Here is a 62210-nt window from a genome sequence, read left to right on the forward strand (position 1 = left end):
CTCACAGTAAAAGGGAGTTGGTGAAGGCGGAGGAAGGCGGGCTTCCCCGTGACTAGTCACACTTACCTTTCTCTTTGCACAGGCCCATGGCTTCAGAATGCAGGAAGTCAAAGTGTTAACATTCACTGGGGTTCTAGTGCAGACACTTAATGTATGTCCGTCGCAATGTCGAGGGCCCTAAAGTTCTGACCGAGGGCCCTAAAGTTCTGCCCTTTGCTGACCGTGAAAGAGTAGTCGGCCACCTAGCGTCCGGCAAAGAAAAATGCAAAGGAAAAAGTCTTACATCCCTTCAGCGGGAGTGAGGCCTATCCCGTTTTCAGGGGCCCTCTGCGACAAGCAGGCAGGGACTGGGGCCTCTGGGATCTGGTGGTCGATCTGCACCGAGGCAAGATGTGTCTGCTTCTTTTACTGCAGACAACTTTTTTTGCAAAGCCACCTTGAGAAATGGGGAAATCGAGAAAGTGTACTTTCCCCAAATGAGAAGTCAGTTGCATTTTATATATATATATATATATATATATATATATATATATATATATTGAAGTAACGTCAAACTCCCCTGGAAACTACACCGGACGCAATGTGCAAGACGAGGAATGGGAGGACTGTGGGGATTTCCCCTGCGGAGAAGCTCCTATTGTTGCCCTCTAATCACCCTGAGCATTCGCTGCCGCAGACCCAGGCTTTGCAGAAGGACCAGGATGGGAAGTGACTGATGTGATTCCTTTTATTAGAAAAAGGACCGTTGGCATGGTCATGCTCTCGCAGTGAAAACATACAATCCACGAACACCGTCTCATTGTGTGTGTGCTCCAGCACGTGAGACAGCGATTGTGGCCTTCCGAGGACGAAAGATATCGACCACAACCATGAACACACAGACGGAAAGATATCTTTAAAAAGACACTCTCCGAGATAAATTTGCTCTTTTCTCCGAGAAGAGAAAACTCTCTTCTTATTAGAGAATATTCTCTTTTGGAAATTTCTCTTTTCTAGTAGCTCGTTGAAGCACCCAGGGGAAACTCTCTCTCACTTATCCGTGCATATGGGAGACAGCCACTGAAATGCGGCATAAGAATCCAACAAAGCTTCTAGGCAGAGGTGAATGGAGAGAGAAGCACAGACACGTTTTCTCGGCTCTGAAGAACAAATCTGAATAATAAACGGAACAATTCCAAGAGGGTCCTCACACCATCAGTGCTCGGGCCCTAATGATTGGATGCATGCCAATCCTTTATACCCATATGATGGGGGAGTAGCATGCAAATTCCACTCGCCAATTCTCATTGGCCTTTTTTAAAGAATTAGAGGTGTTTGGGGCTCCCAAGTGTGACCCCTAGTGTCGAAAGTCAATGTCAAAAGGGACTGATAGAAAGGGAACATACTATGTAACGCGGTTTGAGTAAACAGAAAAACGCTATACATATAACAAATTATTATTATTATTATTATTATTACTGTAATTGCATGAAAACCAATTTCATGCAAATTTCCAGGATTTTTTTCAGTGTCAGTAAAAGGGGAGACCCTAGTATCTTTATCGCTGTACACATTCATGTACTATGCATTTTAATAGTGTCACATTATATATTACGGTTTAGTGTTTTCATGGACTTTCAGTTTGTTGTCATTTGTCACAGTTGTCTTTGTCCAGATTCCCACCACTCATCTGTCTCCTTGGTTACAGTCATTATTAGTTCATCCCTGTCAGCTGTGTTCTATTAATTATCCTTATTTGTGTTTGCTTTATAAGTTCATCCCTCACATTCATTCTCTGTTTGATCTACATTTAATTATGTGTGTACCCTGCTGCCTGTTTAGACTCATATTAAACTGTGTGTTGGAACTTTTTCCATCCTTGTCTTCATCTGCCTGTCTATATATGCGTTACAACTAGTCACTTATTACTAACAACTTTGAAATCAAACTAGTTTTAGATCAATTAATAATTGCTGACCGATCCTTAAGTTTAAGTCTTCTCTAATGTGAATGTGGTATGAAAACCATCCATCTGAAAAAAAAAAAGAATGACCCAGTTTGGGATATATATAGATAAAATAGGGTTACGGTATTAATTTGATCCTGAAGCTAAGAAAGACGTTAGAAATGTTTCTCTATAATAGTCTGTTATCGAGCTCATTGTAGATTCACCTAATTAACGTAATCATCTTTTTTTTGGTTATCTCTTGTGTTCGTAAGTACAAATGCATCAGCTGTTAATAGATTTCAGTATAGATTTATCAATGCACAAATGCTCTTCTTCCTGAGCAAATTAATTTAATCTTATTTCATTCTTATATTGTTGTACTTTGTTAGTAGTTCCTGAAAATATGTTCATAATGTGTGTGCATTCATATTTATGTTATTTTTAAAACATATTTAAAATATGTAATTTGGCACCAAGTTCAGAGCCCTTTTTTGTGAATTCGATTTTTGAGAGATTCAAACATTGTAGTCCTATATGTAGCCTGACTTAATTTCACACCAAACAGAAAGTGAAATAAAAATGAAATCTGTGACTGTATTTTTACAACCATCCACATGATGGCAATATAGATCTTAGAACCCATGATTTCACTAATTTTGCGTGGTGCGAAATGAACTGATGTTTGCAGAAACATTATAGCAGCTTACTATTAATCTGAGAATCAGATCCTCCAATGTAAGATAGTTAGCCTACATTATTATATATAATCATAATTAGAGATAGGCTATATGAAAACTGACTTTTTTCAAATGCACCTTGAACCAAATTACTGTCCAATTTAAATAAATGCCTCGCTTATTATTGATCCTGCAGATTTTCGTTAGAGATGTTGTTCAGCTTCAGTGTAATGTAATTGACTTAACAATATTAAAGATTATCTTTGGAATTCTAAAGATTCATAATTAAAGGAGCTGCAACCAAGCCAGTATGTTAAACTATTATACTCTCTGCGTTCTGCGTTGTCTTGTTAAAACATTAATTTGCTTTTTTGCTTGCACGTGCAGTTGCGGACAGAGCGCGTGGGAAAGGCGGGGCACGGCGGGCTGACGTCACACATCAGGGCGGGGCCACACTATGCAGCAGCGCAAGGAAGAGCAAGAGGCAGCGCGCTGGAACTTGGCAACTGAGATTCGCTTGCATCAAAAACTCTTCTGATGGCAATATGGATTGACAAAGCGCCTACTGAGATGTAAGTACATTTGATATGTAAAACATTCCGAAGAGTCAGCTTCGAGGCTCTTTTTTGATTACACCGCCAGAGAAATGGCCATAAAGTATCTGTGTTGTTTGTATGCTCTGTAGTGCGCAAGGATGCGAACTGGATATAAGTTACATTTGTAAGCTGTTTATATGACTTGGCTACGATGCCATTTTATAATCGCTTCCATATTTGTGAGATTGGGGTTCGGTATTGTATGTAAACATAACCACCAGACTCTGCCTGCCAAAGCGAAAGCTATAGCCTACTGAAACACTGAAATGTCTTTCATAGGCAGAGGAAGGTGAAAGCATGCATTCGGTGTGACCTGAAGAGCCAGTGTTCGCTTATCTTTAGTTTGTATTGAACTATGCAAGTGAAACAGGGCCAGTCAGCTGTTCATGATTTCCCCAAATCCTAGTGAATCTATAACTGCCTTGTAAACTTGTAAACATCCCCAATACATTTCATTATTAATTAGATGTTTAATGTCTTAACCTTTCAAGCCACGAATTATTCTCCAAGAAAATATTAAATATGACCACATACTTGATCTCTTAATTCAAGCTTAAATGATCATATTAAAAAAGTTAGATTTTTTTTAAATAATTATATTTAATAGTTATTTTATAATATACACGGCTAATGCTTTAAGTAAACTTTAAATAAATACAAAACCATCATAGATTCATATTGCTTACAACAAATCAGGTGATTTTTTTTTAAAGAAAGTTACAATAAACAATATTATTAATTTGATAGATTTCAATATTTTTCTGAATATTATTGTTAGTGTAAGATGATCATTAAAAACGTTATAGTGAACAAAGAAAAAATTACTTGTCCAAGAGTGTCCCTTGCTCAAGTGTACAGTGATATTGACTATTAAATCAAACTCTGCAGGGATTCAAACCTGCTACATTTAGGTGACCAACTAAGTTCCAGTACCTAAAACTTGGCATTTTAATTCCAATGAGAAATGTCGATGCAATGCATGCAATGTTCTGGTCTTTTTAATCAAAACACTAAATATAAATCTGAGATATTAAACCAAGTTCACATAATAATAGGCGCACAATGGCTGGTCAGTTTTTGTCTGATACCCACACATTCCTTTCTATATAAACAAAGTCAGACCTAATAGGGTTTCGCTGGTTTACTCCTGATTGGAGTTGATATTTCATGAAGCTGGCAGGCTGTTGCATAAGCACGGTTCAAATGCAGTGTGCTTGGTTTCACTCAGCTGAGAGGAAAACATGGGACATGTGCTGGCACCACACAGCAGCCTGCGTTAAGTGTGGTTACATTAAGACTTCATCAGGACTGTACAGGCCATGCCTTTAAGAGCAAAATTGTAAATGATGGATTTCTTTGTTGTATGGTCTTATTTTTCCATTACTAGGGTTGTAACCAATCGTAGTTGATCTATGATCCGTACAAACCAGGGCCCGTGGTTTGTAACGCATATGATTTGCAGATTAATTGTAAAGTGTAACCATCATAGAGTGAAAGTTTATCGTTTGCACGTGTTTTGTCTTGCCAATGTACACATCCAAGCAATTTTAAACCATTCAAGCGCAAGAAGAGGCGATAGAACTCACTACGGTATTCGCGCACATTATAAATACATGCTGCTGTCTATGTCATTGATGTTAATCAAACAACAAAACAGCTTTAACAAAGATTAATATATATTTAATTAATACGTGAACACTATAGTGTTGTTTTATTTTACATTTAATTATAAATTTTTTATACCTGAGTACTACTGTACTTTACCTTACTTTATTTGTAACTTTGCTCTATTGTATTTATAGATGCTTGAATTTTGTGTATTTGTTCTTATTTTTTACTGACTGTTCACTTGTCTTTAATAATGAGTAATAAATGGAAAGCAAAGTTACATTGCACCAATGATCCGATCTGATATTATCCTTTATTTTTGATTTTTATGATGATGATCCGAACAATGGTCCGATCCGTGACTCAAAAACTGTAATTTGGTCCAAACCGTGAGTTTTGTGATCCATTGTACCACTCAACGCAAATCTTCCACATGAGACAAAGAAAGATGTGTTTGTAAAGGCTCGTTCTGTTGTGTTTTAGATGGTCGATAAAAATGATCTCTTCACCCTCATTATCATGAAGCTCTGCTGAGATCAGTATTTCGGCCTCATGTCACAGCGTGTTATGTTACAGTCAGATATAACACATTCCTCTGGCAGTGTGTCAGCTGTTTGATTATTCCCCTTCACCACCTGAAAAAGCACCTTCACAAGATTTAGAGCCTGAGGTTTTAAATCACAGAGACATGTTTTTCTCTTATAGATTAGCAGTGTTCTCAAGAGATTCTGTAGCCCTATGCCAGGTTTTCAGAGCATTTATTTTTCTTCCTGTATGGCTTCCAAAAACCATTAGGCCCAGACTGGGAAGCACTTTGTAATTGATGTTATGTAAACTGTGGAAGAAATTCATAAATCATAAAAAAAAGATAAAGTTTCTGTTCTAGTAAAGAGACTGATCACCTTCATTTCGATGAAAGAAATTCATCAAATATTTTTTAGTTTTTTACTTATGAAACTGGTAACATTTTATTCTATGTTTCTGTTGCATTTTGAACAGCAAGGAACTCCTGCTGAGCTGAGATGCATGCTGGGATACATGCTGTGGTTCACATAAAATCAAATTAGGATCTGTCTCAGTCTTTTATCTATAATGACTCAGCTTCTTCAACTCTGCCTGGAGGCTGGGAGCAGATCTGAACCGATCTGTGGAGCATTTGTTGTTGAACTTGTACCGTGGTGCTTCCCAAGACTTGCCCGCTAGTTATGCAATGCAGGCCTGCATTATTGATATTTCCTTGGATATAAGACATTGTGGAGCTAAAAGGTCTGTCTGCTTCTATTTCTGCCCTGAAAAGGCACTCATATGGTTGTAAACGTGATGGTGTGGAAAGGTAGGGTTATATGTTGAGGCAAGGATGTTATGTAATTTTGGTCCTGATGCAGACCATTTCCATGAAACATTCCTGCAGCCATGTGGATAATGGTGTCTTGAATGCATTCTGGGATGAATAATAAATGTATAACTGCTACCAGAAGCAGCTGCTCTGTTTTTAATGACCACTAGTATACAGTTCTAGGTAGATTACTTACAAATTGTAGGCCGTAACTGATTCCAAATTACATGACATAAAAATGTAGTTAGTTTCGTAATCCATTACATTGCACATTTTAGGTAATATAATCCAGCTACTTTTTGATTACTTTTAGATTACTTTGACCTAACTCATTTATCACATTGAATTGAATAAGGTAATATTGTACCATATTGATATAAAAATACAAAGAGAATGAAAATGTATTCCATATTCTTTATTAGCATGAAGTGCATTAAACTTTAGATTCCTTCAGGGTTTCCCAAACTGGGGTCCGTGAAGAAACTACAGGGGGTTTGTGAGTTTAATGAAAAGCTAATAATGAAATAAATCATAACATTTTTAAACTAAAATATTTGAAAATAATAAAACTGATAGGCCTAATAAAAAGTGTGAAAGACAAAAGCCTTTCAAACACATAGCAATGCATGGTTAAAAGACTTGTTGAGTGATAATTCAAAATAATAATTAACGTGTTCATCAGAAGTTCCGCAATGTTGAGAAAACGCTAAAAGTGAAAGGATTTCTGTAAGTCTGGTGATCAAATGCTTTGGCCTCTCAATTTAGAAGACTTTCTGAATGTATAGCCTATAAGTAATATGCTTTTTTAGAAAGGAAAATTTAAAACATGTATATCTATATACTGTATAATTATGGTGGTCAGACTCCTAGGGGGCATTTACATAAGTCCTGTTCTTGCATTTGAAATGCAGCTAGATAGAGCGCAATGAAATAGAACAGAATACAGTAAAAATGGAATGACTTTAACGAGGATATTTTAATTTATTGTGTGTGTGTGTGTAATCAATAATCACACAATTGTATATAAATTACTTAAATATAATGTATATGCATTGCTTCTATCTATGAGAATTAGCAAGAAAGCTAATTGTAATTGCTTATTACACATTTCTTTTGGACAAGGAAAATTAAGGGCTTGATTGAATTCCTAGTGTTTTCCTAGACAGTTTAGGGAGAGTTGCCCTTAATGTTTCTACTCTAGAGATTTTGTTTTTGTTTTAATACATTATAAACAGCACAGATTTTGTTCATCAATGCTGAAGAACCAAAAATATATAAAGGGGCTAATACAGTAATGTTTGCTTGCTCCATTTGATGCCAGAATTGGAAAAAAAATGGCACCCAGCAATCTCTACATTTAGATGCACTTCTGTGAAATAGGAGCTCAATACCCGACAAGCACATATGTATTGGTGCACAGCTACACCATTTCCTGCTGACCTTCAGAGTTGTCCTCTTTGTTAGTCATAGAGAAGCATGCTGAACGAGTGTTTTAGATTCAGGGATTGGTAACAAGATTTGAGTGCATCTTTTCTGCCATTTGTTCAGGTCTAATTAAATATTTGTATAGTCCCATGTGCTTTTTTGGCATTCAGTATTAAGTCATTTCATCATAGCCCAGAATAGAGAATGTGAGTATCCTAGTTCAGTACCTTGATTCATCTTAATCTACAGTACTTCCTCAAAGTCATGTTTTTGCTGCAAGTGACAACCACTTCCCTTAAGACCTGCAAAACAACCTGCTCCAGCTGCACTTGCACAATTACATTTCCACTCGCCGTTTCTTGTTTGCTCATTTCTTGGTAAACACTTCTTCACCTAATTGAGCTTTTATTATTGGCTTTAAACATCTCATGCTCTGTGACACTTCAGCAGTTTCATAGAGAGATTGAGATGGTAAACATTTATGGCTGCAACTTCTTTAACTTGACGATTTACTGAAAGTAGTTCAAATTTGTTAAATGAAAATATTAATGAGACCATCAGACAACAGCTGCAAAACGTTTTGGTTACATATAGGTAAAGAGTGGGGAATTTCCTTGAGCATTCCCTGTGATTTCCCAGTGCATTCCTAACCTAAAAGGTACACATTATTTTATTTTATTTTATTTTCTTAAAAAACCTCAGTGTTTACTCATTAACTATAAAACAGTGTTATTTAAGTATTATTTATACAGTATTCTATTATAATATTTAGTAATATTTTGAATTGGCTATTTATTTCTATATATTCAGATTTCATTTTAATTGTATAGTGTAAGTTTTAGCAATTTTGGCTTTTTTCATTTAAAAAAATTTTAATATTTCTATTTACAAACATTTAAATTTCACTTTTTTGTATATAATTTTGTTTTTACTCCATTTTGTTATTTGAAGTATAAACATTTAAACGGTGGCTGTCATAACTTGTTTTCATGACAAAAAAAAACATAAAATAAGGGTGGGGCAAAAAATCGAAAGGGCAATATATCGTTGTCCTTCTTTCGATACGAGAATCAATACACTGGCGCCAAATATCGATATATTAATTAATAAAACGAGGCGCTCTAAATAGATTTACCTGCTGCCAGCATTGCTACTTTGTGGCTCCTTGAGGCGGCGCTCAACACATGAATGAGGGAAATGTGAACAAGTTAACTAGCCTAAGAAAAAGAGGTTTTTAACGGGATGGTTGTACAGCAGTGTAAGTAAAATAATAGATGCCCCAGCCACGTTTAAGTCCAAAGTCTGGAGTCTGGACCCACTTCAACTTTTATACCATTGATGGGACAAACAATATCGTCAAAGAGTATGCGATATGTGACCCTGGATCACAAAACCAGTCACATGTCGCACGGGTATATTTGTGGCAATAGCCAACAATTGTATGGGTCAAAATTATCGATTTTTCTTTTATGCCAAAAATCATTAGGATATTAAGTAAAGATCATGTTCTATGAAGATATTTAGTAAATTTCCTACCGTAAATATATAAAACATTTATTTTTGTGAGTGAATGCAGCACAATCCCGAACATAAATGGACAACTTTAAAGGCGATTTTCTCAATGTTTCGATTTTTTTTTTGCACCCTCAGATTCCAGATTTTCAAATAGTTGTATCTCAGTCAAATATTGTCCTATCCTACCATACATCAATGGAAGGTTTATTTATTCAACTTTCAGGTGATGCATGAATCTCAAGTTCAAAAAATTGACCCATGTGGTTTTGTGGTCCAGGGTCAACTCAACTTTTATTTATAAAGCACTTTCAAAACCATTAGAATGGACCAAAGTGCTGTCCATAAGTAGTAAATAACTCTAAAATACATAGAAACATAAAATTACATTAAAACATGACACCAAGAGAATCAAACAACAAATCACTCACAGTTCTCAGACCTAATCAAACGCCAAAAGCTTGATAAAATAAATAAGTCTTCAATTCCTTTTTAAAAATATCCATGCCTGACGAGGATTTTAAAGATAATGGCAACACATTCCAAAGTGTAGGAGCCGCAACAGAAAAAGCGCGATCTCCACTATGCCTCAAGAGAGACCGTGGGACGGTTAGAAGCATGTTCTGAGAGGAGCGAATGCCAAGAACTACCTGGTAAAAGTAAAGTGCACTGGTAATACCATGAACATGCAAAACCACTTTGCAATGCCATCACCCTGATCACATTTAAAATGTTTAATTTATTTTAAATGTTCAATTTAATTTACAGACTAAAAAACTTTTCGTGCTGTTTTCTAATAGTTTGGACTAGATTAAAGAGAAAACCTGCACTTGGGTTAGAAAGGGTTAGTTCACCCAAAAATGAAAATTCTTTCTGTCAGTTATTACTCACCCTCATGTTGTTCCAACCCCGTAAGACATTCGTTCATCTTCGGAACACAAATGAAGATGTTTTTGAAGAAATCTGAGAGCTGGCTCACTCCTTCATATTAGGCTTCTAGATAATTTAATTCTGCCGGCCCAGAAAAGTTAGTAAAGACATCGTTAAAATAGTCCAAGTGACTACAGTGATGTATTATAATGATACATCGTGATGTATCATTATAAGATTGTCTAGCAATATATTGATTATCACAGAATAGCTGTATCGTGATATTATCGTTATCGTGTATCGTATTGTGAGGTACCCTGTGATTCCCCACCCCTATCATAAATTAAGTAAAAACTATAATGAATTATATAGTGCATATATTTAGCAAAATGTTCCTCTCTAGAGTTATTTTTTAAGTACCATGCTATAGCTCCTGAGGTAAATGCAATGTTACAAAATGTTTGATGTCTTTCCATGATTGTAACACTGATTGAGCAATAAGTTTTCATTAAGTTTTACTCCATCTTTCACCATACTTCTGATGTTTTTCATTTTTATTGAGTGCTCTATAATTAGTAGTATTGTTGAAAGGATGATTGGTTCATGTGTGCTCCTCGCTACTGCTTGAACTTTTTAGGCAGACACCGACAGAAATCTGTCATGCCACATTAAAAAGCATCAAAACAACATTTATTGTTTTATATTGTGTTTAAAATTTAATTGAATTAGAAAGCGGAAACATTTTTATACATCAGAGGTGCTGAGAGTCAACCCAGCCCTAAATGCAACATTCCTAAATTTTGTTTGGTTTTATTTTTATTCCATTTTATATTGTTCCATTTAATATATTATTTTATTTTATTTCAGCTATATTTAAAAAATAACAAAAAAAGATTTATATTAGCAAATTATTTAATTATTATTATTATTATTATTATTTACTATAAATATGCTAATTAATTACACATTATTTACACTACATTTTTGAATCTGCTGACTGTCAGGGGCTGTTTACACTTGGCCACGTTTTTTCAGATCGGATAGCTATCTGATTTATCAAAACAATTACATTTACACCTGGTCACATAAATGTGTTTTTGCGAAACGGATTTAAATCCGATCTTAAGTTCCCGCGCTATATGCAGATTTAATGGAGTGCACGTCACCGAAAGCAACAGTTATGAGCTGCATTTTATTGATCATCAGCTAAAATTTCAAATCAAAGACCGCAATAAGAGAGAGCGGCAACAGCCCTGGTAAGATCATTTCGTTTCTTTACTTTTAATGATGATGATTGTGTGATAAGCGTCTGCGACTTACTTTCACTTTGATTTGTGATAGTTTGCACGTTGGCTTAATGAATCGATGCTCAGCTTCTCATCTGCGGTGATGCGTGTGAACGTTTATTTCACACGCTCTCACACTGGTTCTAAATATACCAGTAGCGTCGTCATATCTGGCTATAACATTACATATAGCCTATAACACGCTCTCACACGTTTATTTTTACCATTTTTGAGAGGAGTACAATTTACATGTGGTTTCAACAACCAGATGCATTTACACTTGTCTAGTTTCGTCTGGAATGCGGCCCAGACCACCTCCTGAAGTGGTTTGAGTGATTGGATTCAAATCCGTCTCGAATGCGTTTCGGAGGGCATTTACACCTGGTCTTTTCACGATCGGATAGCTATCCCATCTGAGAAAACGCATGAAGTGGCCAGGTGTAAACAGCCCCTCAGTCGCCTGGGGTTATTTATTTGTTGGCTAAGGTTGTTATCGTAATAAAACCAAAACCGTTATAGAGGCATGGGTTCCATAAAACTGTAAAAAAGCCTGTTATACATGAAAAAAGAATAATGAATATGCTTTATATTTGTGTTTATGAGCTCATGCTGGGGGAAAGATGGCTGTTGCTCATTTTCATCTCAAAGAGTAACATCTGTGGTTGTCCTCTAAAGAAATTATGCAAGCTCCGAGTGGATGAACAGACCACCTAAAAGGAAGGGCAGTTTTTTTTTGTTCTTGAGCACAAAAACACATACACGCTCGACGCTCACACAAGGGGTCTCTCTCTCTCTTTCTCTTTCTCCCTATTTATCTCTCCATCACACATAATTCTTAGTGCAGTGTTTGCTGCTCCAGCTCATAGATCAGTGTCTCCCTAATGCTAGTAAGGCCATCTGGAGATTTTACATACTGGAAGTTTCTTAGGACGTCCCTCTGACAGAAAACATTAGGAGAGGACTATCATTACCCCTATAAACTTACTGTCCTCCTGTGTTTTTATTTTATCTTCCTCCAATACCACAGTTTAACACACTGGTTTACTTTGATCCTGCATTTAAAAGCTTGAGCCTGAGGCAAATGTAATGCCTTGAATAAAAGCTTTAAGCTTAAACCTTTTTTTTATGCACATGTAATAGTTATGACACTAGAACTCGATTCTAGAGGAGTCTAAGGGCGTTTACATTTGTAGTTCGGTACTCTAGGTTGTTTTGTTCCGGACCAAAAAAAGAAAATGATACATTTAGTCCTGGTTCACTTAGCATTCACACTGTAATTTTTAACACTGAACCTAAAGATACAAAAAAAAGTATTTTTTGACATATTTTGCGACGTAACTTGTCAAACATCCAAAACAATGATGCGTGCTGGGTTAAATGCGCTCGTACATGTGCAATGTGCGTACATATGATTGTGGCTGGTATCCCTCCATCACACGCACAAACGAAGATCTGCTGCGAGGAGACACGGTTCTGATGCCTGTACCGAACTGTGATAGGCAACATTGCGGCTATGACAAGAAAAAACAAGTATGTTTGAGCATCCTGTCCTTTTATAGGGTCGCATCTTGTGACATCATGTCTTGTTCGTGGTTCGTTTACAAGTCTTTGGTTCGTGTAGTGTTCAAATTTCATTCCGACTGCACCAGAGTTCATTTGGAAGTGGACCGAGACCCATCTTTTCAGGGGTCTTGGTCCACTTGTTTGGGGTTCGGATGGCAACGTTCACACTTATTCAAATAAACAGCAGTAACAGAACAATCGCACCAGTGTTTGATTTAATCTAACCAAACATGCCAAGTGGGAACACATCCTAAAAGATCGAGCAGTGATTTGATGGAAAAGAGGAAGTCTGCTGGACTTTGAGTTAGTAAACCATGCAAGATAGTGCGTGTGCTTGTTCATTAATCATTTGCACACCAAAAAACAATTAAATGACTAAGCCTTTGTGCCCTGGTTCTAAATATACTACCCACATTTATTGTACAGTGTCCAGTGATTGAGCAGCTCCCATGTCACAGCAAATGAAAGATGTTACAAGCAGCTATCCATGACTGTTTTGAGGATTTAATGTGCTGTGCCATGTGTATGACACTGCCTATTGGCTGTCCAAGGTTTATTTATTTATTTAATTTAATAACGCTTCAATGATGCTTGTATGTTATGTAAACATGAACTGCTAATATGTAGAATAATTATGCATTAGGATAAAAGCTTTGATACACTGAAGGCCACAATATACTCACAGCAATAGTCTTTTTCGTTCTTCGCTTAGGGGTAAAAAGAAGTTCAATGTACGTGACCAGCGATATTAGGGGTGGGGGAAAAATCGATTCACAAATGAATTGCAATTCTACCAGAAAGACTCAGGAGAATAAATACTGTGACAATTAAACATTTATTAACAGCCCAGCAAGCAATCAAGTTCTTTGGCGTAGGCCCCGTCCGTAACTTGCAATCCGAGGGTCCGGACTCTGCATATCCTGCCTGAAGACGAAGGCAGGGGCGCAGCCGAGCCCCTGCGAGGTATAGGAAGGGACCATCCTGGTGGTGGTGGGGTGGATGGAGGGAAGAGACCATCCTGGTGGTGTTGGGGAGGATGGAGGGAAAGACCCATCTTGGTGGTGGTGGGGAGGATGGAGGTGAATGGAAGCGTCAGCATCTGTGAACTCAGACGTGTGTAAGTACCAATCTTTTATACCACAAGTATAGGAATATGATTGGATAGATGAGAAGGTAATAAGTGACGTAACAATTGAGTCTTCCCGGCAGAACTTATGATAGAGCTTCATTTCTATCTTCTGCCGATTCATATCGATTGACAAATTTAAAAAGTCGACATTCTAAAGTGTTATATTTCTTAAACTTCGCTGTACTACTTAAAGTTATTGACCCGTTAGAGTCTTATTAATCACAATAAGCCGTGAAAAAGGACTCAATGCGATGCTCGCGCTGAAGGACACACAGCCAAAGCTCAAGCACAGATGCTGTCCTCTCAGATGCATGTGATCCCGAATTCAGTTTTCTTTCACAGCGTATTGTGCTTGAATGGTCAAATATCCACAATTTTGTCAAAATGATCATCGTTTGGAGTATTCACATGAACACAGTCTGTTATGTCCTACGTGAACGTAAACAGTTGGGAGCAGATCGGATGTATATTTATGGCGCTTTTCCACTGCATGGTACGGCTCGGTTCGGCTCGGTACGGTTCGACTCGGCGCGGAACGGTTCGGCTCGCTTCGCTTTTCCACTGCGTGGTACGACTCGACTCGGTACGGCACGGTTCGGTTCGCTTTAGCTCGGTTGCTTTTCCACTGCAGTTAGTACCACTTCAAAGTGGGTGGGACTGATCGTTATAGTTGCCGTCTCTACTGCCATGATATCATCATATTAAATGCAAATTTTTCATTCCGTGTTTCCCTATCCACTCCTCGGCAACCAACGAGAGGCACGTCTGCATCTCGTCCACTGACCACGATTCAGCCATTTCTTTTTTTGAAGTTTATACTGATATATACAGTGAGGAAAATAAGTATTTGAACACCCTGCTATTTTGCAAGTTCTCCCACTTAGAAATCATGGAGGGGTCTGAAATTGTCATCGTAGGTGCATGTCCACTGTGAGAGACATAATCTAAAATAAAAAAAATCACAATGTATGATTTTTTAACTATTTATTTGTATGATACAGCTGCAAATAAGTATTTGAACACCTGAGAAAATCAATGTTAATATTTGGTACAGTAGCCTTTGTTTGCAATTACAGAGGTCAAACGTTTCCTGTAGTTTTTCACCAGGTTTGCACACACTGCAGGAGGAATTTTGGCCCACTCCTCCACACAGATCTTCTCTAGATCAGTCAGGTTTCTGGGCTGTCGCTGAGAAACACGGAGTTTGAGCTCCCTCCAAAGATTCTCTATTGGGTTTAGGTCTGGAGACTGGCTAGGCCACGCCAGAACCTTGATATGCTTCTTACAGAGCCACTCTTTGGTTACACAGCCAGGATGCTTCGGGTCATTGTCATGTTGGAAGACCCAGCCTCGACCCATCTTCAATGCTCTAACTGAGGGAAGGAGGTTGTTCCCCAAAATCTCGCAATACATGGCCCCGGTCATCCTCTCCTTAATACAGTGCAGTCGCCCTGTCCCATGTGCAGAAAAACACCCCCAAAGCATGATGGTACCACCCCCATGCTTCACAGTAGGGATGGTGTTCTTGGGATGGTACTCATCATTCTTCTTCCTCCAAACACGTTTAGTGGAATTATGACCAAAAAGTTCTATTTTGGTCTCATCTGACCACATGACTTTCTCCCATGACTCCTCTGGATCATCCAAATGGTCATTGGCAAACTTAAGACGGGCCTTGACATGTGCTGGTTTAAGCAGGGGAATCTTCCGTGCCATGCATGATTTCAAACCATGACGTCTTAGTGTATTACCAACAGTAACCTTGGAAACGGTGGTCCCAGCTCTTTTCAGGTCATTGACCAGCTCCTCCCGTGTAGTTCTGGGCTGATTTCTCACCTTTCTTAGGATCATTGAGACCCCACGAGGTGAGATCTTGCATGGAGCCCCAGTCCGAGGGAGACTGACAGTCATGTTTAGCTTCTTCCATTTTCTAATGATTGCTCCAACAGTGGACCTTTTTTCACCAAGCTGCTTGGCAATTTCCCCGTAGCCCTTTCCAGCCTTGTGGAGGTGTACAATTTTGTCTCTAGTGTCTTTGGACAGCTCTTTGGTCTTGGCCATGTTAGTAGTTGGAGTCTTACTGATTGTATAGGGTGGACAGGTGTCTTTATGCAGCTAACGACCTCAAACAGGTGCATTTAATTTAGGATAATAAATGGAGTGGAGGTGGACATTTTAAAGGCAGACTAACAGGTCTTTGAGGGTCAGAATTCTAGCTGATAGACAGGTGTTCAAATACTTATTTGCAGCTGTATCATACAAATAAATAGTTAAAAAATCATATATTGTGATTTCTGGAATTTTTTTTTTAGATCATGTCTCTCACAGTGGACATGCACCTACGATGACAATTTCAGACCCCTCCATGATTTCCAAGTGGGAGAACTTGCAAAATAGCTGGGTGTTCAAATACTTATTTTCCTCACTGTATATATATATATATATATATATATATATATATATATATATATATATATATAATATATTATATATATAACCGAGCCGTACCGTACCATGCAGTGGAAAAGCGCCAAAGCGCGCCGTACCGAACCGAGCCGTACCGTACCATGCAGTGGAAAAGCGCCATTAGATCTGTGCATTTGTTCTTAAAGGGACTGTGTCTGCACGGCCCTGCATACTTTGGATTGTTTTGTTTTTTAACACCTTTATTAATTGCCATTTATAACAAATATAGAGAATTCCCTATGTAAAAAAGAAAAGAAAAAAAGGAACATTCTTAACCCATTCCCACAATATACACTGAACTTGAACTGTGCACCAAGCTCTAGGAAAATACAAGTATTTCATCTGGATTCGCATTGGCAGATACTCAATATTCAATGGTTCTGGGGCACAAAAAACTTGATCGGGACATCCTTAATATTTTGTATCCCTAATATTTTGTATCCCTAATGAAAAAGACTGACCGGAAACACTACTTGAATTACAAGGAACTTGTATGAAAAGCGGGAGAAAATTGGGTTGTTTTTTGGTTTGACAAATAGTGGTATATTTGGTGAACTGGTCCATTGTTGAACATTTTAAATCAAATGGATGGTTTGGAGTTGACAGCGCTTGAGATAGGGTAAAAATGACAGTTTAAAACTGAGAAAGTTTTACCTGAGTGTGTGTGTGGGAGGAAGTGATGCAGCTGTAAATGAGAGGTGTGTGGGAAGAGGAAAGGAGACACTGATGGTGTTATAGAGATGATCAGTTCTGGAGCTTGGTTTGTTAACTCTCTCTCTGAGTGTGTGGGAAGTTTAACTAGAGATACAGAACATCTGAGAAGGTGCAGGCCACTCACCTGCTTAATTCCTTAATGTCATTATTGTGTGTGTGTGTGTGTGTAAGAGAGAGAGAGAGCTTGTAAGTGTAAGAGGAGGAGGACTATGGGTTTGAGGTTTGGCAGTCAGACAGAAAGTGAAAACCGGGGAACTAGGTTTGCCCATTTACGGTCTCCAGTCTCTGCTGTCCTCCTGACTCAATGCCTGTGGAAAAAGAGTCATCTAAAACAAACACACTCATTTTTTTTCTTCACTCTTTCTCTTTCTCTCTCTCTCTCTCTCTCTCTCTCTCTCTCTCTCATGGATATTTAAAAAGAGTGGCTTTGTTTTGACTGCATAAGGCAGAACAGGGACCCATTTTGTATGTCGTATAAAATTGTAACATTTTAAACTTGGGATAACAATTTGCAAATTGTACCATATCACTATTTTTTTATGAATCATGCTTGCATTGCAAGGCCATTAAAATAATAATTACTGATGTACAAAGTCATATAATTGTACATTTAAATTGTACTTAAAGGAATAGTTCACCCCAAAATTAAAATTGGATCACAGATTTTTATGACATCACCGTGGACTTCCGCTTCTCATCACATCTTCTGTCCAATCAAATGCTCTCTAGAATCTAAAGCATCCCGCCCCATATGCTATAAATACCACCTGGCTAAAACGACCGTGGCTGTAACTGTACGTTCGGTAGTACACGCATGCTTAGTATCAGCTGCTCATGCTCATTAGTTCTCTCAGCACAACATGTCTCAGTTCAGTGAACTGTCGGAGTTACTGGAGTAACAAATACTCCAGGATTTGGTCGGATTCGGAGTGACTGTCAGAAACGTCCGAACGCGAGTAACTTTAGAAAACTGTGGATCAGCGCTGACTCAAGGCACGAACTGTTTTGAACGATTCAGTTCGCTTTGGTGATCTGGTTCGACCGGTTCACTAAAAAGAAACGGTTCAAAAGAACGATTCGCTCACGAATTGGACATCACTACCGTTGACACGTCACAGAGCAATATGGGTTGGAGATGTGTGTTCAGTTACTCAAATGCTCGAGTTTTATTCCGTTTTCCAACTGTAAGTTGTTTAAGAATGAAATGGCTAGAATTTGTTCACACCTCTACTATTGAATCCAACGTATCATCAGTGCTCGGATTTGCTTCCTTGGTGCTGTCAAGTACGACGTGCAATCTGTGAGGTAATCTGGGAGGAATGAGGAAAACAGGGAGGAGCCACTCAATATGTCCCGCCTGAGCTTCCTGTTTTCAGTGGAAATTACGTCAACATCATACAAAGCTTGCACGTTCCAAGGCACTTCAGTTGGCCTTCAAATAATATTCTGGCTCTTCCCAGCTTTGTAATGGCATTGAATAGAGCCCGAGTTTTTGAAGCTCCAAAAAGCACATCCATTCATTATTAAAGTAATCCATTCAACTCCAGTGGGTTAATAATAGGGATGGCAAAAACGAAAAATTTTCTTGACCGATCACCGAGCCTCATTAGCCGGTTGAAACCGGTTAACCGATTAGTTTAAAATATGCTACGCTATTTGAAATAACAGCCATTTCGAGCCGCGCCTGCAATTTCGCAACTCTGTCGCATCTCTCTGCCTCCCGCTCACACACCCTGCGCCGCCCTTCCACTCACGTCACTTTTTTAAAATCCCCTACAGCGCGAAACATGAGTCCCGCAAACGCGGTGCCGAGGAGCTTTTATGTAATTGGAGGACAAATGGCTCCTTAGTTTCGAAATGGTTTGGGTACAAGGTGATCACGTTGAAAATAAAGGCGTTTGTCTAGCGTTAGAAGCTCATTTGAAACATTGCCGCGGCTCATTTAAGAAAATGACAGTTCCGAAGAGACAGCGTTTTAGTTTGAGGTAGTGCTAACAATAATAAAGAAAGATGATGATCATCATCACCTTATCTGTTACCACTGAAATGTAGATGTAATGTATTTCCAAATCTAAGCCCATCTTATGTGGAATGTTGCCTAATAGACTGCAACACGATAAAACCAATGGATAAAACAGGCACCTTCAGAAATCACTTTTTTTTTTAACCGACTACCGACAACTTTGATCGGTTAACGTTGATACGGTCAACCATCGGTCAAACAGTCATCGGTTAACATCCCTAGTTAATAAAAACCCTGAAGCGAAGCGATTGGGTTTTTGTAAAAAAAAAAAAAAATCCATATTTAAAACTTTATAAACTATAATCACTGGCTTCCGGTAATGGCTGTATGCACCTTCACGAGAGTCAAGTTCTGGCGGAAGGGTGACCTCTGACCCGACATAGGATGTATGACGTAGGCGTAGCGTAAGTTTAATTGACGAACGCGGAAGCGCAAGGATAGAGCAAAACAAAACGCTGGTCACGAATTAGAAGTAAAAAATTCGAAGTTTTAAAGGCACACTATGCAGTTTCCGTTTTTCTCAAACAGCGACCCCTAGAGTCGCTGTGGAGTACTTGTATTTAACGTTACTGTCAGACATCCCAAGTCTCCCGGAAGTTCCGGGAGTCTCCCGCATATTGATAGCGGCTCCCTGATGCCCGCAAATTAGTTAAAATCTCCCGGAATCTAGAGCGAGCAAGAGCGCGCATGCGAGACAGAGACTGCTCCAAACCGTGTAGCGCACACACGGTAGAGAGGGAGAGGGAGTGGGAGTGAGAGACCTTGCGTGTGTGTGCTAGTGTGCGTGTGTGCCTCATGAAGCGCATGTAAGACAGAGAGCATCCTGATTGGCCTGTTTCAGTAAATCAACCAATCAATTGTCAGTGTGGGCGGTCTTTTATCTCTTCTCCTGAATCCTCCCTGAAATGACTTTTTGCAGGTTGGGATGTCTGTACTGTCGTAAATACCACTCACGCAGAGCCGTCTCTGCACTCTTCCGACCGCTCTTTCTTCGTCGACTCTGCCATGATTCACGTCTGAAATGCGTGCTAGTGTCTTCCATAGAGACTGCTTCATATGTTGTTGATGTAAGTGACGTCGTGCCGTAAAGCAAGTTGTGATTCTTGCGAGATTTGTCGGGGCGCCCCCCCCCCAAATTTGCATTGCTGGTTTTGCCAGCGGCGTCCCCCCCCCCGCTTTGCTATCGGGATCAGGGGCGTAGCAGCCATTATAAAAGTGGGGGGGACAAAAGCTGTATGGTGATGTGACCCAAAGGTGATGTTCATAATAATAAATTCTAGATAGAATAACAATTGGCATTTTACAGCACCCTAGTGGCAATTTTGGGAACATGCCATGATAGCTTACAGCAACCTATTTAAATCATACTCAAAATAAATAAAAAATACTGCAGGACTTGGGACTTTCAGACCACTGTGGACTTTCAGACCACATCTATACTTTATTTTTATGAAATAAAGATTTTTTATGATATTTACAATATTTCAGTTACACTACACTTGAACAATAACTTTTATCTTACTTCTTAATAGTTGGACAAAAAAAGTGTTCAATGAGTATACAGATTACATCTACAGTAATTTTATACAACAGACATTTTATAAAAATATATCAATAAAACCTTGAAAATGAAGTCAAGTGAATTGTGACATTGACTTAACGTTGACATTGTCTTAACGTTGGATTTTGGTTACGCAAAAACAACAAAATCTCAACGTCAGCTGACGTCGGTATTGGACATCAATTTAACATTGACATTAGATGTTGAATTTACATTGAATTTTGGTCACCCGACGTCGCAACCGAAATTTAACCAAATATAAACGTCTTATGACGTTGTGTGCCTACTGGGAATAATCTGTTATGTCTCATTTAACAGACGTTTTTATCCAAAATCGACAAGTAGGAGAGCATTTAACACACACTCGGCACGTCAATCCGGCGCGACATGGTGCGTTCACACCAAACGCGAATAGAGCGTGTGGCGCGAATGATTTCAATGTTAAGTCAATACAAAGACGCGTTTACGCGCATCTGGAGGTCCTGCGGCGTGAATATCTTACTGCGTTACAGTAAGTTAAATCATAACAAGGAAACTTTAAGCGTGATTCATCATGTCATCGCGACATATTGTAACACATACTTACAGTGTGTGTTTGAAAAAAGGATGTAATCGTCCTCTGCTTTTTTCTGGGGTGCATTTTACCCCAGACGGCCAAACATCAAAGTGACTAAAACGAATGAAAATTCACAAGAGCAACAAGAGATTTGAAGCTCATGGCAGACATGCCCAATAGATGATTCACGCTGTGATTGGCTGAATGTTAGTTCACTCAAGTCTAAGTAACAAATCAGAGAACACGGGTGGAAATATTGGCGCTGGGTCAAAAAAAAATGTGGGGGACAGAATATCCTGTTTCTAAAAGTGCGGGGGACGTGTCCCCCCCGGTTGCTACGCCCCTGATCGTGATGATTCACCCTACTACGAGTTTGTTTACCATCGAAATGATTTAGAAGCCGTTATATTAAGGTACAAATCTTGCATAGTGTGCCTTTAAAGAAATGTTGGAGGACTTCGATATAAGAGAAAAGGATTTACGTCATATGTCGGGTCAAAAGTCATCCTTCCACTGGAACTCAATTCTCTCATGACCTTACATACCGCCATTGTCGTATGGATTACTTTTATGATGGATGCATTTTGTCAGTATGACATAGTGGGTATTTCGTTCCCATAGCATCAATAGAATGCAGTGTAGAGTTCCACTTCAAAAGGGAACTTTGTCATGTTGCCATGCTTCCGGCATGTCTGGACATCTTCCTTCAACAATTTAAGTTGATGGCGTTCTCTCTATAGGTGCCCTTGTATACCCAGGCACAACAACTGTGGCATCACCTAACCTGACTAAAAAATCCAATTACACTTATATTTTTATTCCGAAGATGGTTTCTGTCATTTTAGGTAGTTCACACTGATGTTGAAGTGTTCGTTTTCCCAATACATTTGGTTTAATTAGTTATAAAATGGAATGTAACGTCATGATAAACAGTTGTGCTTGTGATTAAGTCTGTGGGAGCGGGAGTGTAGGTGAGACCTTTATACCGCAGCTCCACATCAGGATAACTACTGCACAGAATCAGGCTCCAAATGACGTAATTGGCAACGACTGTTTCTGGGATATTTTTTTCTGGGAAGTGGAAAAATGGAAATCTTTTTTTTTTTAGTCTATGGTTCCCATGCATCAAGCAAGTTTTTTTTTTTTACCTTTAGTTAACCATATTTGATGTGCTTAATATATGTGTGGTTATTAATTTTTATATAAAACCTCAAATTAAAAATGTTCATCATATCAAGCGATCGTGTCTCTTCAGAAGATTTTGATTAAAGGAGACATATCATGCTTTTAAATTGTTCCTTTTTACATATAAATCATACATTTGTAGTCTATATAAAGCGGAACTGCAATGCTTGGGTCTGAATTCCTCATTATTATAGCTCCACAGGCCCCTTTTCTACCCCTTTTCTGATGTGCGTCTGAGAGCAACTCGTTTTGGTGCGGTCTCTTTAAATACAATTGAGACACTTCATACCCCGCCCCCTCTCCAGGTTGTAGCGGTGACACTTGGTTCAGCTCCACCCCGTTCGGCCATTTTTGTAGTTTGATAGCAGAGATACGATTATCTAGCGGCACAGAAACTTTTTATTCATACGTTATTAACAAAATGTCAACAACGGAAGACTTGTCCAGCCAGCCTTACATGTCACGCGCGGCAGTTCATCTACATTAGACGGTGTAATGAAGCGTGTGGGTTACTACATCCAACAACCGAACATTTTAACTTACCCTCTCGTAACTTCTGCATCCTTTAGCTTGGACTACAAAATTGCAGCGAGAAATAAAAATGGCGGATTGCTCGAAGTGGTGGGCCGGAAGTCAATGTCCTTATTTGGCAGTTCCGCTGCAAATACTGTGACGTAATAGTTCAAAAAACGTCATAGATAACAGAAAAATCGGAACAGGTTGAAAAATATGACCAAAACAGAATATAAAGATATCAACGAAGCACCTGAAGAGAATAATTTCATATTTTCTGTTCTTCTAAACACTCCAAATATACAACAAAATGCATTTAAGGGCTAAAAAAGTGCATTTGGCATGATATGTCCCCTTTAAAGCACTCGATTCATATGGATTACGTCATAGTTTTGGTGGAATGGACTTTCAGTAGAGGGACAGAAATCTCAGCTTTCACTGAAAATATCTTTATTTGTGTTTCGAAAATGAGTGTCTTATGGTTTTAAAATGAGACAACATGAGGGTAAGTAAATGATGACAGAATTTTTGGGTGAACTAACCCTTTAATTAAAGCCTGCTGCTTTCACCTCAGGCGGATTGAACAAAAAAAGGAAATATCTGGCCATTTAAGGCCATTTAGGGAAACCAGTTGCATCTTATACCAGGTTCCTGTCTGTTACACATGAGAAATGCTGTTACCAGCAAGAGAGAAGTAAAAAGTGCTTTCACTTTAACTCTCCTTGCCCTCTGCAACAAACTCAAAGAAGGCATCTACTCAAACCAGTGCCTGTTGAAGCATTTCTTGCTGTTTGAAATGACACTGGACTCCTTCAGTATTACATACTTGCTTGGAGGAATCTGTTAGAATTTGTGTCCATTTTCTCTGCACATGAAGAAAAAGTGTGTCAGGTAGTCCATAGGGATTATCTGAAAAAGCTCTCCTGTTCCAGTTCATGTGACTCATAAATCTGGTGAGGTCTCCAGGACCTATAAATGGCACTCAATGTTGGTGTTAATGTCTCTTTCTGATCCACCGAGATTAAAGGAATAGTTCACCCAAAAATGAAAATTACCCCATGATTTACTCACCCTCAAGCCATCCTAGGTGTATATGACATTCTTTTTTTCAGACGAATACGATCAGAGTTATATTAAAAAATGTCCTGGCTCTTCCAAGCTTTATAATAGCAGTTTCTGTTTTGAAGTCCATCAAAGTGCATCCATCCATGATAAAAGTGCTCCACACACAAAAATATCCATACTTAAAACTTTATCGACTAAAATAACTAGTTTCCGAAAACGGAAAAAAGGCCTAAAATTGTGGCCAAAATTTTACCAGAAGCTAGGCTAATATTTTATGATCTAGTAACATAATTTTTGACATGGAAAAAGCAGTTTCCACATGATACAATAGGTGCAACCTCTTTGTTTGTGTGGTGAGACTGTGGGAAAGAAGTCCAAACTTTCTAATTCTAAGGAAGCATTACATTGTTTGCATTTTCCAGCTGTGCATAAAAGTCCTCATGCCCAGAAGCGATCAATATCTTGACCATTAGCGCATTAAAAAAAGTTTACCCATGTTTGCGTAAGGCTACTGAGCACAAAATCTTGTGTAATATATGAGAAGAGGAATCATCTCTCATGTGGCAGAGACACTTCTGTTTCTGAACAACCTGTCACCTTTCTTGTAAAATGGACCATTGTCTATAGTTGGCTTAAGAAGGTACAAATGTGCTTATGTTAGTCTAAAGTCAGACTGTCCATTGCTAGAGTTTAAAAATATTATTTTTAGGGATGCACCGAAATGAAAATTCTGGGCCAAAACTGAAAATTCAGGATTCACTTGCCCCGAAAACTGAAATTGCATATTAGGCAGTTTTATAAATGACAAAATTGTTGGTGAAATATAAAAATTTAAACGGCAATAAACTGTAATAACTTGTTTTCATGACAGATTTATTCAAACATACATTAAATAATGAAGACATCATTAACCGGTTTAGTCAAAACATAATGAATATGTAATACAGCGCATATATTTAGCAAAATGCTCTTCTCTAGAGTTATTTTTCTAGCAAACTAATGAGTTATTGGACATTGAATAGCTTTCTTGAGGAAAATGTACCGTTAAGTGACATTCTATAGCCTACAAGCTGTTATCTTGATGTCTTTTTCAGGTTGAAACACTGATTGAGCGATCACATGAGACAGGATTCATTTCGGTACGCTGTAATGGATCTTTTAACATACCTTCTGGTGTTCACCCATGTTTAATTCGTAACTGTAATTGAACCGAGCCGAGCGGATAAATGGTCTGTGTGGCGCGGTTCAAATGAGTAGCGCTGTTTAATTCCGCTTTTACCGCATAAACATTATATCGAACATTTATCGAACTCTTGTTATCGTTTTATCAAGGAAAATTATATTGTTTTAGCGCTTAGCCCTAAATTGTACTGTAAAAAAGCTTGGTTTTACTATGAGTTTACAGTATTGTAAAAACCAAAAATTATTGTAAACAAACAATATCATACTGTATTTTCTACACTGCATGTATTATGAAGGTACCCAGCATCCAATGTAGCATGAATAGATCATGCTGTAGAGTTTTTTGATACTTGTTGGTCACCATTGTTGTGTTTTATATGTCGAGTATTGATGTCTATGCATCATTAGGTGATCCTTACAGTATAAGAAATAAATATTGTGTTGCAAGATGAAGTCACAACATTACTGTTGGGAAAGATCCATCTTCAAAAATATATGCTTTTGAAATAAGATATTGTTAAGTCTTCATGCTGCAATAATGCTAAAATATAATCTTTATATTCATGCTAAGAATAGTTTGACTTATGGTGCTTTTACACTGCATGGTACGGTTCGGTACGGCTCGGTAGGGCTCACTTTGCCGCTTTCCAACTGCATGGTATGGTACGGCTCGGCTCACTTTGTGGCACTTTTCCACTGCATGGTATGGCTTGGTACGGCTCGCTTTAAAGAGGTACCACCTCTGTTGAGGTTCCAAGCATACCGTACCGATACTAAAATGTGACGTGAAAACACTATAGATCACTGATTGGTCAGAGAGAAGCATCACTAACAGCATCATTAGATTTGCAACACGAGACACCAAACCCGTTAGATTTAAGTAGTCAGCAACAGCCATCGCAGTATATTTTTTTCGCACAATTTTTATTAAACGACTTGCTTGAAAAAAGAAAAAAAGAAACTTGAAAAAAGAAATGGCTGTATCGTGGTGACTGGTCAGTAGATTAGGTGCAGACATTCATCTCGTTGGTAGCCGAGGAGCGCCGAACCGCGCCGAGCCGTACTATGCAGTGGAAAAGCGTCATAACTTAAAATCGGCCAATTAGCTCTACCAATTGTGCTCTAGCTTGTCATCGTTTCAACAAATGTTTTCGATTGTCATACTTCTGGCTAGATCATAAATTAAAGATCCCAAGCAAATGAAACACTAATCTCCATTATGGTGACTTCAAAACCATTACAGTGGTAAATAATAGAATTTCTTACAGGTTAAAGACAACTTTATAATGTGAATTCACAGTAAAACAAGAGCAATGAATTACTGTGATGTGATATTAGCACCATTCTGCTGTTGTTTCACAGTAATTTGTAAGAAAATTACCCAGCATGCATTGATTTCACAGTAAATCTCTGACTGCAGTAATTTATTGTAAAATAATACTCTTTAATCCTGTAAATTCCTGGCAATTTTTAGTGTACTAAATAGAGAAGACAAGTTATTTTAATATTATATATAATATAGATATAAATCAAAAGTTTAAGAGCGGTACAAATATTTTAATTTGCTAACATTAGAAAGAAATAGCCTACCAAAATATCAAAGCACTGAGACTGGATCAGTTTTGCAAACAATGTTTGACTTTGTTATGAACCGAGGTAGGAATATCTGTATGGATGTTATGGAAGGTCACCCAGAACACCCTAGCAACTATCTACAGAATACAGTACCTGTCAAAAGTTTAGTTTTTTTTTTAATATATATATTTTAGAAAGTCTCTTATGCTCACCAAGGCTGCATTTATTTAATAAAAATACAGTAAAACACAGTAATATTGCAAAATAGAATTACACATTAAAATACCAGTTTTCTATTTGAATATTTTTTAAATAATTTGAAGAATTATTATTATTATTATTATTATTATTATTATTAATAATACTATTATTATTAATACTGTTGTTGTTGTTAATAATAACAATAGTGAATTTGTTCTAAACAAAGTCTACTCTGAAATATTCATTTTAAATTAAATCCAAGATTTTTGGTCAAGAATTTTCAATTTTGATGTATCACTACTTCATAACTTGTTTTTCTTGTGGCTTTTGCAGAAGCTGCAGAGATGTGTCATTGAGGTTATGTCAATAGCAAGTGAAAGTTTGCAGCCCACTTGCTTTAATAATCTCCCACAGCAGATCTTGTTTTTTTGTTTTTAGTTTTTTTTTTGTATTTCAGCAGCAATGAAAGAACAATCCCACATAGTGACATTACCATTAAACGCTATCTCCATGGAGACAGCCAGCTGGGCATACATTTTCTGTCATATTTCTATAAAAAGTAACACAAATACTTAACTTATTTTGTCATGGTATCTTATATACAGGTTTCTTATATTTAAAGAAAGGATAGTAAGTAAAGGTAGAATGTAGTCACTATTCACATACTGTACCATTATTATGTTTGTTGAATCTGTAGTTGAACTTGAGACATTTGCATGAGAGTACATACTGTGGGGTCCTTAAGTCTGATTCCACTTGTGAAAAAGCTTCTATTTAACAATTTTCTTAATTTAATACAACCTTTTTCAATATAAATGATGTGTCCAGCATCACAATATTAGGGAAACATTGAGAAATGTGCATGAATTTCAAGAAATTCTTAATTTCTTAAATTTGGTATATTCCGCTTTTGCTTTAATAACGACATCACTCAAGCTGGCATGACATTGCATGGCATTACCTAAAATGCAGTGAAATCTTGAAATTTACTTTATTGCCTATGGTATTGTCTACCTGAATTTATGTCCATGTCTACAGGAAATAAATCCCAGATATAATATGTAGTCTCAGACCTTTGGACCACACTATGTGGATTTATATACGGGGCATTTGTTGAGATTTGATGCATCTGTGTGTGTTCACTTTAACATCAGCTCCTCTTGTTCTTGTTTGACTCATAGAGGATGATGTGGGCAGGCGAGGTTCTGTTCATCAACCAAGTCTGTTAACATTATCAGGTTGTATGCCTACTAGAGCCGCAAATGATTAATAAAAGGTCTCTCAAATGCTTCAAAAATCTAAATGGATAAGCTATATAGCTATATAACCTATATAGTCTAATACATACCTGTCAACACTCCCGTTTTTCCCGGGTTTCTCCCGTTTTTTAGCCCTATCTCCCAGACCCCTCCCGGTTTGTTATTTCTCCCGAGAAACTCCCGTAATTTGCATGGCCCAAACTCCTTTATGAATAATCGGACCAATATGTTTGTCTGATGCTGACCAGTTGCCAGATCTTGTATTAAATGCATTATATTCACACAATCCACACACCATATACAATTTCAACCCGTTTGTCACCTCAACCTGGCAACCCATAACAAATCTCCCGGATTTTGAAAACCAAATGTTGACAGGTATGGTCTAATAGATAATGGTCACTTTTAAAACTGCTCTCAGTAAACACAGGTATCTGGTCCTCTACTACATAATTTTAAGAGTATCCAGTCCTCTTTCAGATCTAGTTAATTTAAAAGTGCATATTCAGGAAAAGAAAAAAAGCAGTGGCATGAAGTGAAGTGGCTTCTTCCTTTCAAAATAATGAGAAACAATGTTTTTTTTGGAATGCCTAATATGGCTGTCTGTAGCGCACACTAAACTAAACTTACAATCGATTCTGAAGATTCAAAATTGATGAAGTCCCAGAAAGCCCCACAAGGATTGTTTCTATTTAATTTCTGAAAGCTTCTATTGTACTCTAGAACACTCCAGTAGTGCCCATACGAAAAAATGATATGCAAGTTACTCCAAAGTTTCTGTGTTTCCACCAAATCTGGAAAAATCTAATTTGCCTTCTCTCTCTCTCTCTCTCTCTCTCTCTCTCTCTCTCTCTCTCTCTCTCTCTCGCTCTCTCTCTCTCTCTCTCTCTCTCTCTCAGATAACAGAGGAGGAAACGGCCACAACAGGAGTGTGCCTGGCTGTGTGTGGATTTCCACCACTCCTCTTACTCTAGCGTCAACACACACAAACATCCTGCCAGAATGTCACGGAGGGAACGGCCATGGTCAGTGTACAGGGCAAATACATTAGAGCTTTCTTCAGAGATGCTTGGACTAGCATTGGAAGGTATACAGTAGTACCCATGAACTTGTGATTTGATGTTCTCTTGTATTTTACTTTTGCATTTTGATTGTTCTCTTGCATTTTGCTTTACATATGAATTATATCCAGTCTCTCTCTTTGTCCTCTTTGTAGGAAACAGTCAAGATCCAGATGAGCCAGTACTGGAGTTCAGTCTTGGTCAGTCTTGTTTTTTCTAAAGCAGCAGAAATGGCACCAGAAATTACCTGCTCTCCATTAGTAGCCAAGATTGATGGGGATATAAGGGTTTAGCTGACAATCGGGTCTGATCTTTAGACTGAAAATGACACTGAACAGGAGTGTAAATATTTCTGTGAGAGCTCTTTGTCCTACTGTATGCTTACGTGAAGATAACCGCTTATGCAGCTGCGTTTGGATTAAGTGACTGCCTCTATCTTTCATCAGTTGTAAATAATGTGGTTTAACAGGGGAGGTCTGATTATATCTCAGAGAATCAACAAGTCTTAGCAAATAACACTTGAGGTGCACTGTAGCTCATTCATATATACAATGTTTCTTGTGGAAAATCTTTACACTGTTATGACCCTCAGCATAAATGCATTTGTATGTGGTTTTGTAGTCTGCAATGAGCTGACCACACCGTCTCTGGACCGAAAACCAAACTGTTTTGTTGCTGTGAGCTGTACCACACCTCCTCAGGCTTTCTGGACCAAGCATGCACAGACAGAGATCATTGAGGTGAGATGGACACAAATGTTCCTGTTTTATTGTCAGCCCAGGCCAACACTTTTACCCAAAACCCAAACTATTCCCACTTGGTATTAAAGGGATAGTTTACCCAAAAATGAACATTTCTTTCTTCTACTGAACTCAAAAGAAGATATTGTGAAGAATATTGGTAACCAAACAGTTGATGGACCCCATTGACTTTCATAGTATGGAGGGAAAAAATGGAGTCCATCAACTGTTTGGTTACCCATATTCTTCAAAATATCTTCTTTTGTGTTCAGCAGAAGAAATAAATTCATACAGGTTTGGAACAACTATGATGACAGAATTTTCCTTTTTGGGTGAACTATCCCTTTAATATCTGTCTTGCATGATCTAATCACAAGTGGTCAGCCGAGACAGATGGTAACACCTGGTTTATAACTCTGAATTTTGTTTCAGTGATTATAAAACAGTTTAGACCCCCTTGTTTTTGGGGTGTACTAGAATATGTTTTCGTGCTTGATTGTTCAAAAAACGCATTATTTTTCACTTATTTTTAAATTATTACAGCTTCTCTCTCCCCAGTCTGTTTGAACGTGTCATTTTCGATGAAGCCCCTCCTTCCGAAATAAGAAATGTGCTGTGATTGGTTAGCTGGCCCCAGTGTGTTGTGATTGGCAGCGCTTAGCACGTGTTTGGGAAATGTCACGCCCCTTCATAACCGCGAGCTCTACTCAGATGTAAATATTAATGATGACGTCAATTTCAAACCATTTCGAGCCCGATTCAGACCCTGACAATGTTAACGAACAAGAGGATTGTGCTGAACGGATTTTAAACATGGACTTTGCAAGACGTTTCAGAGTGTGTTTTTTTCTTTTTTTATAGATAGGATGTTATCCACCATTTAATCATATTTGTAGGACAAACTTTTGGACAGACTTTTTCCAGGGTATAAAAAACAGCGACAACAACTCTTCCTTTTCTCTAAAGCAGCCCAACATGGCCTCACCCCCTTAGTTGCGTGTTCCCGGGGGCAGGGTTTATGTAAATTTTAGGGTTTGTGATGTCACCAACCCAGGAAGAAGCTCGTTGTAGTCATCAAAAAGCTATTTCTGTAAAAGAAAATGTCTCCTTTTGCATTGAACTTTGAGCATTGTAACTTTTCAGATGTTGTTTATGCTCAAACAGCAACATTACACACTAACTAAAGTTAAAAAAAGTGAAATCATAATCAAGGACCCCTTTAAGTAAGGTTAGGGCAGAGAATCAATATATTTTTCTGATTCGATTTGACAAGATACTCTGGTTGCACATATTGTTGGGCGATGCCGAAAGGCTGTAGAGGAAACTAGGCATATAATAAAAGATTGGTTGTGGAATTTTAAGAATTATCAAGTTCAAACGAAGGTCACAATTAATCAAAAAATTAATATTTTTATCCAGCCTTAGAAACACTTGTGACCACCCAAGATGGTTGTTAATTTTCTGCCATTTATGGAACAATGTGGACTGATTTGGATGACTAACCAAAACAAATGGTTTGACCTCTGTTTTGCAGGGCACAAATAGTCCCATGTTCCTCAGCAGTGTGGCTTTCTTCCAAGACTCCTACATTAACCAGCACACACAGGTCAAGCTCTCCGTGTACGATGTAAAAGATCGCTCACAAGGAACGGTGAGATGCATACCACGCACATCAAATGAGAAGGTCTCTAATATAAAAAAACAGCTCAGACTATGCTGCTTTGTCTTTTTCTTTTTGTCTTTTTAATACTTTTTTCTCTCTTTCCAGATGTACCTTCTTGGCTCAGCGATGTTCCCAGTGAAGGACCTTCTGCAGGAAAAGAACCACAGACTTAACTTGCCTCTCAGGTGATCCAACCCATCTTTTTTAGAAGTCTTGTTTGAGCAATCGCCTAAATGGTGTATCTAGAACAGTCTACTTCATTGCTGAAAACGACCCAAGCATATGCAGTTTGAACGTATCGGCATTTCTTATCCCTTTTCCTCAGGTCAGCAGAAAACAAGCATGTGGGTAGTATTACAGTCATTGCCTGGCAGCTTGAGGAGAAGAGAGATCAGCATACACCGATCAAACATCTGCAAGACACCATCAATGGCAGGGTGAGCGTGACTATGCTCTTAATGACCCAACTATCAGCATGTTTGTATACTAGTTTACTTATTCTGATGTGAGTGTTTTCGTTCATTCATGTGCCATTGCTGCAGACAGTCCTCCCCGTGGATGAGAGTCTGACAGAATCTGTGGGAGTCCGAGTGAAATACGCCTCTCTGTGGAAAGACTCCTTTCTACGATCCGGTAAGAATATCATTCACTTGAAGAATGGCTTATTTTTCACACTCTATAAATTATCCTTTGTGATGGAAATTAGGGACGTCACAGTGAGTACATTTTCACACCTTTAAATAAACTTGCGGCAACACCGGTATTAGCGATAACACCGGGGGATGGGGTGGACGCTCAGGACCTGTTGCGCACCAAATCCTCCGCCATTGTCTTGTCCCGAGTTTAGATCTTAACCTTAATGCATATTTTGCCTTAACAAGTGATGAGTGACATCTTCCCCACTCTTGAAAAGCAGAGACCATCACTGGATACATGTTTCTTAATAGCTCTATGGGAAATATTGACTGAAACATTGCTGGTACTAAGAATAACATAATAGTACATAATATTTTATTGTTGTAATAGTGCTTTTCCCAAGATCAAGGGCACTTAGTTTTATTTTTATTGACAGAAGTGAAATCCAAGGCCTGGTCATAATATCATAAATGCTCACAAATTCAGTTTTAATGCAACAGCCTTGCACAATTGATTTCTCTTAATGGTTTAATCCTGTTTCTGCATCTCAGTGTTTGGTGGCACCATGTCGCGCATGTACCGTTTTCCAACCACTGATGGGAATCATTTACAAATCCTGGAACAGATGGCTGAGAGCGTCCTGTCACTTAACATCCCACGACAGTTTGTCAAACTCTTACTGGAAGAGGATTCCTCCAGGTGTACATCATAACCTCAGACAGCATGACCTTTTTAACGGTGTGTATATATAAAAGAGCAGTTCTTTACATGATTGTGTGTTTTGATGCTCGTAGAGTATGTGAGCTGGAGGAGTTGGGGGAGTTATCTCCTTGTTGGGAGAATCTCCGGCGGCAAATCGTAACGCAGTACCAGAGCATCCTTCTGACCTATCAGGATACAATCACAGACTTGCAGGACTACAAAGGTCAGTCTGCACTTTGAGGTTGTTCCTGTTGTATTACTTTATTTCAGGACTTTCAGACGTTCAGTACTTTAGCACAGGGTTTCTCAAACTCGGTCCTGAAGGGCCACTGTCCTGCACAGTTTAGCTCCAACCCTGATCAAACACACTTAGCTGTGAATTTCTAGTGATCCTGAAGACATTGATTAGCTTGCTCAGGTGTGTTTGATCAGTGTTGGAGCTAAACTCTGCAGGACGGCGGCCCTCCAGGACCGAGTTTGAGAAACCCTGCTTTAGCACATGTAAGTTGTTCAAAAGAAACATATGATGATACAGTGGGGTCCAAAGATGTGAGACCACATTGATAGTCTGGGATTCAAAATATAATTTAAAATCTGGAAATAAAGTAGCATTTTTGAACATTTAAAAAAAAAAGAAATATAGTAAGAATCGGACCCTAAACTAAAGTGTTATGGGGAAATATGGGAAACCTTATAATGCAATGCAATACAATGATGATTAGGAGATGTACAAATAAACATTCATCAAAAGCCTGTTGTATCATAGTTGATACTAACATTTTAACATGATTTTTCTAAATTATGTAATGATAATCAAGTAAACCTAAGTTGATTCAGTCCAGTTCATCTTCAAATATAACTTACAATATAACATTTATTAATGCATTTATTTTACACTAATTTGTAAAGATTTCACATGTACCACGACCTGAACGTGGACATTTTTATAATGTTACTAAAAGCCATTTTACTATCTTAAAAGGTATCAACTATCAAACAGACGACAGAAGGCATGTTGTAGATTGTGTACAACTGGTTTTTCAGCAGTTTTAATCATGTTGATAATTTAGAGGCCTTAGAAATTCAAGTATTAAACATGAGGCTTTATAGGGTTAAACTTAATGACCCAAAATTATGTGAAAGATTCTGGAAGACTAATAATAGACCTGGAAGACTAATAATAGTAGACATGTCTACCTCCCTATTTGAATGATTGAGGGGTATCAAGAGATTTTTTTTCTATCTATCTGTCTCTTACAGGTCCATCATTTAAAGCCAGTAATCTGAAAGCAGAAAGGAAGTTGGAATTTATGCCCACCAACCTCCATGTGCAAAGAATGAGGGTTCAGGATGAGTCTGGCTGTGGTTAGATCTCTTTCTTTCATTCTGTTTACTTATTTCATTAGTCATCCCATTCCTCTTTTCTTTGTTTCCCTTCGTTTGAAAGGTTTTTGTTACTGCTCTATATATTCCTGCCCAGTCTGGTGTATGTGCTCTTCACTGTGTAAATCCCACCAGGCAGTAGGTGTATATATTTAGAGCACTTAGCACATGTAAATAGTCTCTCGTACAGAAGTTTTCATGCACTCAACACAAACACACACTCTTTTAGTTTTGACCCCCAGTCTTGAAATTATACTTACCAGGCTATAGTGCGAAATTATACTTACCAGGCTATAGTGCAAAATTATACTTCCCAGGCTATAGTGCGAAGTTTAAAAAAAAAAAAAAATGTAGAAAGAGAATTGTAGCATTTCATCTGTCTTGAGTAAAGCTAGAAAAAATAATAATCAGTATTAATTGATAAAAGCAGAGAAAATTCATCACTGGAATGAGCAGCAGTGTATGTAAGCCTACATCTTAATTTTTTTTGTAATTGCGACTTAATATCTCACATTGTGAATTTATCTCACAATCTAGCTTTTTTTCACAGTGCAACTTCAATTCACATATTTAGAATTTATATCTCACAGTGTAACTATATCTCATTCTTGTGACTACACAATACAAATATCTCATAATACGAATTTTTACACGTAATTGCAACTTTTGATCCCATGTAATGTGACTGTTTCACAACTTTATTTTTCATAAAAGCGAATTTATATCTCACAGTGTGCTTTTGTGTTTCCCAATTGTGACTTTATATCTCGCAATGTGACTTTATATGACGCACTGCAACTTCTCGTCACTTTTTGTCACATTATTTCAACTTATCATGGAATGCAACTTTTTATATTGCAGAGCAATATTATTTCTCATATTTGCGACTTCTTATGTTACATGCAACTTTATATTACACAATGCGATTTTATTTCTTGTAATTGCACATTTATATCTCAGAGTGCAACTTTTTATCTTTATAATTCTAATTATATATTTAGAACTTTATTTTAAGTGTAACACAGAGACTTAATAACATAAAGATAATAAACGATATTCGTTTAAATACTGATACAGGCAAACCAATTCTGGTACTACTCGACCTCAGTGCTGCATTTGACACTGTCGATCATAACATACTTCTTGACAGGCTGGAAAACTGGGTCAGGCTTTCTGGGATGGTCCTAAAATGATTCAGGTCATACTTAGATGGGAGAGGTTATTATGTGACTATAGGAGACCATAAGTCTGAGTGGACATCCATGACATGCGGAGTCCCTCAAGGCCCAATTCTTGCGCCGCTCCTGTTCAACCTGTACGCTCCCACTGAGCCAAATAATGAAAAAGAACCAAACTGCATACCAGAGCTATGCAGACGACACACAGATCTACTTAGCCCTATCACCTAACGATTACAGCCCCACTGACTCCCTGTGCCAATGCATTGATGAAGTTAAACAAAGATAAAACTGAAGTCATTGCGTTTGGAAACAAAGATGAAGTTCTCAAGGTGAACGCATACCTTGACGCTAGGGGTCAAACAACTATAAATCAAGTCAGGAATCTCGGTGTGATTCTGGAGTCAGACCTTAGTTTCAGTAGTCATGTCAAAACAATAACTAAATCAGCATACTATCATCTCAAAAATATTGCAAGAATTAGATGCTTTGTTTCCAGACAAGACAAGAAAAACTTGTTCATGCTTTTGTCACCAGCAGGGTGGATTATTGTAATGGACTCCTCACTGGCCTTCCCAAAAAGACCATAAGACAGTTGCAGCTCATACAGAACGCTGCCGCCAGGATTCTGAGCAGAACCAGAAAATATGAACATATCACACCAGTCCTCAGGTCTTTACACTGGCTCCCAGTTAGATTTAGGATTGATTTTAAAGGATTATTACTGGTATATAAATCACTCAATGGCGTAGGACCTCAATATATTGCAGATATGCTCACTGAATATAAACCCAACAGATCACTCAGATCATTCGGATCACATCAGCTAGAAATACCAAGGGTTCACTCTAAGTATGGTGAGTCCGCTTTTAGCAATTATCCCAGTCGCAGCTGGAACCACCTTCCAGAAGACATCAGATGTGCTCCTACAGTAGTCGCATTCAAATCCAGACTCAAAACACTTCTGTTTAGCTGTGCATTTACTGAATGAGTACTGTGCCACTGTGCGTCCGACTGATTACACTGTATTTTATTTCTGCATCCTCCTTTTGATTCTAAACTCAAATGGCACTGAAAATTGGATAAGAGACAAACATAAATGACTTAATTGGAGAAATTGAGAGATGAAACCATGCTGAAGATCTGGGTCTGTGCTGGAGTAGTGAGTTTGATGTGCCAATTAAACTCAAGGTTCTGTGGGGTGCAGACTGGATCGACTCCATTCCTAAAGCTTCCGAACAAATGGGTTTTTTTGGGGTGTGGACTGATGGGGCAGTGAACCCAGGGAGTCAGTCCTAGAGCTCCTCCTGTCCGATTTTAGGGGAAAATTGGAGACGTCAAATAGATTTTTTTAGGCGCGTCGAAAGATCACCACAGACACAGTACAATCCACATGGGATAATCTCACAGTATAACAAGCAGCTGTACAAAATATGATAAACCAGTGTTTTGCCAGTTTATCTCTTTTAATTATAACTGTCTAAATTGTTAAAAGATACCTGAGGGGGATTTATTCATTATGGTCAAAGGAACACTGTGGTGACTATTACGGGGATACTAGTCCAGATTAGTATGGGGATACTAGTCTGGTGGGTTTAGTTAATCCACGGTATTGTAGTGGGGGAAACCCCGAGGGTCTGTATGATCAAATTTGCGAGCAAGTTGTGAGTGCTCACCTTTTTCAATTGAGGTGAAAATTGATCTCTCTAGAGACGTCTAGAGTTATATAGGCGCGCCGAGGGAAAAACCACAGAAAAGACTGACCATCATGGGAAAATCTCAGAGTATCCACTGTACGTCCGACTGACTGCACTGTATTCTTCCTTTTGATTCTAAACTGAACTCAAATGGCACTGAGAATTGGGTAAGAGAGAGACATAAACCACTTAATTGGGGAAATTGAAAGATGCAAAATAAGATACACCTGTATTTTGCCAGATGATGTTTATTGTATGTATCATCTTTTTACTACTTTAATTCATTTTACTCTAATTCATCCCTTTTATAACTGTTTTAATTTCCATTGCTTTTATTTTGTGCTTATGTTCTATGCAAAGCACTTTGAATTGCCATAGTGTGACATTTTAATTCCTTTCTATGTAAAGCATTTTGAATAACTGTTTTAATTTTCCTTGCTTTTATTTTGTGATCATTTTTATTCCTTTCTATGTAAAGCACTTTGAATTGCCATAGTGTATGAAATGTGCTATATAAATAAATTTGCCTTGCCTTGCCTAACATGAAATGGATGTGTGTGTTTGTGTTTCTAGATCACACCTATGATTTGGTGACGATTGGGGCCCCTGCAGCTCACTGCCAGGGCTTCAAAAATGGTGGTTTGCGGAAACTCCTACAGAAATTTGAGGAGGCAAAGAAAGTGTAAGTTAGGTTTTACACTGCCTGGTTTTGAAAAGATGCAAATTGAGTGTAGTGTACGTATGTGTTCGTATGTACGTGCATGTGTTGCATGTAAAGAAAGAGCTATCATGTGGATTTTTGCTATAATGGCCCAAGGCACAGACAGCAGTTAAAGGGATACTCCACTTTAAAATGAAAATTCTGTCATCATATACTCACCCTCATACCTCAATCCTTTATGAATTTCTTTCTTCTGCTGAACAGAAAGGAAGATATTTAGAAGAATATCAGTAAACAGACCGTTTCTGGTCTCATTGACTTCCATAGTATATTTTTTTCCTACTATGGAAGTCAATGAGACCAGAAACTGTCTGGTTACTGACATTCTTCTAAATATCTTCCTTTCTGTTCAGCAGAAGAAAGAAATTCATACAGGTTTGAAACAACATGAGGGTGAGTATATGATGACAGAATTTTCAGTTTAAAGTGGAGTATCCCTTTAAGTTTGCATATACATTTTTGCTAATCAGCCATCTGGTAGTTTCACATAACTAGATTTTATCTATTTCCTTTATGCTGTAATATGTGTACAAGAAAAAAATAAAATGTGTGATGCTTCACTCATTAAGGATAAAACATTTCAAAAACATCTTACTGAGAGAGCATGTAGGAACATTTAAAGGGGACCTATTATGTTTTTGATTTATTTTACCTTTCCTTTAGTGTGTAATATAACTGTTTGTACAAGTAAACAATCTGGTTCTTGAAGGCCAAAGGCAAGACATTATTACATGGACATCCAAAGGCAGAGGAATTGAAGAAAATTTAAATTAATTTTTAACACTATTCCTCAGCAGTACATCCACAACCTTTTGTTGTGTTCTCACCACAAAAAATATAAAATAAAAAATTACTACTGTGGCCTTGCCAAGTCACACTTGCAAAGGTGGTTTGAGTCGATCAGCTTGTTCTTAACTGTCATTATCAGAATTGGGCTCAAACTGATGCCATATTTAGTGAACTGTAGTTACAGTAATATTTACAGTGTCTGTAAATACTTTTCGGAAGAATGATTTTAAAGAAACCAAAACTAAAACAGAGCAGTCAGACAGAGTGTGAAAGCAGGTGATGCAATAATGTAAATTATAAAACAAAATAGTTTTTGAACATTAAATCATGTAAACATGTTCTAGTAGAGCCCCTGAACAAAATTATGAACCTGTAAATGTTCATAATAGGGGCCCTTTAAAATCACACTAGAGTTTTGCTAGCTTTATCATTTCATTTTGCACAAACTATTGTATTTATAACTGTATTTTCCCTTTAATGTAGAATGGATATTCTATTTTCAAAATCATTGCTTTCATTAGTGTATATCACCATCTCTGGGCTGCTTTTGGTCATGTGTTGGTTTGCTAATGTTACGTTAGTAGCAGTTTTCTTTTAAGATACGCTCTTAGTTTATTTTTCATATGTTTTAATTGCATTTTTGCTTTCTAATCAGCATTTATGAAGAGGAATGGTGAGTTTGTTGGAACTTTATTTTTATTTGTTTGTTTGTGGTTTGTTAGCATTTTATGCATGACATCTCTGATCCAAAACCTAGTGAGCTGCAGTGATATAAACAGAGCTCCTGTAATGTATTGTGGGAATGCTCTCAATGCTGCCTTAAAATTTGTATAAACAACATAAAACTATGTTTTGAAACAGCCTTCATGCGATGAGCACCTATGATGCCTAGACTGCCTCACTCTGTTTTGGAACAGAATGATATTCATTATTCTGTGATTTCATCATCCTTTCTCTGTGGTCGCAACAAAAGCGTAATAGCAGTGTGTGTGTGTGTTGGAATAAAGTTGTTCAGATAATTGTCTTTTGTTGAGCACACACATATATATAAATGTGCTTCCTGTTTGATCTTTCCTTGTCAGTCAGAATCTCCGGTCAGTTATTTTTCTAGGCTGATTTACCGCAATAACTGGGGAAATTTCACATAGAAATGTCCAAGTCCCCGTATTTCATTCCCAAAACATAAAGAAAATGTATTTTGCATAAAGACATTTAATCCTATTTTAGGGTCATTTTGATTATTATTTTTTTCATTGTGACAAATGGTTCATGAAAATGTGACGCATTTCCCCCCAAAGTTACAATTAATAAATCTCATTCTCAGCTTAAATTAAGTTCAGTACCACAGTGTCATGTGTCAATAATTTAAACAATAATAATCAATAAGATTCTTTTTGCCAGATTTTGCAGGGACAATACCACAGTGCAAAAAAGGCTTAAATGAATGTTCCCTAAAAACAGATTTTATGCAAAATGTAATGTCTTATATATTACATTTAAAGGTCCCGTTCTTCGTGATCCCATGTTTCAAATGTTGCTAATGTTGCTGTTAGAGCATAAATAATATCTGTAAAATTATAAAGCTCAAAGTTCAATGCCAAGCGAGATATTTTATTTAACAGAAGTCGCCTACATCGAATGGCCCGTTTGGACTACATCCCTCTACTTCCTTCTTTAATGACGTCACTAGAACCGTTTTTTGACTAACCTCCGCCCACAGGAATGCTCCCTCAACTCTACCGAAATTCGTTTATGTACTTGCGCACTTCTTATAACTTACTGTGTTTACTCAGCTCTTACGGTGATTTTCTGAAGTAAAACTGACGCTTCATCGTTGTGTGATGTACAATAAACTTCATTAAACTCATCAGTATATGTTTGATCATCATTCAGACAGCAGACTTGTAGGCTATTAATAAATAATGGATACATACAAGCAGATGACAAATACGTTATAATAACCGTAATTAAACTACTAAACTATACCGGTTTCATCTCTATACAGCACTCTGACTCTGTAGGCATTATTGTCCGACTGGAAATGAACACCGTTACTGAGAGTTTCTGATATTATCATCATTCCGTGAGATGAAAATGTCCTGAGAGACTGAGCGCAAGCTCATGAAGCTCCGCCCCCTGGATCGTCCAGCAGCAGCTTATTTGCATTTAAAGGGCACACACTAAAACAGCGCGTTTTTCTGTGCCCCAAAAAATGACTTCACATACACACTCTGGGGACGTCAGAGACTTATTTTACATCTTGTGAAAAGGGGCATAATACGGGACCTTTAAAATAGAGGTGGAATATGTCCCATTTCTTTACAGGTTTGGGAGATTCACATATGTTTCTCAAAATGATGCTGTCTGCTCAATGATGATGTACAAACACACTCTACTGTTGCTGTACCTTGTAATGCACAGAAGCACTAACAGTTCTGCCATTCAAAGGACTCCTGTTTGCTCTGAAAAATCATGATTGAGGACCTGAAGTGTCTGGTGCCTGTCAAAGTCTCTAGAGCGTCACTGTTTGAATGAAATGCACAATCATTATCTGTCTGTTGTTGTGCACTAATGTGCATGTGTGTGTTTATTGCTTGCATGGTGTGTAAGTAATCAAGCTCTCTCTGGTCCAGCAGCAGTGCTCTGTCCAGCTCCCAGTCCATCGTCTACATCCCTCAGGATATTGTCCGTGCCAAAGAGATCATTTCCCATATCAACACACTCAAGACTCAGGTCAGCTACTACGCTGAACGCCTGTCTCGCGCCGCTAAAGAACGCTCTGCTAACGGCATGGAGAGAACCCTCGCCATCTTAGCGGACAAGGTGGGTGTCGGAGTAAATATAGCTCCTGCCCATTTAGTGCTACTTTTAGATCCATTTGAAGTTACAAATTACCATATTTATTTTACTAACTTGTGGTTAGTAAAATGGTCTGTGGCTGATACTATAACCTCTTTTTCTCTCTCACTTTCAGACACGACAGCTGGTGATGGTGTGTGACTGTAAACTGCTGGCGTCTGCAGTGCAGGCTCTGAACGCAGCTAGACCCGAGTACATAGCCTCTAAAAACTCACCCTCTGCTGACTCAGAGCAGGTGGTGCTGAGGAATGATCAGGACACACTGCTGGCCAAATGGAGCGGCAGGAACAGTCGTTCATCCCTCCACGTTGACTGGCACGAGGAAGAGTGGGTAAGAAAGCTTTAGAGGCCTGTTCACAGCAAATCCATTGACTAACAATTTTTTGAAGAAGTATCTTATACCAACCAAGGTTCATTTTTTCCCTTAAAAATACAGTTAAAAATATTAATATTGTGAAATATTTTTACAATTTTAATGTTTTCTATTTTAATATATTTTAAAATGAAATTTATTGGCAAAGCTGAACTTTCAGCATCATTACTCCAGTCTTCAGTGTCACATGATCCTTCAGAAATCATTCTAAAATGCTGAGTTGGTACTCAATAAACATTTCTTATTATTATTTTTGAAAACGGTTGTTCTGCTTAATTATTATATTTGTGGAAATTATTACGATTAAATGATTTCAGTGTTTAAAATTAATTGTATTCTAACAAAGTAAAAGTTTTACTGTTACTTTTGATGTATTAATGTGTCCTTGCTGAATACTGAAAACCTCTTACTGACCCCAAACTTTTGAATGTTACAGCCGCATGAGGTTCACTCATTCAATATTGATTTCAAACCCAGAAGAAAATATTGCATAAAAGCCCTAAATTAACTGTTTTCCTTAAAAAAATATTTTTTATAATATAATTGTATTATTAATAATAAATAAAAAATAAATTAAATTAAATTCATGCTTTCACTGTCTTGCATCACATACAGCACAACATATACACAACTTTAATCATCTTGTTTAATTTACAAATTCAGCCTCTCTTCAGAATAATTTTTTTTTAATAATAACAATGGATTATCATAGTATAGTTAGTATAATAATTCACTCATTGTGCAGGAATTTGTATAACTTTTTTGAAATGTTGGTAACACTTTATTTTACAGTGTCTTTGAACATGTAGTTACAATAATAATAATAATAATAATAATAACTATAAATTATGCAATAATTACATGCAACTAACCCTAATCCTCACCCTAACCCTGTAGTAAGTAGTACATGTAGTTCATTAATATTACTTAAATATAGTTACACTGTAACAAGGACATCTCAAAATAGTGTAACCAAAAGTTTTTGTCCATGTTTTTTGTGCCCAAAATTCGCAATTTGTACAAATAGTTTGTTTGTTACAGGAAAAGGTGTGGGGGAATGTTGACAAAAGTCTGGAGTGTATAATCCAGCGAGTGGACAAACTGCTGCAGAGGGAGCGTTTGAACAGCAGCAGCAGTGAGGACATGTTCCAGGCTGACCAGCAGGGCGGCGGCGGCGGCACCAGTAAGAAAGGTAATGGGAAAACGAAAGCCTTCTGGATCAACCCTGTCTGCATGGAAGAGTCTTCCTCAGCCCCTGAACCACAACAGCAGTCACCTTCACCATCATCATCACCACCTTCATCCTCAGCACCCGATCTGAACCCTGCATGCCCCGTTAATGCAGAAATGCATGCCTGTAGGTGCCGTTCACAACTCTCTCTCTCTCTCTCTCTCTCTCTCTCTCTCTCTCTCTCTCTCTCTCTAGTAGGCAGAGTCAATTTCAGTTGTTTTTCTGCCTTTCTGCACTCAGCGTCACATTCCCTGCTGCTTGTTTATTGCATCTAGTACAAACACTACCGCATGTACATACTTATCTCTTTTATCTAGTTATCACCCTTACCCATCACCCTGTATCTATTTCTCAAACACCCTGTCACCTGTTTATCTTCATACAGGTTTGAATGCTGCCATAGCAACAAGCTTTTAAATTGTTTTTGCTTGTATGGTTGTGGCTTAAATTTCTTCTCCCACTGTTTCTAATCCATCGCATCATCTGTATTTTTATTTATTTTTTACCTTTGTATCTATGGTTCATCATTGTGTATGTTGTCTGATTTTAAAGAGTCTTGTAATATGTGTATATTTGTTATCTGTTTTCATTTATCAGTGCCAAAACAAGCAATGTTATTGAATGGAAAAACTGACATCCAAGTGGATTCAATGCCACACTTTATGTTAATGAGTGTGTGTTGACTCCGTGTGACTCTCTGTTGATGTGCCATGTATCTGGAATATGTTTCTGGAACATTCTGTTGTTTGACCCAGCATATTTGCCTACTGTGAACATGTGACCGGGTGCTCTTGCTTGATTGGCTGACTGACTAACACGCTCACAGGCTGTCTGTCTGGTGCTGGCTGTCTGTGCCAGTTAGTCACTTGGCAGTGCCAGCATGCTGTGATTTACAGTAGTCTTACTCTTTTGCATTATATAATGACTATGAAATCACTAGTTTGCTAGGCAGCTGTTAACATTACTTTATCACATATTTCTTTCTAGACAAACCTTTGCAACATTCCAATTTGCACTTGAGTTGGAAAGTAGTAGTTGTTAAATCAGCTTGACTTGTTTTAACATTGTAACTGCTGTCTCAGTGTCTGTGTGAGCTGCGTTTGCTGTGCTTGTTGCACTCGCTAAATAACTGTTGCAAGTTGCACCTCCATCCCTCTAGATGGCAGCAGCAGCAGCGGAGAGGAGAGTTACCCAGGTAAGAGCCCACCCCCTCCCTTAAGCTTATGCGCTTATGCTAAATAGGTGTTCACTTTTATGTCGCATCTGTTGTCTTTCATTCTTGTTAAATGTAAAACTGTCATTGCTGTTGCATCCATGTTTATTTTAAAGGCCCCGTGAATTGGCCTGTTGAACACAGTTTTCCTCTTGTGATATTTTTGATTGAAAAGGTTGATTGATTAAGTCCTGTCGGGACATAATTTTTTTTGTATAAACTAAACACCATTGGCTATCAACATGTCAAGGCTTCATTCACTCTGATGTGAAGCATATTTAGTCTAGTAGTGTTTTTATTATAATTTAGTAGGGGTGGGGGGGAGGGGGAGGGGGGCGTTCCAGTTCTAGAAAGCATTTGATTAGACTAAATTCTGCTTTTTGGGTCTGTATTCCTGGAAGAGAGGGATTGTAAATTGTAAAGGCATATGTCTACTAAAAATGTGTTAGTGTATACAATTAACTTAAAGGGATATGTCATCCAAAATCTGAAAATCAGTTACTCACACTCATGTTCTCCATAAGACTTTCATTCGTCTTTGCAGCACAAATGAAGATATTTTTTAATAAAACTTAAGAGATTTCTGTCCTTCCATTGAAAGTCTATTCCCCTAAAATTTTGATGCTTCAAAAAGTTAAAACATAAAACATTGTAAAATAAATCCATATGAATCAAGCAGCTCAATCCAAGTCTTCTGAAAAGACACGATTGCTTTATATGAGCAGATTTAATTTAGGCTTTTATTCACATATAAACATTGATCATAACACATACATAGAGCATATCAAATATGGTAAATATAAACTCAAACGTACTTGACTCAAGCAAGCATGTTTGAGCTTCAATTTACCATTTATTTGATGAGCCCTATGTATGTGTTATGATCAATGTTTATACCGGTATGCAAATTATAAACAATTTTCTAAATATGCTCATCATAAAGAGATTGTGTCTTAAACCACTCGATTCATGTGGATTACTTTTACAATGTCTTTTAACTTTCTGAAGCGTAACAATTTGGTGGAATGAACTTTCAATGGCGAGACAGAAATCTTTTAGGTTTCATTTAAGATATCTTCATTTGTGTTTTTAAAGATGAATGTAAGTCTTATGAGTTTGGAACAAAATGAGGGTGAGGGAATGATGACAATTTTCATTTTTTGGGCTAGTAAACAATTACATTTTAATTTCATAGGGTCTTTAAAGTAAAACATGAGCATTCGAATATGTGATATTTGATATTAGCAGTAGATTCTGTGTGTGTCAGGTGAGTGGAGCGAGGCCCTGTATCCCCTCTTGACGACCCTAACGGAGTGTGTGGCCATGATGAGTGACAAAGCCAAGAAGTCGATGGTTTTCTTGCTCATGCAAGACAGCGCACCCACCATTGTGATGGACCTCAACCTGCAGTACCGCCGAGATGTGGTCTTCTGCCAGACAGTTAGTTCTCAAGCACACACATTAGTGAACAACTCCATGACGTTACAGGGTTGGTTCACCCAAAAATTTAAATCGTCATCAATTAATCACCCTCGTGTCTTTCCAAATCCATGAAACTTCCATTCATCTTCAAAAGACAAGTGAAGATATTTTTAATAGTCAATTTACCCAAAACTTTGACGAATCAAAAAGTTTGTAAAGAGTTCTAATATAAAAGAGATCCATTTGAATCGAGCAGTTTAACTCAAGTAAAGACTCAAGCAAGAACGTTAAAGCTGCTGTTTATCATATTTCATGTGCTCAATGTACGTGCGTTGATCAGGCTTTATATGTGAATAAAAGCCTAAATTTGAGTAAATGATGACAGAATTTAATTTTTAGGATGAACTAACCCTTAACCGGTTTTAAGATAGCCTTGCATTAATAAAGGATCATCATAATAAAACATCATCCCTAACCTGAATTTTGTTACCTTTTCCATTGAGTTTTCATGTTCACAGACTTTCTATAAAATTGCAGTTCATTTAGGTTTAAAATTACATAATGACGATTAAATCATTTTGGGAGAGCTATTCCTTTAAACCCATTTTCTGACATGTCTTCTTGCTCTCTATTTTTCTATTCTCTTTAGCTCACTGCACTAATTTGTGGCTTCATCATCAAACTGAGGAACTGTCTCCGTGACGACGGTTTCCTGAGACAGCTTTACACCATCGGTCTGCTCGCTCAGTTCGAGTGTCTATTAAGTACTTACGGTAAACACACACTTACGCACATGCAGCATGTCCATACTTTGCTCCTGAATCTAACCACTAAATCAAAGCCTTTATGTTAAGTAAACTCATCATTTCTATGTGAGTGAAGCGTTCTGTTTTGAATCACATTGCATTTGCCCTGGTGTGTGTGTGTGTATCACAGGAGAGGAGTTGGCCATGTTAGAGGACATGAGCATAGGAATAATGGACCTTCGGAACGTTACGTTCAAGGTGACGCAGGCCATCTCTACCTCTTCCCCCGACATGCTGCCGGTGATCACAGGAAATCGAGACGGGTTCAACGTTCGCATCCCGCTCCCAGGTAGCATGTTTGATGCATTGCCAAGGGAGATCCAGAACGGCATGCTGCTGCGGGTACAGCCGGTGCTGTTCAACGTGGGCATCAACGAGCAGCAAACGCTCGCCGAGAAGTGAGTCTTGATTATGTAAAACAGCCCTCAGGAGTGCTTGCATAACATCAACAAATAACATTATACCATAATTGTTTTATCTGATCTCTTTTTCAGTTCGGCTTACACTTGTGTCCATATTGAAAATATCTAAGGGGACATCAAATTGTTTTGTGTTGTAGATTTGGAGACACATCACTTCAGGAGTTCATCAACGGGGAGAGCCTGGCGCGTCTTAATTCTTACTACCAGCAGTTCAAGGAGGTTTTACCAGAGGACTGTAAGTTAGCACTCTCTCTCATGTTCTGTTTTTCTCTCTCTACACATCAAAAAGAAATAATAGCAAGATTTGAATTACACAAGTCACTCTGGTTTTAATTTTCTGTCTCTCTCAGGTCTTCCTCGCTCTCGTAGTCAGACGTGTGTCCCAGAGCTGTTGCGGTTCCTTGGTCAAAATGTTCATGCCAGGAAAAATAAAAATGTAGACATCTTGTGGCAGGCTGCAGAGGTAACAATTCCCCTACTTAAAAGGTGAAATAACTCAAATGGGTCTAGTAAAAGAGTGTGTTTCAGCAATTCTTTGAATATATGTACATTTCAGTGTTTCTCATAAAAGAAACATTTACCACCCATAGTTATCTTGTCTGAAATACATTACAGTCCATATTTAAGTACAAAAACATAAGTTTCTAACAACAGAATTCCTGGTGAAAAACTACATTATGCACCAATCAGAAAGTCAAAAAAGCAAAACGTGCCAAAATAGCTCTTTAGCTCCGCCCACTCCCATGAAGCACTGCGAATGACGTCGATCTCTACGCTCTCAAAATATATATATATATATATATATATATATATATATATGCATATTTTGCACTAAACTTAAAATATATTGTTTGATACAGTATATTTGTACTGAAGTTTGAAGTTTTATATTCCTCCATAATTTTTAATTTGAGTATGCTGTTCGCAATGCTTCATGGGATTGTAATTTTTTCTTCACTAAAGCCGTTAAGTACACAGTCTTGTACCTTGGTCTTTTTTTTTCCCGATTTTCCAAAACATTTTTGCTTCAAATCAAAGTTTGTAGTGTTGTGATTCACCTCTTTGCTGATTGGCTTGGTTCATGGCTTATAACACTTTAATGAAGACTTATTTTAAAATCCTTATGGGAAAAATTAATGAAAAAAATTATTCCAGGACCAGCACTGTTGAAAATGGGGGGTGGGAACTTTTGCATTCTATAATTGATCGTGTAGTTGAGCTACATCCTCTGTTTTTCGGCACAAGCACACATTATCAAGGTCAATTGTAGTGTGATTTTACTAAAATCAGATAGTTATGATTTCCTGTTTACATGACAATTCAATAAAAACATTGTTTAAGTCCAGCTAAAATGTAACTTTTAAAATGTAGGTCGGGACATGATTTTGTGCATCAGGAATTGATTGTACCGTTGCAGTTCAGGTTGCCCCGCCTTTGTGAAAAGAGATGTCGTTGCAAGAAGGAGGGGAAGTTGTTTTGATTTAAGATTATGAGGGCACAAATAAATAAATAATGATGTCCACTGATAAATCATTTAGAATAAATACTGCAATGTTTCATTAAAAAAAAAAGTTTTTTTGAGAACTTTTAAGTCTGAAACTGATTTCTTACAGTTCTGCATAGTACCAACAGAGTTTGCATTCAAGTGTTCCATTTCAACGGACACTTTAATCCTGAACTGGAGTAAGTGTAAATGTGTGGTTGACTGTAACACAGTGTTTTCCCCCCTCAGATTTGCCGGCGACTGAATGGAGTGCGCTTTACCAGCTGTAAAAGTGCGAAGGATCGCACTGCCATGTCAGTGACTCTGGAGCAGTGTCTGATCCTGCAGCACGAGCACGGCATGGCCCCGCAGGTCTTCACCCAGGCCCTTGACTGCATGCGCAGGTAACACACCTGAACAACTGCCCATTCATAAGCTCTGCACGCTTTGGGGATACGCCTCTGTTTTTTTCTCTCTTTCTCTTTTCTTCCTTTCTTTCTCCTTCTGCCTCAAGGATCCCCCAGTGCTTCATCCCTCATTGCTTGTGGCTTCTTGGTGTTTGCAGTAACATTTATTGCTTTGTGGCTTATGTGGCCTAATATGTTCATTACTTTCATATTTGCTCACTTGTTTAGGGACATAGAGTGTTTATTCCTTCCCACTCCACCTTTCCATCTTTCATCCACGCTCTACGAGAGACGTAAACACAAATAAATCGCTCCTGTAGAGTGAGGAAACTCAAACTTGAATTGGCTGATTTGTTTGGCTGTCTGCTTGCCAGATGTTCTGTGCTTTTAAATAAGAGTGTAAAACTGTCAGGTTTGTCCCATCATTTTCTCCTCTTGTCTCCTGTGCAATCTGAGGACAGATCTAAACAAAACTTATGTTGATGAATTAGTACTGAAAACTGTTTATCTGTCCTATGAAAACTGATGAAAGAGGCAAGATGAGCACAGTTAGTTTTAGAGAGTCTCGGTAAACACTCAATTGTAACACTTTACAAGAAGGTTTAATTCATTAACATTAGTTAATGCCTTAGGAAATTATGATCTAGCCATGGCCATTACTTTTACAGCTTTTGTTAATCTAGATAATGTTACTTTCTATATACACTGCTGTTCAGACATTTGGGAAAATTATGTTAGATTTGCTTTTTTGGAGAAAAAAAAATGTATTCAGCAAGAACTAATGCATTGATAAAATTATAAATGTTGTATTCTTTTGAACTTTCTATTAATCAAACAATCCTGTTAAAAATATCATGATTTACACAAAAATATTAATCAGCACCAAATTGAGCACCAAATCAGCATATAAGCTATTTAAAATAATAATGGTATTTTAATATTTCACAGTATTACTGTTTTACTGTTTGTTCAAATAAATGCAACCTTGGTGAGCATAAAATACTTTTTTTCTTCTTTTTTTTTATCTTCTCAACCCCTTAATAATTGAATGTTAATGTACACTACTACATTTCAATTTGTGTAAATTATAAATTATCATATCAATAAATCATTATCATAATACATTGTAATAAAGTGAACAACTTTATATTTATAAATGAACATTAACCTAGAGTAGATAAAAAATAAGTGCTGTAAAAAAATGTTCTTCATTGTTATTTCATAATATTTAATTAATTAACTAATGTTAATGAATTGTATGTTAAGGTAAAGTATTACCCACAATGCACTGTGCATGATCTGCCACTGCGCTGTGCTGCTGTCCCTTGTGTGCGTGTGAGATCGAGTGATTGTAAATGCATCTCAAAGAAAGCCAGCAGTCTCTCTATACCTATATATTTTTAGATATTCTTCACAGTCGAATCTCCTTAAAGATGCAGAGACGCTGTACACAAGATTGCTTTTATGTTTCCAGTCGGTTTGTTATGATGGCTCTGTTGGCCTGTTGCATGCTGATTTGCATGGCCCAGTACTGGCAGCAGCAGCAGCCCCCATACGCCCACTTCTGTCCAACATGGAGCCCGTTTCTTTACTTTAAATGGCAAAGATGCAGAACATCACTCTTAATTTTCTCTTTCTTTATTCTCTCTCCTTCCCTTCTCTGTGTCTGTATTTCTTTTCCTACTTCACGTTGTCTGTATTATGTCTTTTGGAATTACTTTTCGTTTTGCATCCATATCCGACGGATGGATTCAACTCCTTTTCAACATGTCTCCACTTAATCTTCTCTTCAATGTTTCATTTCATGATTACTTTACATTAATGTTGGAACCACCTCCATGGTCACGTCACCCCATCCTATGCACGTCACCACATTGTGTTTGTCCTCTCTGGCCTTTGCCGCCGCTCCCTCCGTCCCTGCCCCTCTCTGCAGCATTGGGACCAGGGAGGGGGTAATTCAGAAGAACCTGAGCGGCTTATTGCCCGTACGTGACTTCAGGCTGGACCCCAGTCTGCTCTACTCTCTGCCCCTTCTGGCCCTGAGCCCAAACCTGCTCGTCGTCTGGGTGTTCCTCAGCATAGCCTACCTGCTGGCCAAACTCCGCTGCAGCTGAGCCTGAGACCCCCCTTTTTCATTTTACTTTCTCTCTCTCTCTCTCTCTCTCTCTCTCTGCCTCGCTCCAGCTATCTCAGCACCTCCTTTTTCTGTTTTTCACTTTTCCCTCCTGTGCGTGAGGAGCTGTTTGCAGACAACGCTGAATTCTCTCTGGTTTATTTCAGCTTTTCTCTCTAAAGGCCCCGATATACTAATGGCAAAGATCTTTTACATTTTTTCGCTTGGGGATAAAAAGAAGATCAAAATACCTCAGCAGGTATACTGTTAGCGAACATCTCAATGCTGCTGAGAGCATGCTTTCCTCTCACTTACAAAATTAAATACACAACAGAAAATGATTGCAGTGAGAAAACAGCAGTTAAGAAAGCATCTGATTATTGTGGTTTTGGTTATGTTTGCATCAGCTTCCAGCATTCCTGACAAGTCACGTTTAATTATATAGCACTTTATACAATAGATTGCTTCAAAGCAAGCATCTTTACAGTATCAGTCAGTGTCACTTTCAGTTAGAACAACAGCTTCAATAGAGAACCAGAGAAGAATTCCACATCAAAGAAGCCTCAAACATACCAATTATATATCACGATCAAATATTAATTCGAAGGTGTTTACCAGCCAGAGTAAACTTTTCTTTGCAAAGCTTTTTCAAACTTTCAAAACCAACTTCGTTTTGTCCTGACTTAGTTCTATAAGATTTTGTTGATGCCAGTTCAATCTTTGATTTCGCTTGTAGTATATCGGGGCCATAACAGCCAGTCTAGAGGTCTTAGTGTTTTTCTCTCTCTCTCTCTCTCTCTCTCTCTCTCTCTCTCTCTCTCTCTCTCTCTCTCTCTCTCTCTCTTTTTTTTTAAGTAATCTTGGATGACATAAGATAAAAGTTTGTATATTAATTTGTGACATATTACAAATATTCAGAATTATTTTAGAGGGTACATTGAACATATATATTTAAGACTGATTTATTTATTCAATGCTAAATATTCTTATAATATAAAACTGTTTTATTTATGTTATTATAGCAAATTATTATTCAGCACATGCATATAGTGTGCTGGTGGTCCGTACAATATTTATAATAATGAGATATTGTTTCTGTAACAGTATCATGGAATTTTCCAGTGGATTTTTGTGGTCGATTTTGTCTTCCATGTATTTATATCTAAATGCAGAGCTAAGGCCAGGCCAAAGCTAATTTCAACAATCATCGCACTTGCTTTAGAAATGTATTGCACTTTAGGGTGTTGAGTGTGTCAATGTCTTCCCATGTTTTGCAGGAAGATAACATTTGGTTATTTTACCATGTTTGGTCTGCACTAAACCTGTTTGCAGCCTTTCCAATGAAACTGTTAAATTTGGCCATATAAGATTGTATTTTCAGTCAGGGAAATATAAATATGCACTTGAGAATTACTTTTTCACTGTCCGCTGACAGGAAGCTAACCGGTTTAAAAGGAATTTTGTGTAAAGGAATGTTCCAGGTTCACACAAGTTCTGTTAAACACATCTGAGGCATGCGAACGATTACCACGGTCAATTTTCACTCAATTTGTAAAAACAAACAAAACCTTCTTAACATTAATGCAGTGACAATAAAAGTCTATGGTGCAAGGCACTAACATTAACATACGCAATTTTGAAAGTACGACGACTGCTTCTTTTTACAAATTGAGAGACGTAATCAACGTTTGCTAGATGGCGTCAGATTCATTTTAGCTTGGATTGAACCTGAAACAGTCCTTTTGAGATGTATGTGTTTAGATGACTAGATCATCCACGTGTTGCTATAAGTAAAGTGTCCTTATGCAGGACTAATGGAGAGAATGTGTTCTTTTGCCAAAACTAATCATGACGTACAGGCTGCAAATCTTCAAAATTCTTCCCTTATTTATATGTAAATAAATATTTTATATGTAAATATTTACCTTAATGATTAGAAATGACATCATTTTAAAGGATTCCCAGTTTAATCGTGCTTCCCTCTGTGCCAAATTCAAATGGCCTCTCTGTGCTTTGTAAAATTTGTCTGGTCACATGCCACGGCCAGTACATCTGCTGTTTACAAGTTAGCACTGCTTGAGTTTACATGCTCTAAAGAGCTTCCTGTTAGAAGATCGTTATATTTAAAAGAAAAAAAAAGAAATGTACATTACCAGGCTTTCAACTGACCCACTAAAGAAATTGAGGGGTTCATTTGTAATGATGTTGCGGCTCTGTGAGTCTATTTTTTGCTCAGTTTGCTTAAAGTCAGAGATGACTTCCAGACTTTTTCCTGTTTGTTTTAAATCATGTTGGATAATGTTACTAGCTGTATTCTGAGAATGATTACATCTTATACAGTAAGTTGGAGAAAGGTTTTGGTGACTGATTTTGAAGTCTGTTTAGACAGTGACAGTCTAAGATACTGCAGGGTTTGGCTGAATGTCATTGGTAGGTTTTAACAAATAGAATTTAAGGATAGGTCTCAGGTTAAGTTTGATAGCTTTAAAGTTTGATCATTGGTTTTAAGTAGGGCTGCATGATTATGACAAAAAAAACTATTATAGATTATTTCCCTTGATATTGTAATATTAATTATTTTATTATTAGTTTTATTAATTCTTTTTTAATTTAATCAAATTTTTATTAAAACTCTTATTTATATTTATATTAAAACAGCTGCATGTTATTGCATACAGGTTGCAGTGTAAATTTGATGTTACTCTGTCTACATTACGAACAAGCTGCGCAACATCTATCCAAATAATTGCAAATTATTAACTGTGTTTTTTGCCTGGGTTCATATGCTTCTGCAAATTACACACAAATAACTTGTTCATTAGGATCTGTTGTCATCATTGATAGGCCTATTCTTAAATGCCTCCAAATCACACAACATACTAGTTTGTCAGCTATACTCATAATAAAAAATATATATATATATATTTGGATTGAGTGTGCAGCCCTAAGAATCAGTTCTAGGTTTGAAGCTGTATTGGTGAATGTTTTGGGAATTATGTTTTTTAATGAGTATCTTAGATTAGGGAATAGTTTTGTGGACTGATTTAATGAATTTGTTTGATTAATAAATAGGCGCAGAGCACAGCTCTTTTGATTTATTGGGCTTTTATGCTCAGAGAATCATATTTTATAAAGATAATATGCAGTGTTGTTTTTATGCTTCCTCTTACAACATTTGTACATTTTTAAATATTATTTCAATATTTTGAATCAATATTTGACAAATATAACCTTTTACTCAAAGATCAAAATAGATTTCTTAGTTCTACCTCGTTTTACACTTAAAGCGTATGAATTGAGCATACAGGCTCATTTAGTCAAAAACTAAAAGGTCTCTGCATAGCGAGGAACAGGTTTGATTTGGAAGTTATTAGAATGGATATTCATGAACACATGGATTTTTTATTTTTTTAGCTGTTAAGTGGTGAATTCACCCATAATTGGAATTCTGTTATTATTTACTCTCCTTTGTATGTTTCTTTCTTTAGTGAAACTTAAAAGGAGATATTTAGCAGAGAGTCCAAATTGCTCTTTTCCAGACGATTTTCTCATACGATTTTTCAGTGAACAACTTAAATTTCATTGTGTTTATCACGCAAAACTGCTATATAGAGGTTTAGAAGACTTAAAGGGATAGTTCACCCAAAAATTCTGTCATTATGTACTCACCTGTTTTCTTTTTTCTGTTGAACACAGAAGAAGATATTTTGAAGAATGTTGATAACCAGACAGTTGACTGTAGCCATTGATTTCGGTAGTCATTGACTTCCATAATATCTTTTTTATCCTTTTTTTAAGTTTGTGGCTACCTTCAACTGTCTGATTACCAACATTCTTCAAAATATCTTCTTTTTAGTTCAACAGAAGAAAGAAACTCATACAGGTTTGGAATAACATGAGGGTGAATAAATGATGACAGAATTAAAATGTTTGGGTGAACTAACCCTTTAAGCCCAAAGTATACTTCAGCCGTCCGCTTTCCGCTATGGTCCGGTCACTGTCCGTGTGACGTAATTTTCATCATCGATAGGTCACTGTGTGGACAGTGTGTGTACAACAGCGCATGCGCAAGGTAAATGTTGAGACAGAAGAGTCCACTAGCTCGCAATACGTTTGTTTCGGTTCTTGTTCTAAACTTTGCATGCAATGGCGGATATGCTACTTCTATCCTTCCGAGTGAATGCCCTGTAAATGACACGACTCATTGCTGCCCTCTGACGTCTGTAAAAACAAATATATATATATATATATATATATATATATATATATTGTACTGCACACGTATACTTTGAAAGTTGTGTGGACACGTCTGTGCGCGAGACAGAACAGAACACGGAAAATGAAGTATACCCAGGCCTTAAGAGTGGACAAGTCATATAGACTACTCTTATGGTGCTTTTTTTCAGAGCTTGATAGCCTCTGCTGCCAATCTACGTTTATTGAACATTTACCATAAGTTCCATGGAAGAAAGTGGGCCCTAAGTGTTTGCTAGTTTCAGCCCGACGCAGTTATCATTTTCACATCCTGCGCCACGTTGTTTAAAGGTCCCATATTGTCAAAACTGAAATTTCCTGGCTTTTTTCATGATAACAGAGGTCTAGGGGCTGTGAAACTACCATATAAGTTTCAAAACAGTCGATCCACAGACAAATGCACACAGCCTGCATAGCTGTGTCTTTTCACAAGCCGTTGGGACTTCCGTATAAATGTGATGTCAGAACTACTCAGTCACCGCCTTCAGAAAACAACAGGCCAATCAGAAGAGAGGCTCATGAATATTAAGTAGACAGGCCAAAATCGACCTGTTCTTGGCAGAGCTCCTGAGAAAGGAGCTGTAAAAATATATTGAGATGGTTTTTGGTATTTATACCGCAAATATATATTCTTAAGGACATGAAAACCTAAAATAAAACTTCAGAAAGGTGTACAATATGGGACCTTTAAATAGCAAATGCATTTGCGCCCATTTGTGCGCCCATGGGCGTGCTGGTCTGAAAACGGTGTGTTCAGGCGCATTGTTGGTGCGTTGCTATTTTGAGGCAACTGAAATAGACTGCGCCATTGACCAACAAAAACCTGGTCTAAAGTCAATGGTGCAGTATTTTATTTATTTTTCGTTATTTAAAGAGCGCGTTAGTAATGTGCACCTATCGGCGATCCAAAACACGTGTACATTCTGCTTATTACACACACAGGGATGCGTGCCAAAACATGCCAAATATTAAAAATAAAAGGATTACAATGTAAAAGATTATTATTGTGTACATAAAAATATGGTGGAATCCGGCTTATCCCGTAGATGGTCTGCTCGCGTGCTTTAACCTCGCGCACGAGCAGATCCGTTTCCTCTCTGGAGAAGCGTTCAGTCTTTCCGCTTGCAAATTCCACCATCTGAATAGCGAATCCACCATGGCGCAAGCGCAACTGGCTTTTAAAGGGAATGGGAGATGAGACTCTGATTGGTTTATTGCACGTTACACCCAAAACACACCCATTACTCATTAAGAGAATAGGGACAACCCTTTAGTTTTAGACCATGCGCTGGGCGTGCCGACCATTTTTCCCGCCGTTAAACTAGCAAAAGTTAAAATAGGGCCCAGTAAGTCAAATGGTTTGGAACGAAATGAGAATGACAGATTGCATCGATGTTTCATTTCTAATTGAACAGTTTGACAAAGGCCTGCACTTGAAGTAAATTGTACCATATCATGCTTACTGATATCATTTACATTGCAACTGTTTGCAACTCATTGAAGAAGTTTAAAGGAATTAATTTGAATATCATTAAGATGTTTATGTGTAAGCACATTTTTCAAAGTAGCAACAATTTCTATGTGTATATAAAAGACGGTTGTGAAACAGAATTTTTGGAATCACAATAAGAGGGACGTGTTACAGTCGCCCTGATCAAATTGAATTATTTTCCATAAATAATTGTTTACCATACCCTTAATACACAGCCAATGTAGCATGCTGATCCTAAAGATTTCTTTACATTTTCGTCAAGTTTGCTTCAGAGCATTGACTTCCTATGTGCTACCTAAAAGAAATTCCTAAAGAACTTTTAGTGACCCGCTTTTCCCATCCCCAGACGGATGTTGCATTAGCATTTTCAGCTTGTATGAACTGTATTGTGACGTGGTTTGTTTATGCTGCTTTTTTGATGGTGGCCACCCTCATTCTCTGTTCGCCCATAACACTCATGCTCATAACACTGCTGAAATGTCTGCTGCCATCTTTTGTGGCTGTGATAATTTTTGCTTGTGATTTTTCTAAACATGGCTTCATGTTCTGTTTGTTTTCTACTTGTTTTTACACACTCAATCCCGCCCCATTCCCCTGCCAGTGAGGGCTGCCGCCGTGAGAACACCACGAAGAACATTGGATGTCGCAAGTATGCCTTTAACTGTCTACAGCTGAAGGCCTTTCCTAAATATTACAGACCTCCCGATGGCACTTTCGGAAAAGTGGAGACTTAACGAAATGCCTCTTGTTTGGGTGTAATACAGAAAGATTATTAATATTGATGTTACACAAGTCCTGCACATTAGAAATCTGCTCCACGCAAATGCTATTTCAATTAGTTCCGATGGTTATCGCACATTTACATATCAAGCATGAACTTGAAGTGGAAATGTTGACTGCAATGAGTAGATATGTAGCAGACTACATATCTGATCAGTTCTCTTTCATAAGCTTAATATCATCAAACACATATGTATTACATGTAATGTTGTATTTTATCTGTAGTGCACAATGAAGGATTTAGTCATTTTCGCTGTGTATTTCGTAATCCTAGCCCTTTGTAGTGCCTAATGGAGGATTTAGTCCTTTATGTTGTATTTCATACTGTAGCCTTGACTGTCTATCACAAACTGTTGTGTGTTTAGTATGTTAAGCTACACCTGCTGCAGCATAATAGTTATCAGTCTCATGGCTTAGAGTCACATGACTCTTCTTGCCTTGTGTTCATATGTTTAGGCTCCACCATTTTCAAGAGTCATTTCCCGTTCCTCCCATTGACCAGCAGAGGAACTTTCGGGAAATAAACCAGGTTCAAGTTGTTCATTTTTAAACCTCATACATTTATCCAAACTGATCATGCACAGTCCATCCTCTCAGTTGCTTCAACTCTGAGGTTGTTCTTCAAGAAAACAATGTCCTATTCAATAAAAGAAATGAACTACTGGCAAGTTTCTTCAATGGGCCAACGTAGAAAATGATAAAAGCAAAAAAAAAGTGAGATCAGTGTATCACTGTGTTCAGCTGGCAGCAATGACTCTGACAACTTTATGACATCTTTCTAATAGATGATGCTGTTGTTTTGTGCTGTACTTGTTTTTAACAAGAGGTACATTCATAAATGGAATTTCGATACATTAAGAGAGTACAGTGCTAAGCACTCATGAAATTGACTGAAATGTGAATCTGTTGCAGTCATGCAAATTATTTGTTGAAGGTTATTCTTTTGTCATGTGCATATCTCTGTTGTTTTTGATTCTGTTTTTGACACTGATGTTGATTCAATTATTGTATGCTTATACAACGTTATTTAAGAGTTCAGATTTTTGGATTGATGTTGATTTGTATTTATTTCTTTTTATGGTAATGACCTTGTGTCTTTTATGATGCCCTCTTAGATATATTATGTCTGTCTAGAACAGAGTTCTGCTGTATTAAAATGCTGTCATCAATATCTGATGCCATTAAAGAGAGAATATAAGACCATTCACGTCGATTGTGTTGTGTGTTTTTTTTTTTTTGTATCATGATAAAGCTTTTCTGTCTCTGTTCATTTTGGGATGTTAGTCAGAATGCATGGTTATTTTCCAATGGTCATCAATGGGGTAAGATGCTTTCTGCTCATAATGGTGTTCTACTACTATTACTACTACTACTACTAATACTACTAATAATAATAATGCTTATCTTAGTACCTGAAAAATACTTGAAAGAATAAAACAATACATTTAAGGGATTTAAATAAATGACAATAAATTGAAATTAACACTGGGGGAAAAAATGGTAGCCTAAAAATGTGCTTCATGTGGTAAAATCTAAATTAATAGATTATTTTTTAAATGTTATTTAAAGTCCCCCTGTAGTCAATAATTGGATCCCTTAAAACTCATCTTTAATCACCAAAATAACATATTTAAACATTTTTCCTTGAAAAAAAATTTCTTCATGCCTTAAAATAGTTTGAATGTACAGTAACTCTACATCCTTGCCTTATTGAGTGTATGAGGTTCTATGAGTATGCAAATTAGCCCGCCTCCACTCACTCACACTAGCTCAGAGATCCACTTGTTGACGATCACAGGTTGACGTGATTGGTTACAAAGGTAGTTTGTGATGTCAGAAACACCAGCGATTTCAAACTGCGTTTTTGAGACTGTCTTTGGTTCACTGCAATACTCAGCAATGGTGTTGACATATGAATTTGCACATTGTTTGTCTTAAAGCATATTAAAAACACCGCATAGACGTATAAACAACATTAAAAGCTAGATTTTTACCACAGGGGACTTTAACGTTCAACCTATTAGGTTACACCAACAAAACTAAATGTAAGGGTAAGATCAGGCAGAAATAGCTCTTTAATGTAACAATTGCAGGACAGGTTATCACTTTTTTACAGTAAAAGATACTAGGCTTGTTGCATGGGTAACACTTCACAATAAGGTTCCATTAGTTAACATGAACTAGCAATGGAAAAGACTTTTAAATCATTTATTATATTAATTTCAACATTTAGTAATAGATTATTAAAGTTGGGTAACACTTTATTTTAGTGTCCTTGTTACACGTTACATGTAGTTACTATAGTAATTACTAAATTGTGCATCTAACCCTAAACCACACCCTATAGTAAGTACATGTACTGTTACTCTGTACTTAAATGTATAATTACACTGTAACATAGACACCTTTTTAACCAAAGTTTGTATTTGTTCATATTATTTAATAGACCTCATCATGGAAATGAACAGTTGTATTTTTATTAGTGTTAACAAAGATTCACAAAATACTGTAACGAATGTTTTGCACATTAATGTTAACTAATGGGACCGTGTGACGAAACACACAGCCAGGGCAACTAAGGAGTGGCTCCGTAAGAAGCATCTCAAGGTCCTGGAGTGGCCTAGCCAGTCTCCAGACCTAAACCCAATAGAGAATCTTTGGAGGGAGCTGAAAGTCCGTATTGCCCAGCGACAGCCCCGAAACCTGACTGATCTAGAGAAGATCTGTGTGGAGGAGTGGGCCAAAATCCCTCCTGCAGTGTGTGCAAACCTGGTCAAGAACTACAGGAAACGTATGATCTCTGTAATTGCAAACAAAGGTTTCTGTACCAAATATTAAGTTCTGCTTTTCTGATGTATCAAATACTTATGTCATGCAATAAAATGCAAATTAATTACTTAAAAATCATACAATGTGATTTTCTGGATTTTTGTTTTAGATTCCGTCACTCACAGTTGAAGAGTACCTATGATAAAAATTACAGACTTCTACATGCTTTGTAAGTGGGAAAACCTGCAAAATCAGCAGTGTATCAAATACTTGTTCTCCCCACTGTATATATAACTACCAGAGTAACAAATTATTTATGATCAAAATATTTTTAGGAATTTAGTTATTTATCTTTTACTTGGTTCATTTTGAAAGGCCATCAATAAGGAGACCTGATTTTTGGCACTATATTGTGGTGTAGTTTGGGGACATGCTGACTAGCTAATCACAAAACTATTCCCTTTCAGCGTTCCCCTGATGAGCTACTGCTGCCCTCTTGTGTTCTGTAGGCATCAGATCAGACACAGATTACATTTACAACAAACTAAATCTACTTTTATAGAATGTATTTAAGTATGAGTATTGTGTTTGTAGCTTCATTCAATAACAAACACTTCACATTATTATGGTAGAGAAGAAAAATGATGAACATTGAAGTAATAAACTTAAAATTGGTCAAATATCAGTGCTATACTTCTGATAAGTGTCTTAAGAGGAGTCGCATACTTCATGTACCTCAGAGAGTAAAACAAGTAGAAGAGCTGATAAAGTAGCATGAGCTTTATCCTGTTGACTACACAGGACAAAATAAAACATAAAAAAAACATTTGAATATAATAAAAGTGACACTTTTATTAGACAGTTATCTGTAGCAAAAAGGGACTTACTGTATAATAAAAAGATAAATCCGAAATAAAATCTCAGAGGAGATAACAGCAATTCTAATGCATTTAGGCTACTAACAGTGCATTCAATACTGTATATTTATTTGGCTTCTGTAATCATATGCAAGTTTCTCCTATAAGACCAGTGATATTGTACACAAGATATGCGCTAAAAAAAAAAGAACAAATACATATATATAAATAAAAACCAAAAGTTGGTATATGAAATCTGATATTTAGACAGTTTTTATTGGAATGTATACAAGAGTATGCCATTTTTACATTTAATAGGCATTGGGATAATAATCTTAAAAATATTTAAATCAATACTCCATTACATCTGTGTGATTAAATTCAGACTGAAATCCTGAGCCAAGATCACTTCCTTCATCAAACATTTCTCACTGAACTTTTTAGTCCAGTTTTTTTACTTTTTATATATATTTCCCTAATTAATTTGTTGATGGTTGTGAAATCAGTTTTGTTTGTTTAATATCCTTCAATATAAATATTTTTATATTTTATATTTTTTGTGTGATACATCATCAAATTGGAACTGATGATTCTGTTAATGGAAAATGTATTTTTTTTATTTATTTTTTAAGACTTTTACTTTTCAGGAGCACATTAAATTACAGCAAGATATATCGCTGCCTGCATGATGATCTGTGCCATGTCCTCTTTGATTGTAGCTCAACGGCGGGAGACAAAATTATACGTTCTCACAGCTAAGTGTCTGAATTTTAAGAACTCTACACCCTGGTTCACATGATCATAAATGGTCAAATTACTAAAAAATAAGTGACAATTGCATGCACCCTTTGAAGGACATAAATTGTTGTTACATATCAGCATTACAGCACCCATTAAGAGTCAGCATTTCTAAAACAATGTATTTTTAGA

General features: G+C 37.4%; 1 protein-coding gene across 9 annotated transcripts; it reads left to right on the forward strand.

Moving 5' to 3' along the window:
* The first annotated feature begins 3038 nt into the window (after positions 1–3038).
* On the forward strand, positions 3039–58861 carry inpp4ab (inositol polyphosphate-4-phosphatase type I Ab). Of its 9 annotated transcripts, none has more exons than XM_084128459.1 (23): positions 3039–3176; positions 29129–29316; positions 29446–29490; positions 29912–30030; positions 31565–31681; positions 31799–31878; positions 32019–32130; positions 32236–32326; positions 32881–33028; positions 33124–33254; positions 34292–34396; positions 37863–37971; positions 41433–41622; positions 41774–41989; positions 43073–43388; positions 44422–44457; positions 45743–45915; positions 46547–46670; positions 46834–47101; positions 47263–47360; positions 47476–47588; positions 48858–49012; positions 57476–58861. In XM_084128459.1, exons 2-23 carry the CDS (start codon positions 29232–29234, stop codon positions 57606–57608), a joined length of 2964 nt encoding a protein of 987 aa, XP_083984585.1. In that variant the 5' UTR covers positions 3039–3176; positions 29129–29231; the 3' UTR covers positions 57609–58861. The 9 variants fall into 9 exon arrangements, with proteins under 9 accessions (XP_083984585.1, XP_083984589.1, XP_083984586.1 ...); XM_084128463.1 differs by having other exon boundaries at positions 43073–43223; XM_084128460.1 differs by having other exon boundaries at positions 41436–41622.
* The last annotated feature ends 3349 nt before the right edge of the window (positions 58862–62210 follow it).

Source organism: Abramis brama (genome assembly GCF_963993115.1).
Source record: "Abramis brama genome assembly, chromosome: 11".
Classification (NCBI taxonomy): Eukaryota; Metazoa; Chordata; class Actinopteri; order Cypriniformes; family Leuciscidae; genus Abramis; species Abramis brama.

What these genes read in the sequence shown, in the direction of transcription:
- inpp4ab (XM_084128467.1), top strand. Translation starts at nt 29,232, where the DNA reads ATGTCACGGAGGGAACGGCCATGGTCAGTGTACAGGGCAAATACATTA. An exon ending in AGTACTGGAGTTCAGTCTTG is followed by an intron (nt 29,491 to 29,911) that starts GTCAGTCTTGTT and finishes GTGGTTTTGTAG; the next exon opens with TCTGCAATGAGCTGACCACA. An exon ending in AAGATCGCTCACAAGGAACG is followed by an intron (nt 31,682 to 31,798) that starts GTGAGATGCATA and finishes CTCTCTTTCCAG; the next exon opens with ATGTACCTTCTTGGCTCAGC.